The sequence below is a fragment of the Salmo salar genome, chromosome ssa23 (assembly GCF_905237065.1).
Source record: "Salmo salar chromosome ssa23, Ssal_v3.1, whole genome shotgun sequence".
In the NCBI taxonomy this organism is placed as follows: domain Eukaryota; kingdom Metazoa; phylum Chordata; class Actinopteri; order Salmoniformes; family Salmonidae; genus Salmo; species Salmo salar.
The window spans coordinates 39,084,526-39,139,726 of NC_059464.1; the positions used below are offsets into that span (position 1 = coordinate 39,084,526).

At 41.5% G+C, this 55,201-nt stretch overlaps 2 protein-coding genes across 2 annotated transcripts; both read right to left on the reverse strand.

The window, feature by feature from the left end:
- Nucleotides 1–31,804: 31,804 nt before the first annotated feature.
- Nucleotides 31,805–36,845, reverse strand: LOC123729829 (zona pellucida sperm-binding protein 3-like). The gene is made up of 4 exons (XM_045706193.1): nucleotides 36,234–36,845; nucleotides 36,028–36,146; nucleotides 35,821–35,924; nucleotides 31,805–31,905 (listed from the first exon to the last, which is right to left on the reverse strand). Exons 1-4 carry the CDS (start codon nucleotides 36,750–36,752, stop codon nucleotides 31,805–31,807), a joined length of 843 nt encoding a protein of 280 aa, XP_045562149.1. The 5' UTR covers nucleotides 36,753–36,845.
- A 12,224-nt stretch (nucleotides 36,846–49,069) lies between these two features.
- LOC106597951 (zona pellucida sperm-binding protein 3) lies at nucleotides 49,070–51,653 on the reverse strand. Its single transcript, XM_014188891.2, has 8 exons — nucleotides 51,044–51,653; nucleotides 50,838–50,956; nucleotides 50,631–50,734; nucleotides 50,189–50,366; nucleotides 49,887–50,004; nucleotides 49,604–49,686; nucleotides 49,451–49,530; nucleotides 49,070–49,203 (listed from the first exon to the last, which is right to left on the reverse strand). Exons 1-8 carry the CDS (start codon nucleotides 51,560–51,562, stop codon nucleotides 49,139–49,141), a joined length of 1,266 nt encoding a protein of 421 aa, XP_014044366.1. The 5' UTR covers nucleotides 51,563–51,653; the 3' UTR covers nucleotides 49,070–49,138.
- Between the last annotated feature and the right edge of the window lie 3,548 nt (nucleotides 51,654–55,201).

The window sequence follows — 55,201 nt, forward strand, 5'->3', positions numbered from 1 at the left end:
CACTTAGATTGCACACAGGTGGACTTTATTTAACAAATTATGTGACTTCTGAAGGTAATTGGTTGCACCAGATCTTATTTAGGGGCTTCATGGCAAAGGCGGTGAAAACATATGCACGTACCACTTTTCTGCTGTTCCCACAACCTAATAACACATTCTGGGAACCTTTTAAAGAACAAACCAAATGTGTTCTGGGAAGGTATTTGTAACATCATGTGAATGCTTTATACAAACACTGTATAATCATCAGCACAACTGGAACGTTTTTGTGTCATTACAACATTTGGGGCAACCTGATGTATGTTCTGCAAGCATTCACAGAACCAATTATGGTTTGCTTGATCTCTTCATAGAAAAATACTGGACTTCATCAAATAAATATTAAAACAGCTTAAATGGATAGCTCACCCAAATTACAAAATCACATATTGGTTTATTTACACTGTAAGCAGGACAAGGCATGCGGGTCTCAGTTTGTGGCACAAATCTCATTCATGTCATGGGACAGATACTAGCATTTTTCACGTATCATGTCCAAATAATCCGAAAGCATCTCAAATTGATTATGCAACTCAACAAAGTCACTTATAATTGTTTTGAACATGATGTGCAAGATATTCTAATATCGGTCCCATGACTTGAATGGTATACATGCCAAAAAGTCTAAAAAGTTAGCATATGGAAACAGTGCCAGGGAAATGAACTAAAGCATTGATTGCTGTCATACTTTGTCCATAGACTGCTTACAGGGTAAGGAAGTCAATATTTTTTTTTGTAATTTGGGTTTACTACCCCCTTAAATATGTAAATTGAATGCATAGATTTTTCATTTACATTTTTGGTATTTCATTCTGGATTTTTGGATATTCCAAATTAGCCTAAAACAGTTGCATAAATTCACTGACATGAGTGTGCTGTGGTAAAAGCAAACCCTTGCATACAGATAAATATCCTTACATTTAAATAATTCAGTTCATAATCAGGAGGCAAATTTCACCAGTTTCATATCTCTGCCACGTCACTTGTTATAATGCGATAAGCTGGTCTCTAATGAGAGCTCATTTGCTGCTGATTGCTCATGCTAAATGCCAGACAGGTTTGACATTTTGCTGTTTGTGACCCAGCGTTGGCCTCAGCAGCAGCACAGCCTGGAGCCATGCCACGCATGGCACAACAAAATATTCCTTAGAGAGAGAACAGTCTACACACACCCACACACTCATCACCATGGGAGATGAGTAAGTCTTGGATCCCAGTTCCTAAAAGGTGAAGCCAAGACACGTTAGTGGGGCCAGACACAAGAGACCCTGTGGTAATAGCCTAACAGCAAGTGAGTCTATGAACCCAATGGAGGATTACACTCAGAGATTAAAGGAGTAAGTTGTTCGATATTATTCTTGCTACTCTAAATCTATGTCTCTCAGGAGGAGAGTTCATTTAGAGGTAGCCTTCTTCACTGTGACTAAAAGTACTTATGGCTATGTATCCTTAGTCATGCTCCATCTAGCTTGCAAACTAGCTTGTATCCTACTGTACCTTTTGTCAGAATGCATTTTGCTGTAATATTGCTGCTAGCCAAGTATGGATTGCATTTTTGGACAACCAGTTGATCATAAATTAGTTCTGGCCAGTGGTTCTGAGCATCTCTAGTTTACATTAGGGGACAATGTGTTTACTTGGCTAATGAAAAGTCTGAACTATATCTTCAACCAGTGATATTGTAGCTATTTTTGCCAAAGGCAACAGTGTTATTCCCCTTGCGGGTCTCAAACCCTGGTATTACCACCTGTTCCTAACCACTTTGCCAATAAGGGTTTTTGGGGGGTGGGGAGTCATGACAGGCCTATGTTGGCAAGGTTCACTACAATATTATAATTTGGTGGGCAGAGCTACGCTATTACCACATCTCTATCAATATGGACATGAGTCAACAACATGCCAGACAGAACTACAGTACCTTGGATTGTTCAAGGGTACATTTCTTGTCCTGGCTCTGGCTCTTGGCCATGGCCCCAGGTTTAGACACCTTCACATCCCTTGTCATCCGTATGGGGCCAACCTTAAGACCTGGCCACTGTTAGGGATTTTTTCCCACCAGGGCTGAGACTTTGTTCTTTCCAAGCCTCCATTCCAGATAGTTATGTTGAAAATCCACCCCTCCCACCTTTGCCCACAAAACAGCATCAAAGTACCTCCTAAAACACGGACTGAAATTCAGAAAGCTCAGTATGTCTCTGAAGCAGTGGCATTGCTGACTGCACAGAGACCCGCTGTAAGAAGGTGAAACCAGGACTGCAGAGCCCAGAGTAAGACAGGTTTCAGATGTTAGAGGTTAAGTAGAGGGTAGACGGCAGACAGCAGAAGAGCAGCGGCTGTGTGCCATGACTGCGTCAGGAGTCTATGCCGCAGTCAAAATAGAGGGCAAACTGTATGGTCATGGAAACTCATGGTGATCGTTTCTCTCGCTCTTTCTCTCTGATGAGACAGACTTTAACAAGCCAATGTTTTTTCATAATTGATGCCAGAAGTGATGGGTCATCTAATGTTTTAATAATAGAGCATATCACTGGCGATCAGTGCCATTTAAGATGAGGAAGGAAGATTTTTTTTCATGAGCATGGCCTTATTCTATTACAGCACGTTGGATGACTGTCATTCATATTCCAGTCACCCAGTTCTATGTAACAGCGATAGGTTTAGGCTGCTACATGGTGCTCAAATTTTACCTTTACCCATCAACAAACTAGCCTATGAATGAAAGTTTACAACGTAGGTGCACACAGGTCGAGTGAAACATTTGAGGTGACAGACAGTGTGACACATGGACGGACATTGACACATTCAATACCGCCTTGCACACTCTTGCCTGCATGTAGCTGAAATAGGGTGTAATCATTAGTCCAACAGTTGCAAACAAGAGTTTCTATTGGACAAATTGAGGTATGTTTATCCCCGTTTTGTTCCGTTTGCTTCCGTTTAAAAAAAAAATCTACAGAATTGGCGTAATGAATACAACTCTGATAACGTGTAAACACAGTTCACTTTCATAGCAGCCACGTTGTATTCATTCTCGCATCTATGCACTCTCCTCCTTTCACCTTTCCCCTTCGCTTGTGGACTTCAATTCAGCTGTATGTGACCAGGAGAAAAAACCTTTCCAAGCCAAACCATAACCGCTACACACAGTCTACATTTTTGTCACCATATTAGCTAGTCACGTCATAGTCAACATAGCTAATAGAACTAACAAGTTAGAAAAACCTGCTACAATCATACAATAACGTTACAATGTACAGTCAGTAATCAGTTAAGCACAGGGGTGTGCAAAGTTTTTGCCTCCAGGGCCACATAGGGATTTTGAAATTCAACGGAGGGACGCATTTTTTGGGGGGCCAATTGTTTGTTAAAATCAATTTGCAGGGGCCTCCCGAGTGGCGCCACGGTCTAAAGCACTAAAGAGTGGCCCAGCGTTGTTCGGGTTAGGAAAGGAATTGGCAGGCTGAGATTTCCTTGTCCCAGTGTGCTCTACCAAATCCTGTGGCGGGCCGGGAGCTTGCACGCTGACACGGTCGCCAGGTGTATGGTGTTTCCTCCGACACATTGGTGCGGCTGGCTTCCGTGTAAAGCGAGCATTGTGTCAAGAAACAGTGCGGCTTGGCTGGGTCGTGTTTCGGAGGACGCACGGCTCTCGACCTTTGCCTCTCCCGAGTCTGTACAGGAGTTGCAGCGATGGGACAAGACTGTAGCTACCAATTAGATACCACAAAATACATTTCAAAAAAGAAAAAAATTAATATTTTTTTTGTCTCGTGGGCCAAATTGAAGTGGGCCCCCTTGGTTTAGCACGTACACCGGCAGGCCCCGGTGGCAATAAATCAGTATAACCAAAAGCTTACCTTGACTTGGAAGAGTTCTAGGGTTGTGTTGGATAGTCATAGCCAGCTAGCTAACATAGCATCCCTCTATTTGAACAGGGTGTTTGAGTAGGCTAAACTAGCTATTTGCATTTTATAGCCAAGTAAGTGAAACTGAAAGTGAAAACAACTCTCTCTCTCTCTTGCTTCTCCTTAATTTTAGAAGAAATGAATTTGTTCAGAACTGTTCAACTATTGTCTTTCTCTCTCTTTGTGTCAATTACTCACCACATTTGATGCACTGTAGTGCTAGCTAGCTGTAGCTTATGCTTTCAGTATTAGATTATTTATCCGATTTTTTGATCGAGTGTACAACATGCTGATAGGTTGGAGGACGTCATCCAGAAGTTGTCATAATTACTGTGTAAATTATGGAAGAAGGTGAGAACCATGAGCCTTCGAGGTTTTGTATTGAAGTCCAAGTAAATACATTTTTAAATGTTTTACAATTTTTATTTTTATGAAATTTACTGAGGAGGATGGTCCTCCCCTTCCTCCTCTGAGGAACCTCCACTGGAGCATATATTTTAGCAGCCATGTTAGACAATTTATCAGTCGCTTAGCTTAAACCCTAAACATTGAATGTTTTGTAAGTAAACAGGTGAGAATGACCCTCTCCTTACATTACTGGTGTGAATGTGCTCATCTTCATGTCACCCCTACTGACAGTGAGTAACAGATACAGAAAAGCAACAGCAGGGCAACACAGAAGTGAGCGAGAGAGCGAGAGACTGACAGAGAAATTGAGAGACAGACAGAGAGAAAAATATAAATTAAGAGGAAGACAGAAAAATGGAAAGGATAGAGAGAGAGAGGGAGAGAGGGAGAGAAAGACAGACAGAAAGCGAGAGAGAGAAAGGGGGATGTTTGGCTGCCCCTGGCAACCTAGGCCCACGGTATGCATGCCAAACAACTTCTGCTGCAGTGGTGCAGTGGAGGAAACTGAATCAGTGCGTACTGTAAACACCATAAATCAACAGCGTGGGGGGCTCGCAAAAGCAACGCTTTACTGCCTCTCTACATATTCAAACCGCGCTGAGCAATTTCAGTTCAATCCTCCGCCTCAGTTCAGCTTCTGCACAAGCTACACGGCTTAAGAAACTCCTTAAAATATGAGAGGGGGAGCGGGGAGGGGGAGGGGGGGAGAGATAGCATGGAGGAATAAGCAGCCCATGGGTGTATGGGCAGAATTAAAGAAGGGAGGTCACTGTTTAAAACAAAAAGGGTTAACAGTAGCCACAAACCGGGCTCACAAGTGAGCGAATATGCACTCATAACATGCGGAATTGGAGAAAAAAGCTTTGGAACAATATTCATGTTATTGCATTTCGAACAAATCTTTTCATTATACATTTGAGAGATATAATTATTTTTTGCATTTGTACCAGGAAATTATATTTAATATCAGTGGTGGAAAAGGTACCCAATTGTCATACTTGAGTAAAAGCAAAGATACCTTAATAGAAAATGACTCAAGTAAAAGTAAAATATTATTTGGTTTTAAATGTACTTAAGTATCAAAGTTAAATGTAATTGCTAAAATATACTTAAATATCAAAAGTAAAAAGTATAAATAATTTCTAATTACTTACATTACGCAAACCAGACAGCACACTACAAGCATTTGTGTTAAGTGAATCCACCAGATCAGAGGTTAGTAGAGATGACCAGGGATGTTCTCTCGAAAGTGAATGAATTGGACCATTTTCCTGTCCTGCTAAGAATTCAAAATGTAATGAATACTTTTGGGTGTCAGGGAAATGTATGGAGTAAAAAGTACATTATGTTTTTTGGAATGTAGTGAAGTAAAAGTAAAAGTTGTCCTAAATATAAATAGTAAAGTACAGATACCCCAAAAAACTACTTAAGTAGTAATTTAAAGTATTTTTACACCACTTTACAACACTGCGTAAAGGCACTTGAAAGCAGTGTGGTCAAAGTCACAGAGCACATGACAATCAAATGTATAACTGCATATCTTTTAACTGTGTATTTTTTTAACTGCATTGTTGGTTAAGGGCTTGTAAGTAAGCATTTCACTGTAAGGTCTACTACACCTGTTGTATTTGGCGCATGTGACTAATAACATTTGATTTGATACTCTTCAAGAACACCAAACTTTTCATGGTGATTTAAGTTGAGGTTTTAACACAGCAGTGACATAACATTATAATATACAGTACAGAAAGTATTCAAACAGACTTTTTCCAAATTGTGTTGTGTTACAGCATGAATTTAAAAGGGGTTCAGTTGAGATGTTGTGTCTCTGGCCTACACACAATACCCTATAATGTCAAAGTAGAATTATGTTTTTAGAATTTTTTACAAATTCATTAAAAATTAAAAGTTGAAATGTCTTGAATCAAGTATTCAACCCCTTTGTTATGGCAAGCATAAATAAGATTAGGAGTAAATATGTGCTTAACAAGTCACATAATAAGTTGCATGGACTAACTCTATGTACAATAATAGTGTTTAACATAATTGTTTTATGACTACCTCATCTCTGTTCCCCACATATACAAGGTCCCTCAGTCGAGCAGTGAATTTCAAAGACAGTTTCAACCACAAAGAGCAGGTAGGATTTCCAATGCCTCGCAAAGAAGGGGACTTATTGGTAGATTGGTAAAAATAAAAAAAAGCAAACATTGAATATCCCTTTGAGCATGGTGAAGTTATTAATTACACTTTCAATGGTGTATCAATACACCCATTCACTACAAAGATACAGGCGTCCTTCCTAAATCAGTTGCCGGAGATGAAGGAAACCGCTCAGCGATTTCAACGTGAGGCCAATGGTGACTTTAAAACAGTTCCAGAGTTTAATGGCCGTGGTGGAAAAAAGTACTCAATTGTTATACTTTAGTAAAAGTAAAAAGTAAAACTAAATGCCACATATCAAATTCTACATATCAAATTCCTAATCAAACAAGATGCCACAAATTTCTTGTTTTTTAAATGTATTTATGGACATTCTGGGGCACACTCCCACACTCAAACATAATTTAAGAATGCAGTATTTGTTTTTAGTGAGTCCGCCAGGTCCGAAGGAGCAGGCACTGAAGAATAGGCAAAAATACCAATGGCTAGATGTGCAAAGCTTATAGAGACATACCCCAAGAGATTTGTAGCTCTAATTGCTGCAATAGGTAGCTCTACAAAGTATTGACTTTGGGTGGGTGAAAAGTTATGCACGCTCAAGTTCGATTTTTTTGTCTTATTTCTTGTTTGTTTCGCAAAGAAAAAATATTTTGCATCTTCAAAGTGGTAGGCATGTTGTTTAAATGAAATGATACAAACCCCCCCAAAATCTATTTTAATTCCAGGTTGTAAGGCAACAAAATAGGAAAAATGCCAAGGGGAGTGAATACTTTTGCAAGCCACTGTAAGTACTTTCCAACACTGTTTAATGGCTGTGATTGGAGAAAACTGAGCATGGATCAACAGCATTGTAGTTACTCCACAATACTAACCTAATTGACAAAGTGAAAAGAGGGAAGCCTGTAGAGAACATCATTTTTTTTAACCTTTATTTAACTAGGAAAGTCAATTAAGAACAAATTCTAAAATAAAATGACAGTGTACCCCAGCCAATTGTGTGCCACCCTATGAGATCTGATACAGCCTGGATTCAAACCAGGGACTGTAGTGACACCTCTTGCAGTGAGATGCAGTGCCTTAGACCACTGCGCCACTCGGGAGCCCAACATGCATCCTTTTTGAAATGAGGCACTAAAAGTAAAACTGCAAAGAAATTAACTTCATGTCCTGAATACAATGCATTATGTTTGTGGTAAATCGAACATAACACACCACTGTTTACCACTCTCCATATTTTCAAGTATGGTGGTGGCTGCATAATATTATGGGTATGTGTCACGCCCTGATCTGTATCACCTGTCCTTGTGCTTGTCTCCACCCCCCTACAGGTGTTGCTCATCTTCCTCATTATTCCCTGGGTACTTATACCTGTGTCCTCTGTTTGTCTGTTGCCAGTTCATCTTGTTTGTCAAGTCAACCAGCGGTTTGTCTCAGCTCCTGCTTTTCCCGTCTCGCTTTTTCTCGCCCTCCTGGTTTTGACCCATGCCTGTCCTCACTCTGAGCCCGCCTGCCTGACCCTAAATCTGCCTGCAGTCCTGTGCCTTTGCTCCTACTCTTGATTACCGACCTCTGCCTGACCTGACCTGAGCCTGCCTGCCTGCTGTCCTGTATCCTTGCCCCACTACTCGGGTTATCGACCTCTACCTGACCTGACCTGAGCCTCCCTGCTGTCCTGTACCCTTGCCCCACTACTCGGGTTATCGACCTCTGCCTGTCTTGACCTGTTGCTTGCCTGCCCCTGTTGCTGTAATAAACATTGTTACTACAACACAGTCTGCATTTGGGTCTTACCTGAAACGTGAAAGTATGCTTGTCATCGGCAAGGACTAGGGAGTTTTTGGGGATAAAAAGGAATGCAATAGAGCTAAGCATAGCCAAAATCCTAGAGGAAAACCTGGTTCAGTCTGCTTTCCAACAGACAGTAGGAGACAAATTCACCTTTCAACCTCGACAATGACCTAAAACACATGGCCTAATATACACTGGAGTTGCTTACTAAGATGACATTGAATGTTCTTGAGTAGCCTAGTTACAGTTTTGACTTAAATTGTATTGGAAATCTATGTCAAGACTTGAAAAAGCTTGTCTAGCAATGACCAACTTGACGGAGCTTGAAGAATTTTTTTAAGAATAATGTGCAAATATTGTACAATCCAGGTTTGCAAAGCTCTTAGAGACTTACCGAGAAAGACACACAGCTGTATTTGCTGCCACAGGTGATTCTAACATGTATTGACTCAGGGGTGTGAAGACTTATGTAAATTAGATATTTCTGTATTTCATTTTTGATATATTAGCAAAAATATCTAAACATGTTTTCACTTTATCATTATGGGGTATTGCGTGTAGATTGAGGAAAATAAATCCATGTATTCAATTTTGAATTTAGGCTGTAACACATTTGGAATAAGTCAAGGGGTATGAATATTTTCTGAAGGCACTGTATGCCATTTAGCAGATGTTTTTATCCAAATCGACTAAAAGTCATGCTTGCATAAATTATTTTACCCATGGTTGATCCCAGGAACTGAACCCACAATTCTGGCGTTGCAAGCGCCATGCTCTACCAACTGAGCTAAAGAGGACCACAGAACACATATTGAAGGGTTTCCAGTAATCTTTCTCGCAAACGTAAGCGGATAACTCTGCCTGATCCTCAACTCAATTTACTCTCCTCTCCCATCTACATATGTACATATTATTTTAACACAAAGCTGGAGTCAAACTGGCTGGTCCTGTGAATATTGGAGTCAAGCTAATCTGGGGAAATGATCATAACGGGTGGAATTTCATGAATAATTGTATCTGATAACAGAAAGAGACCCTGGGCTAAATAAATGATTTCCAAAAAGGCAGCACTGTACACATGTCTAAAGCGGTTCCAAGACAAGCACCAGTTTGAACACTAACAAATTCATTGTTTGCCCAAACACCAGCTGAGCATCCGCTTTTCTCTCTGAGCAAATTGCTAGGGCATTGCACGAGGTCTCTGCTAATTCCCAACTATTCTGGTCAGTGTAAACACTCATGCCAGAGATTTTACTTTCCACTAAGGACTGTGATTTCCAAAACTAATTTCAAAGGTTTTCTAATTTTTTCCTCTGACTTTACTGCATGATCAAACAGAGTTTGATAACTAGAAAAATATTGTTGGCTGGTATATTTTTTTTTTTGCCAGAGTTTGTCCCAGGTGCTTGATTTGTTCTACATAGCTTTAGAAAAATACTTGGTCTCTGGAGTAGACCAAGGACCACAATTGATTTCCATCCAGAGGCACTGCAGCTGACTCTGTGCCTCTAAACATGGGTGTGTATCTGGGGGTGTTGGGAAAAGCAGAAGTCAAATTTACATTCTAACCAATGGGCAATAAAATATACATTCTAAGAACAAAGGGTGTCTCATCACAGAGTGGAATGCCGCTTCTCGATTGTTGATTGTTATATACTCATAAATTGAGTGGACACACTGATTTGTAAACACATACGTTACAGTATATTCCAGGGGGTAATACCTTCCACTGCATGCCAAGATAAAAATTGGATAATTGCTAGATCTCGGCAACGCCCCCCTTCGCTTTGGTGCACGTATACAACATGCCTCTGCAGAGGTAGAAAAAACAATCAATTCTTATAAAGGTTCAACCAATCAGCAATTGCACTGTTGGTGACTAACTGAGCCGACAAGCTCACAGAGCGGTTTTCATAGTGTTTAGTAATATGATATGTAGCACTCTAACAATATGGCAAACAATGTGGATACCAGTCTAACTCGCCAACTCAGTGTCCTCAATAAAGCATGCAGAGGAGTGAAACTAAGCATCTCATTATGCAGTAAACTGATTTTGTGCATCACCTTTAGAGCTGGTAACTGCCTACCTCATGTATCATTTTAATTATTTCTTCCCTTCCTTCGGGAATGGGGCTGGTGATAGGAACTTAATTAATGAGAAATAAAGGGGAGGGGGTGGCAGAACACCAGTTTTCTTTCAATGCTTTTCAGCGCTCTCTTCCAGAGATGAGCCTCACTTAAAATAAACACTTTCAGCTGGATGCAAAGGGATTGAACCAAATTCAGGGTGACAGGGTCACCTCTTTAGAGAAACAAGGGAATGATAGTGAGAAACAAAACAATGGTGTACATTTTTTTTCATCTTGTCTCTTTCCTTTCAATAAAGAGAAAGGAAAGGTTGAGTGTATAGGGAATTCTACAGGTGGGCCTCTTTAAACATAGCTGGTGTTTTAATCATAAAAGTATAAGATAAGAACATATGTAACAATGTTACATCTATTATCAAAGGATGTCCTGAGGGACACAGCATGCGCACATTTAACAAAAATTATTTTGGTTTAGGAGACTAAAAAGATTTGGCATGTGTCCCCAGATCCTCAAAAAGTTCTACAGCTACACCATCGAGAGCATCCTGACCGGTTGCATCACCGACCTGGTATGGCAACTGCTTGGCATCCGACCGTAAAGCGCTACAGAGAGCAGTGCGTACGGCGAAATACGTAACTGGGGCCAAGCTTCCTGCCATCCAGGACCTATATACTAGGCGGTGTCAGAGGAAGGACCAAAAAATTGTCAGACTCAAGTCACCTCAAGTCATAGACTGTTCTCTCTGCTACCGCGCGGCAAGCGTTACCGGAGCACCACATCTAGGTACAAAAGGCTCCTTAACAGCTTCTACCCCCAAGCCATAAGACTGCTGAACAATTAATCAAATGGCCACCCAGACTTTTTACATTGACACTCCCTCCCCCCTCTATATAGCCTCGTTATTGTTATTTTATTGTGTTACTTTTTATTACGTTTTACTTTAGTTTATTTAGTAAATATTTTCTTAACTCTATTTCTTGAACTGCATTGTTAGTTAAGGGCTTGAAAGTAAGCATTACACCTGTTGTATTCGGTGCATGTATCAAATAAGATTTGATTTAACATGCACTCTCAACTCTGGCACCTTATATAGACAGGTGTGTGCCTTTCCAAATCATGTCCAATCAATTTAATTTACCACAGCTGGACTCCTATCAGGTTATTGAAACATCTCAAGGATGATCAACGGAAACAGGACGCACCTGAGCTCAATTTCGAGTCTCATAGCAAAGGGTCTGAATACTTATGTAAATAAGATATTTCAGTTTTTAATATTAATATATTTGCAAACATTTCTAAAAACCTGTTTTCACTTTGTCATTATGGGATATTGTGTGCAGATTGATATATATTTAAATCTATATTTAATCCATTTTAAAATAAGGTTGTAACATTACAAAATGTGGAAAAAGTAAAGGGGTCGGGAAATACTTTCGGACTGTACATTACGCTGTACATTACGTATTTTTAACCAGGTGCAGGAGAAAAAAAATGTGTTTGGCAAAAGTTATAAAAACCCAGACCTAATGAAGATCTATGAAAAAAACATTTCCACATGGGAGCGTAGATAACGCTGTGCAGAGACATTTATACCTTTTGTTAAAAGATGCCTCTTCCACCAGACCCTCCTTCCCAAAGAAATTTGTCTAATTGTGTTTCGTGTGGAGAGAGAGAGAGAGAGAGAGAGAGAGAGAGAGAGAGAGAGAGAGAGAGAGAGAGAGAGAGAGAGAGAGAGAGAGAGAGAGCAAGAGAGTGAGAAAGTGTGCACAGTTGGCTCTGCCAGCAGGTAAGATGACTCCTCTCTGAGTTTCTTCCTGGGTGATGATTGCCTATCGGTGCAACCTCACAGCCCTCATCAAAGTCTCTGTCTGGGAGGCCAAATCATACTGTGACACCACCTAGCGACTCAACTGGTCTCTTTTTAGTCTATTACCTTGGAACAGATGAAAGAGACAATGTGTGTGTTGGTGTGTACGTGTGTGTTGGTGTCTGCGTGTGTGTTGGTGTGTACGTGTGTGTTGGTGTGTACGTGTGTGTTGGTGTCTGCGTGTGTGTTGGTGTGTACGTGTGTGTTGGTGCCTACGTGTGTGTTGGTACATGCGTGTGTGTTGGTTTGAACGTGTGTTGGTGTGTACATGTGTGTTGGTCTGTAAGTGTGTTGCTGTGTGTAAGTGTGTGCTGGTGCCTGCAGGTGTGTTGGTGTGTACGTGTGTGTTGGTGCCTGCGTGTGTGTTGGTCTCTGCATGTGTGTTGGTGCATGCGTGTGTGTTGTTGCCTGCATGTGTGTTGGTGTCTGTGTGTGTGTTGGTGTGTATGTGTGTGTTGGTGTCCACGTGTGTGCTGCTGTGTACATGTGTGTTGGTGCCTGCCTGTGTGCTGATGTGTACGTGAGTGTTGGTGTGTATGTGTGTGCTGGTGCCTGCGTGTGCACGTGTATGTTGGAGTGTAGGTGTGTGTTGGTCTTTATGTGTGTGTTGGTGCCTGCGTGTGTGTTGGTGTGTACTTGTGTGTTGGTGTGTACTTGTGTGTTGGTGTGTGTACGTGTGTGTTGGTGCCTGCGTGTGTGTTGGTGTGTACGTGTGTGTTGGTGCCTGCCTGTGTGTTGGTGCCTGTGTGTGCACGTGTGTTGCTGTGTACTTGTGTGTTGGTGTGTGTACGTGTGTGTTGGTGCCTGCGTGTGTGTTGCTGTGTACGTGTGTGTTGGTGCCTGCGTCTGCAAGTGTATGTTGGTGTGTACGTGTGTGTTGGTGTGTACGTGTGTGTTGGTGTGTACGTGTGTGTTGGTGTGTATGTGTGCAAGTGTATGTTGGTGTGCACATCTGTGTTGGTGTGTACGTGTGTATGTGTGTGTTGGTGTGTACATGTATTGCGGTGTGTATGTGTGTGTTGGTGTGTACGTGTGTGTTGGTGTGTATGTGTGTGTTGGTGTGTATATGTGTGTTGGTGTGTATGTGTGTGTTGGTGTGTACGTGTGTGTTGGTGTGTACGTGTGTGTTGGTGTGTATGTGTGTGTTGGTGTGTACGTGTGTGTTGGTGTGTATGTGTGTGTTGGTTGTGTATGTGTGTGTACGTGTGTGTTGGTGTGTATGTTTGTGTTGGTGTGTACGTGTGTGTTGGTGTGTACGTGTGTGTTGGTGTGTACGTGTGTGTTGGTGTGTATGTGTGTGTTGGTTGTGTATGTGTGTGTACGTGTGTGTTGGTGTGTATGTTTGTGTTGGTGTGTACGTGTGTGTTGGTGTGTACGTGTGTGTTGGTGTGTACGTGTGTGTTGGTGTGTACGTGTGTGTTCATGTGTATGTGTGTGTTGGTGTGTATGTGTGTGTTGGTGTGTATGTGTGTGTTGGTGTGTACGTGTGTGTTGGTGTGTACGTGTGTGTTCATGTGTATGTGTGTGTTGGTGTGTACGTGTGTGTTGGTGTGTATGTGTGTGTATGTGTGTGTTGGTGTATGTGTGTGTTGGTGTGTACGTGTGTGTTGGTGTGTACGTGTGTGTTGGTGTGTGTGTGTGTGTTGGTGTGTTTTTATCATCTGTCCCATTGAGATATGAATTCACTATAATCACCAGATTCCTAGAGTTAACCATTAGTTTTTCTGCTTCAGTGGCTCACTGGAACTTTAATATGCTCTGCAAATCACAGCATTTATTGAATATCAACATTCACCATTCATGTCACATGTGGGTCCATGAAGCACTGATGCACAATGTGCAGTGCTATGGTTAAGCCCACTCCAGAGGTCTCCCATAGGGGACTGGGGAGAAGTAAAGCAACTTTACATGTAAGCCCAGTGAGGTTCTCTGTTATTTCAAGCACCATGGCAAAAATGTGAGTTGGGTAAGCAGCGTTCTGGATGGGATTGTCCGTGCTGTTCACTGCAGAGGTGTAAGGCTGATGAAATATTGATGTTCCAGGCTTTGTTCCTGACCTGGGCCTACTGGGTATAGCCTTTATGTGTCAGAAAACATCAGGCAATCATTAGGGCAGCCCTGTCATGACTGGGCACAGGTTCAATTCCCAGCTGGGGTCCTTCATCACCTGGGTCCTTCAGCCTTTCAGTCTGATGAACACAACTTGATGTGTTAACTGGGTTAATTGCTAACATAAGTAGTGTTTGGTTCATACATCTATTTCAACTCTTGCCAATCACTTCCACTGACAATTTTTTCATTTTGTGAATACATTTTAATTGATGCTCCGCGTTGACCCAAAACCTACACTGGAATATGAAAATAGTACAGGACTTGGTCACTAGGTTTATACTGGTTGTATTAGTCAGATATTCATTATAGTATTAATTTAGGGTGAATTATCGTAGCTAAAGCAAGTCAGCTTACAAATGTATTCAGAATCAAATATAGTAGGGAGGAAACTAATGCATACTGCCTTAGGGCTGAAAGACACATATTAAAGAATGTTCACTCTCCAAGGGATTGGAATAGGCTCTTTTTTCCTATTACGACTTAAAACGTTTCCTTTGTCCATGCTTTAGCACTGTGTTGGATGGATGCTTCACAGTATGCTTCTCAGTACTCGAACCAAACCACATTATCCTGCACTCACAGCCTTATGCATTTTTTGGTCCATCTAAAAGCTATGACGCTATAAATTCACATTTTAAATCTTCTCTGCATTACATCAAAGCTGAAACACATCTAATGCTTTCCTTAATATGGATTATTCCGACTTTCCTCGAGTGCAGAGGGAGGCAAGAGAGGTTGAGAGGAAGTGGTGATGGGTCAGAGAACGGTGGTCATATACGGGTCATGCTTTGATCAGAGGGCAAACTGCATTATGGGTATCACAGTAGTTGTCAAAGTCCATTTGCACTTTCCCCTCGTCCTTCCTTCCCTTCGCTAGAGCTACTTAACTTCAATCGATCTCAGAATCCTTTGATTTTCTGTGATGGCGTCATCCCTTGAGTTCACATGCCAAAAAAGGGGTAAGCCTTGGGAGAGTGCATCTTCCCCACAAATAGATCAATGGATCCTCAGAGCAAGTACACTACCCAGCTAGAAAGCCCATAGTCATAATTAGTGAGAGTTTGGTTGATTTGAAAGTCCCTCCCCAAGCACTCGTGTATTTGGGCTCTTGTTACAATTCTGTGGGATTTTCACAAATCTGTTCTGACTGAAACTAGTCAATTATTTCCTGTGAGAGAAATCAAATTACTTCATGTGATCATGTATGTGATCATGTTTTAGCCATTTATGTCAGATTGTTTTTACTTCATTGTCCAGTCCTTGAAAAACATATGTCTGTCTCTCACTTTCTCTTCATCAACAATGGTCACATGTTGTCATAACCTCCAGCACTGGTAGGAAGTTGTATCCGATTAGATATGCCAGATGACAGAAGCTTTGGAGGGTGAGCCAAAGTCTGGAGCATACCAACTAGACTGCAAACTGCTTCAACTGGAATAGAATGCCTTGGGGATTATTTTAGATGTGTAATCAATAGTGCACACTGAATAGCAGGGGGAAAAAATTCAGCTGCATATTAATTCAGCATGCTGTTTTCAATGGTTATTGACTGATTGAACAGCTGCCTCTAGTTTAGCCCTGACTCCTGCCCTCACGGCCTTAGAAGAAAAAACACCAAGTAAGGAGAACAGTCTTTCAATGCTAAAACACGGAGGTGAGATTCCTACTATCCTCTCTAATGGTCTCACCACCATCCTCTATGGACTACCAGTTAACACAAAAAACTTAATTCAAAACCAGATCCACCCATCCCCTGGCGAGGGACATTTGTGTGCCAGCATCTGAAAAGCACTTTCGTTGTCCAGACACTACCGGAAGACGTCTGGCTCCATGTGTCCAAGCTCTTCCCACTTCCCTATGGTGTTCAATGAATACGAGTCAGAAATACCTGAAATTGCTTAGTACTTTCTTACATGATCATAAACCAAAAAATATAATTTCTCTCTAATGCCATTAGTCAGGTTCTTTTAATTCGTAAAAGTAAGTCTAAGCTGTGGGAGGGTCTTATATCTCCTATCTCTTATAGATATATTTCCTGAGTTTCTTATATCTCCTATATCTATTTTTTACACATATTTAACCCTTTTTTTTGGGTAGACACAAAACTACCTTCATACTTCCATTAATTGTATTAAACCTGTACCGGTTACCTTCAGACGAGTCCCATGACACTTGTGGGGGACATACAGCACAACAGAGAAAACCATCTTGTTCGTGAGAATCGCCACTTTCCAAAGTGGGTCACATTATTTTGTTGCCCAAACGGTTCCGACGCTACAAACAGAAGATGGCACATTGACGGTACCGACTTCAGATGAGTCCCCTGATACTTGTGGGGTTTGTAGAGAAAAACGGAGACCATCGTGAGAGTCTCCCCTTTCCATGGAGTAACACAGTATGAGTCATAATACCCATAAAACCTGGTGGTCAAACAAGGAAATGGTTCCAATCATTGTCCCACCATTATTTATTTTTTTAAACATTCAATGCAAAAACCAGATATCTCTAGTTTAAATTGACAGATTTTGATGGGGATTTTATTATTATGCACCGGTGTGTCAATCGACTCTAAGGGGTTAATGTCCTTCTTCATCTCATGCCTCTGAAATGATGCTGACGTCCCAATGTACATCTAATATGAGTTAAACTTTATAATATGTAGTGAAAAGGCCTTCTAAGGATCTTTGTAACATTGCCCAACACTTAGTTGCATTACTTTTAATTCCATACTATATTTTTGGGCAGTGCTCGCTCTTGTGTGTGAAGACAACTTATCGTTCTAAGGTTTTCCCAGGTCACAGTGAAGAGTAAAAATAAGCTGACTTGAAAGCTACACTTTTTTATAAGTGATATGACTTTTGGACGCCATTTTCTCAGACTTGAAAAGAAAGCAAACTCACAGAGACCCATAGTACATGTAGGTCAGGATTATGACATGAACCTTTCTGTGGTAGACATTAGATTGTCAAGAGACCCAGAGGGGAACAGTTAGGTAAAAAGCGTTTTCTTTTCAGAAAGCCCTATATAACACAGTACCAGTGTCTGTCAGCGAAGGAAGACCTTTCCCTTAGAGAGAATCATCCTTCCTTTGCCAAGATGAAATATTAATGCAGAGAAGTAGGCTAATTCAAGCCAGCGTGATATTTCAGGTAGGTTACCATGAAACTGAGTGAGTTAGAGAGAGAAAAAGAGAGAGACAGACACAGAGAAGGTAGGTGAGAGGCAGCCATTCTTATACGTTCTTTGTTAAGCATTAAATATTTAAACTTTTCTAATTAGATTCTATTTCTGGTGGCTGTTAGAGAACGAGACAGTTTGGTCCATTATGGTCACAACTGCACCGCAAATAAAGGGGCTTGAACATTGTTACCTCTTGTAAGTTATACAAGATATGTATATATGTATGCCTCAATCGATTTAGAATATATTTACAACCAGGTTTTAATGGAAGAAAGCTTACATGAGAGTCCCACTCAGTAGTTCTAACTTAGTTATTCCCTGGTTTAAGATCAAATGCAAGGCTACAAGGAAATTCACAATATCCACATGCTAACTTTTCTTTTAGAAGAGAACATTGATGTTACAGTCCACCTGTTCCAAAACAACTGCTTGTTTCTAGCAGCGTCTCCTAAAAAAAACCCTGCTGTGTCATCTTCATGTGGCTCTTACCATCTCAGACATTCCTACAGTTTCTGTATAGAAGGAGACAAGTGTCACATCAGTTTATTGAAGTTTTCAGTATGGTAAGCACTTCATCCGGCTGAAAGGACTTTACTCTGCAAAGCACGTCCCACTCATTGAAGGGGAGAGTGACAGTTGCTGTCACTTTGCTTTGACTGTGTTCTTCTCCTGAAAGATGGCAAACTTTAGTCCAAGAGCTCCATCATACTGCTCACAAAAAAAATTACATCCAAAGATCACTCGCATTTTAACATCTAAAATACACCATATGTGCATGGAAAAGTATCTAGATTAACAAATGTCTTGGGGGGTTAAAGGAATACTTCAGGCCCTTTATCTTCCTCCCATGCAGTTTGAAAGAAGTTGATAACTAGCGTTAGCACAATGACTGGAAGTCTATGGTAACTGCTAGCATGCTAGTAGATACCATGACTTCCAGTCATTGCGCTTATGCTAGTTAGCATTGGCTCGCAAAACTACCTCCAATTTCCTTCATACTGGATGCAGAGACATAAAAATGGTATCCATGAGTTCATCTGACTCTGGGGAAGTAGATAAAGCGCTTCATTGCCAAAATCCCAAAGTATACTTTTAAATGAATCTGCAGAAATGTTTCAGGTTCCCATATAAAGCTATCTGAAGACAATGGAAATGTTACTAAGTATTTTCTGTAAAGCTGCAAATAACTGTCTGGCATTATACTCAACAGATAGTGTTGAGGAGTGACTAAGTACATTCTGTATCTATGTTTCCGAAAGGTCAGAGAGACTAAACTCCCAAACTTCATGACAGTCGCATGTTCAGCAAAACCAGAGAGGTAATCCTTATTTTTCGATTCAATCCCTTTCTATTATTCCCACTGTGTGAATCAATAAGAGATCAGTGTCCTTCAGCATACACAGATGTGTGTGTGTGTGTGTGTGTGTGTGTGTGTGTCAGCACATAAATGATTTGTATCCCCTGTGGTTTGCAGAGACGCAATGATCAGACTGGGTGAGAGGATATGGGTGTGAGCATTCCTTAAGTCGCAGTAATATGTGTAATCAATCACCTTATTCGCTCCTCCAGCCCTCCTGTCTACTTTGCAGAGCACAGAATCAATGCACTGCATTTAGTAATATCCTTGGATTATTGACTTGCGCTTTGACTAACAGCGGAGCGTGATCGCATTGGCTTTACACCACAAAGTACACGTCAACAGGCGTCATAATCAATGGCAGGGTTACTGCAGATTGAGTTCTAAACCTCTGTGTGATGGAAACAGAAAACGCAAACAGATTGTATTCATACACACAGACGCACACATAAACTCAGCAAAAAAAGAAACATCTCTTTTTCAGGACACTGTTTTTCAAAGAAAATGTGTAAAAATCCTACTAACTTCACAGATCTTCATTGTATAGGGTTTAAATACTGTTTCCCATGCTTGTTCAATGAACCATAAACAATTAATGAACGTGCACTTGTGGAACGGTCGCTAAGACAGTAACAGCTTACAGACGGTAGGCAATTAAGGTCACAGTTATGAAAACTTAGGAAACTAAAGAGGCCTTTCTACTGACCCTGAAAAACACCAAAAGAAAGATACCAAGGGTCCCTGCTCATTATTTTTTTATTTCACCGTTATTTAACCAGGTAGGCTAGTTGAGAACAACTTATCATTTGCAACTGTGACCTGGCCAAGATAAAGCAAAGCAGTTCGACACATACAACAACACAGAGTTACACATGGAATAAACAAACATACAGTCAATAATACAGTAGAAAAAGTCTATATACAGTATGTCCAAATGAAGTAGGATAAGGGAGGAAAGGCAATAAACAGGCCATGGTGGCGAAGTAATTACAACATAGCAATTAAACACTGGAATGGTAGATAAATATATATGTAAATATATATATATATATATATATATACACACACATATATATATATATACACACACACATATATATATAAACACACATTTACATGTATGTATTTATATGTATTTACATATGTATTTATCTGTGTATATATACGTATATATAGATGTGTATAGATGTGTATATATATATATACGTGTGTGTCTGTATATATATATATATGTGTATATATATATATACGTGTGTGTCTATATATATATGTGTGTATATATATATATATATATATATATATATATATATATATATATATATATATATATATATATATATATATGTTTATATATATATATATGTGTGTGTGTATATATATATATATATATATGCGTATATATATATATATACATATTTACATATATACGTATGTATATATATATATATATATATATATATATACACACACATATATATATATACACACATATATATATATATACAGACACACACGTATATATATATACACATCTATACATATGTCTATACATATGTATATATATATGTATATGTATAGGCTTGTTGGCCTGTTGTAAGTCAATGAGCGTTATATATATTCTGCACCTATTATTCCAGTGATTAATATATATATATATATATATATATATATAAATGTGCAGGTAGAGATACTGGGGTGTAAAGGAGCAAGATAAATAAATAAATACAGTATGGGGATGAGGTAGTTGAATGGGCTGTTTACAGATGGGCTATGTACAGGTGCAGTGATTTGTGAGCTGCTCTGACAGCTCGTGCTTAAAGCTAGTGAGGGAGATATGAGTCTCCAGCTTCAGTGATTTTTGCAGTTTGTTCCAGTCATTGGCAGCAGAGAACTAGAAGGAAAGGCGGCCAAAGGAAGAATTGGCTTTGTGGGTGACCAGTGAGATATACCTGCTGGAGCGCGTGCTACGGGTGGGTGCTGCAATGGGGACCAGTGAGCTGAGATAAGGCGGGGCTTTACCTAGCAGAGACTTGTAGATGGCCTGGAGCCAGTGGGTTTGGTGACGAGTATGAAGCAAGGGCCAGCCAACGAGAGCGTAAAGTTGACAGTGGTGGGTAGTATATGGGGGTTTGGTGACAAAACGGATGGAACTTCAATAGACTGTATCCAATTTGTTGAATAGAATGTTGGAGGCTATTTTGTAAATGACATCGCTGAAGTCGAGGATCGGTAGGATAGTCAGTTTTATGAGGGTGTCACGTCCTGGCCAGTATAAGGGTTAATTGTCATTGTAGTTTGGTCAGGACGTGGCAGAGGGTATTTGTTTTATGTGGTTCAGGGTGGTGTTTTTCTAGAAGGGCATTTGATTTAATTGGGGTTGGGACTCTCAGTTGAAGGCAGGTGTTGTCTATTTGCCTTTGATTGAGAGTCCCATATATTAGGATGTGTTTGTCATTTGTGGGAGATTGTTCCGTGTATAGCGTCAAGCCTTACAGGACTGTTTATTGTCGGTGTGTTTCTTTTTGTATACGTGTTTATTTTGGGTTTGCCTTCTTTCCTTATAATAAAGAAGATGAGTATACATTTCCCTGCTGCGTTTTGGTCTCATCACTACGACAACTGTGGCAGAGGGTATGTTGGCCAGCATGAGTGAAGGATGCTTTGTGGCGAAATAGGAAGCCAATTCTAGATTTAATGTTGGATTGGAGATGCTTAATGTGAGTCTGGAAGGAGAGTTTACAGTCTAACCAGACACCTAGGTATTTGTACTTGTCCACATATTCTAAGTCAGAACCATCCAGAGTAGTGATGCTGGATGGGCGGGCAGGTGCGGGCACCGATCGGTTGAAGAGCATGTATTTAGTATTACTTGCATTTAAGAGCAGTTGGAGGCCATGGAAGGAGACTTGTATGGCATTGAAACTCGTCTGGAGGTTAGTTAACTTCCTGGGGCTATGTGGGACGCTAGCGTCCCACCCGTGGTGCACCCTATCAACAGCAGGTGCATTTCAAGAGCGGCAAATTTGAAACCAAATAAATGTCAAAATTCAAATTTTTCAAAACATACAACTATCTTACACCCTTTGAAAGATAAACATCTCCTTAATCTAACCACGTTGTCCGATTTCAAAAAGGTTTTACGGCGAAAGCATAAAGTTAGATTATGTTAGGAGAGTACATTCACAATAGCTGTGTGTAATGTTTTGTCAATTCAAAGACAGGCGTCACCAAACCATAAAACCAGCTAAAATGATGCACTAACCTTTTACAATCTCCATCAGATGACACTCCTAGGACATTATGTTAGACAATGCATGCATTTTTAGTTCTATCAAGTTCATATTTATATCCAAAAACAGCGTTTTACTATGGCATTGATGTTGAGGAAATCGTTTCCCTCCAATAACCGGCAGTCAAGTCAGCACCACAAATTAAATAATTAAAATTAGAAAACATTGGTAAAATATTATATTGTCATTTAAAGAATTATAGATTTACATCTCTTGAACGCAATCAACTTGCCAGATTTAAAAATAACCTTACTGGGAAATCACACTTTGCAATAATCTGAGCACTGCGCCCAGAAAAATACGCTTTGCTATACAGACAAACGGCCATGTTGGAGAGATCTAAAATCGAAAATACTATGTAAATAATCCATTACCTTTGATTCTCTTCATCAGATGTCACTTCCAGGAATTCCCAGGTCCATAACGAATGTAGTTTTGTTCAAAAAAGCTCATCATTTATATCCAAAAAGCTCTGTGTTGTAAGCACATGATCTAAGCCAGCCGGACTTCTCGTCAAGAACGAGGGGAAAAAATATATTTACGTTCGTTCAAACATGTCAAACGTTGTATAGCATAAATCATTAGTGCCTTTTTTAACCAGAACATGAATAATATTCAAGGTGGACGAATGCATTCTCTTTTATAACGTATTGGAACGAGGGTACCCAACATGAACTCGCGCGCCAGAGTCTAATCGGCCATCACCGTTCCATGGCTCTTGTTCGGTCAGATCTCACAGTAAAAGACTCAAAACACTTTGTAAAGGCTGGTGACATCTAGTGGAAGCAATAGGAAGTGCCAAAACATTAATCAACCCCTGTGTGTTTCAATGGCATAGGCTTAAAGGTCATTCAACACATCAGGTATCCACTTCCTGTCAGAAAATGTCTCAGGGTTTTGCCTGCCAAATGAGTTCTGTTATACTCGCAGACACCATTCAAACAGTTTTAGAAACTTTAGGGTGTTTTCTATCCATATATAATAAGTATATGCATATTCTAGTTACTGGGTAGGATTAGTAACCAGATTAAATCGGGTACGTTTTTTTATCCAGCCGTGAAAATACTGCCCCCTAGCCCCAACAGGTTAACACAGTGTCCAAAGAAGGGCCAGAGGTATACAGAATGGTGTCGTCTGCATAGAGGTGGATCAGAGAATCACCAGCAGCAAGAGCGACATCATTGATGTATACAGAGAAAAGAGTCGGCCCGAGAATTGAACCCTGTGGCACCCCCATAGAGACTGCCAGAGGTCCGGACAACAGGCCCTCCGATTTGACACACTGAACTCTATCAGAGAAGTAGTTGGTGAACCAGGCGAGGCAATCATTTGAGAAACCAAGGCTCTTGAGTCTGCTGATAAGAATGTGGTGATTGACAGAGTCGAAAGCCTTGGCCAGGTCGATGAATACAGCTTCACAGTAATGTCTCTTATCGATGGCGGTTATGATATCGTTTAGGACCTTGAGCGTGGCTGAGGTGCGCACATGACCAGCATGCTGCAAGGAGGCATGAGGACTGCAGACGTGGCCAAGGAATTAAGTTGCATTGTCCGCACTGTCAGATGCCTAAGGCAACGCTACAGGGAGACAGGACGGACAGCTGATCATCTGATTGTCACAAACACAGACTATCCACAATAGGCTGAGAGAGGCTGGACTGAGGGCTTGTTGGCCTGTTGTACGTCGATGAGCGTTACACCGAGGCCTGTACTCTGGAGCGGGATCGAGGTGGAGGGTCTGTCATGGTCTGGGGCGGTGTGTCACAGCATCATCGGACTGAACTTGTTGTCATTGCAGGCAATCTCAATGCTGTGCTTTACAGGGAAGACATCCTCCTCCCTCATGTGGTACCCTTCCTGCAGGCTCATCCTAACATGACCCTCCAGCATGACAATGCCACCAGCCATACTGCTCATTCTGTGCGTCATTTCCTGCAAGACAGGAATGTCAGTGTTCTGCCATGGCCAGCGAAGAGCCCGGATCTCAATCCCATTGAGCTCGTCTGGGACCTGTTGGATTGGAGGGTGAGGGCTAGGGCCATTCCCCCCAGAAATGTCCGGGAACTTGCAGGTGCCTTGGTGGAAGAGTGGGTTAACATCTCAAAGCAAGAACTGGCAAATCTGGCGCAGTCCATGAGGAGGAGATGCACTGCAGTACTTAATGCAGCTGGTGGCCACACCTGATACTGATTGTTACTTTTGATTTTGACCCCCCCTTTGTTTAGGGACACATTATTCCATTTCTGTTAGTCACACGTCTGTGGAACTTGTTTAGTGTACTTCTCAGTTGTTGAATCTTGTTATGTTCATCCAAATATTTACACATGTTAACTTTGCTCAAAATAAACGCAGTTGACAGTGAGAGGACGTTTCTTTTTTTCTGAGTTTACATATACACACAGAGGCACACACACACACACAGACACAAATACACAGACATTTACTTGTTCGTTTCCATAGGTGTCTACACAACTTAGTTAAGCTTCAGCGTGAGTATTTTGTACAACAGTATACCATCATTCAGTGCATCCATATCTTTTTGGTTATACATGTTTACAGAAATAGATGCTGTATAATCAACCAACTAGATATTGATGCACTGAATGGTTTTCCAGGCAGAGGGTTAGAACTAATACAGCAGACAGGTAACCTTAGAATGCACAGGGCTTTTTCATCACAACTCCAGGAGCCTGTAAAAGCAACAACACAGAAAGGTCACCTCGCCTTAGTAGTGTTGAAAAGACGCATCAGACAGCCTACATCTATATTTTGCACATCACAAGTAAGGGATGTGGGTCCAGATCCAAAATGACTCTGGCATATCCACACAACTTGAAAGAGACGTGGGTAAGATCCACAGTGAGAGAAGTGTAGATAAACGTTGGTAAGATCCAGTGAGAGAAGGTAAAATCCACAAGGGTGTATAAATGTGGGTAAGATCCACAGTGAGAGAAGGGTAGATAAATGTGGGTAAAAGAGAGTCCTAGCTGCAAGAAAATCTCCACATCCCACAAGGGCAAGGGTTGTCATGACTACCATGTGGAAAGCTAAACAAATTCAGGAGAGTTCATCGAAGCAAACCCTCTCCCTTCTGCACAGGCACTTGAATTCAACTCCACTATACATTCAAACAATGTTTGAAATGGATACAGTGAGAGCTCAATAAGAAACCATTGGCACTGAGGGTTAGAGTTGACCTTTCGTCTTGAGTTTAGCCTTTTGCTGTTTTTATTACTGAATTATACTTCAGCATATGCTTCATATCTGAGGCATTTGGTTTACCTTAGAAGCAACATATTAATGTTCCCTGTGTGCAGTATTAATTAGAAACATCATTATTGAATGAGGGAACACTGTGTCCTAGTACAGCACGTACAGTGTGTGTTGTTTTCCTTTGACTGTGACAACAGGGTTAATATACCAATTAGCAGAAATATCACCGGCCCACTATGGGCTAGAATCACATAACATTCAGGTCATCCTGACCTCTGCTTGAACGTTACAATCAAAGTTTTATTTTATTTATTTATTTCAACTTTATTTAACCAGGTAGGCCAGTTGAGAACAAGTTCTCATTCACAACTACGACCTGGCCAAGATAAAGCAAAGCAGTGCGACAAAAACAGCAACACAGACTTGAACATAAACAAGCGTACAGTCAATAACATAATAGAAAGAAAATAGAAAAATCTATGTACAGTGTGTGCAAATGTAGAAGAGTAGGGAGGTAGGCAATAAATAGGCCATAGAGGTGAAATAATTACAATTTAGCATTAAAGTAAGGAACTTGATGAGAGATTGGCACACGTGACCCACCCTGGGAGGGTCCCCATCGAGTGGATGACTCATCTTGGCAACCATTGTCACCTTGAGGTACTGTAGACAGCACAAGTTCTCTACCGTGTGTCTAGAGTTTCACAATTCTGGTAACTTTCCCCAAATTCCCTGGTTTTCCAGATATTCTGGTTGGAAGACTCCGGATTTCCTGTATATTCACTTATGATTCGAGGAATCCTTCAACCGGGATTTCTGGAAACTTGGGAATTTGGGGAAAGTTACCAGAATTTTGCAACCCTACCTGTGATCATACTAGGTAGGGTTGCAAAATTTGAGTTATTGTCGACGTACATGGGCAGACACATCCAGTCAAGCACTAAAAGAGAATCATATTCAACCATCAGACGTTACCTGTTCACATAATACACAGCAGTCTGTCTGTCAACAGCAACACAGAAATATCTCTCGGAACAAGACAAATGTGTTGCTGATGATTAAAATGGTCATTCATCTTAAGCAAGAGCCACCCATTTGTCAGTTTGAGAAGACAGACATACAGCTGTAAAACTATGTTACAGGTTCAAGTTCATACACTTAGAAATTGAAGACACGTTTTCAGGGAACGAATGTGGAGGCTCTCATATCTCTTCACTGACAAAGATCTATTCTGTCCTACAACAAAGCAATTCTTATCTAACGCCATCTTCCAGTACAGAGACATTCATTTGTCTCTGGATACAAGACAGAGCTCTACTCGCATATGCGCCTAAATATTTAGCTGTGAGACATGGAATTTTCATTTATATAGGAGCACCAGTGCGCCCAGAAAAATTAAGGATTCTAGCTTTATTACTTAAAATATTTTCATTGTGTTCCTAAATTCATTTGTGTGCGCCTACATTTTTCAACTTAGGCGCAGACGTTCTCCTTGTAAAAGAGGTCAGCGTAGAGCCCTGAGACCATATTTGATGAATACTGTATTCATTGTACAAAAGCAGCACATCCCTCACCCACTCACAGAGACATGCACACACACACGCACGTGCACACACACATACTCCCGTTAACACCAAAACCCTGGCTGCTGGCTCACATGCATGTCCACCTTCATATACCACCACAGGAATATTCCAAAACCTATTTGTGTTAATGGCTGTAGCAGTAATTATGAATTAGATAATGTTATGGGTCATACTTTTCATGTTGTTATGTGTGCCATTAAATGTGTGTGCCATTAAAATGGTGCCACAGTCTATAGACAGTGTGTACAAAAAAATCCAAGCATGCTTAATTTTAGTTAAGAGAAATAAGAATCCTTCAATATAAAAGTAACAACAAAGTGAACTTCCAAAGAACTTCCACTCTTTGGGTCTAAAGGTCTTTCTATAAATAATGGGGCCAATGTGTGACATAACATTATACAATGTTATACTATTGTATAATTTACTTACCAATGTAACCCTCCTGCTGTGTTCCGGTCCAATTGGACCGATTTACAAGTTCTCTCTCTGAAAAATGTAGTTCATTTAATCTGATTGTCATAAGGTTCCATGACTTTGTCCACACAGGGCATCTGAACACAAAATACATTTAGATGATTTTCATAACATTTTGGGTGTTTTATTTAACTTTTACACACCTGTTGTGTTCCCGGTCAAAAATGACAGGTCATTAGAAATTAATGGGTGAGACTACAATTAGTGTATAAAATTGAGTTAAGGCACATGCCCAATCATCAGATGGACGAACATCCTCTCCCAGACCCCCACATGCATGTGTGTTCGAACCAACACACACACACACACACACACACACACACACACACACACACACACCTCTCACTCTCCTTCTTGGCTTCCATGGCAAACCCCACGGGAACCTTTCCCCAAAAGAATCTTTCCCCCACGGGAACCACACCTGTTGTCATTCTCACAAACAATTGCAACATTGTTTCAATATATAAAGCTTTTTTGAGGCCTTGCTCACAATTCATTCTGTGGTAGCACAATGACCAAACGATATACTGTATGTGAGGCTCTTGATCATATCTTCGATCATGACACTGGTGAGGAGGAGAGTGTCCTTGTTAAACTTTGACACAAAGTAGTCTGTGATAAACAGCACAAAATGTTTCATCTGAGAATTTGTTATAGTGAAAATAATCCATACATGATGCTTTTTTTACTCAAAAACGAGTTGGATGAGATCAGGTCAATGAGGCCTACAGGCCAAAAATAGCAAATAGAAGTTCAAAACGTGTAATGTTCACAAGAACTTCAGTTGATAAAAAGATCGAACACAACATTAGGTGATAATATATGTATTATTGTGGATTTATAATCAGCTATAATGGGGTGGTCATTTTGGACCGGGAACACAGAATGAATTAACATGAAATGAACACAACAGGAGGGTTGTATATATAAATAATGATTTTTGGGGGGGCCTTGCCAATGCATTGATATTGAAATTACTATTACATTCTAAAATATTTGAGAATCATGTGGACATTGCCTGACTAATTAGGTTGGAGTAATTCCCGGCGATTTTTATGTAGTCAATGTGGCTGACGCAGGAACATATAATAAAGCCATGAATAGCGGTAGCATTAATCTCACCCTTTGAATCTCAACATCGCTGTTTTTATAATGAAAAAGTGACCAAAAACCAGGTTCCTTTTTTAATGGAAGGATTTGTATGGAAAGTGAAGTTGAAGCCAACATTAGATGTTGTCGTTCTCATAGTAGCCGCAGGTGGTTTTACCGCAACTGAGTAGCGCAACACCCTTCTTTTGAAGTGGCGGGAAACAAATGAAAGCGGTCACATAGCTCACAAAAACTGATAAAAAATGAAGTCACAGATAATTATAAGGGAGCAGGAGAACTTATAAATTGGCTACAATAATTAAAATAACTTTTCAAGCATCAAATTGAGGAAATCTGATTTTAACAGTAGGCCTATTCCGGTAGCCTACTTGAATTTTTGAGCTCCAAATTGACGTTCAAGCCCCTTATATTGTTTAAAATTGCAGGACAGGGCCTCCTGAGTGGCACAGCTGTCTAAGGCACCGCATCGCAGTGCATGAGGCGTCACTACAGACCCGGTTTTGATCCCAGGCTGTGTCACAACCGAGAGTTCCATAGGGCAGTGCACAACTGGCCCAGCATCATCCAGGTTAGGGGAGGGATTGGCTAGGGGGGCTTTACTTGGCTCATTGCACTCTAGTGACTCTTTGTGGCGGGCCGGGAATCTGCAGGCTGACTTCGGTCGTCGGTTGAATGAACACCGACACATTGATTCAGCTGGCTCCCAGGTTAAGCGGGCGGGTGTTAAGAGGCGCGGTTTGGCGGGTCAAGTAAAAATATGACTCGACCTTCGCCTCTCCCGAGCCCGTTGGAGAGTTGCAGCAATGAGATCATTACTGGATCGCAATTGGATATCACGAATTTGGGGATTCTTTTTTTTTGCAGGTCTAACAGGGAGAAAAAAAACATACGGTTTTACATTTCATAACCAGATCATAGAGCCACTGGGCTATGTCATTTGTTGTCATTATACCCAGTATAATTAATAGGAAAATAACTGGGTGTTGCCCAATAGTTTTCTCTACACAATTGCGCACAGTGGACTCTGTGTCCAATCCAAGGCACAAAAACATATGAAACCATGAACTCATTACCTTGATGCTTTCTCTGTAATTCTAACAAGACCCTGCTGTAAATCAAGCAGACAACAACAGATGATCAACATCAATTCGCTAGGCATATTCGATCCAACGTGGATCCATGCACAACTGTCTTTACAGGCATAACAATGAGACACCAAAATATTCTTGACATTCCTCAGGAACATCTTTTTTCCAGCTTATGGGCTGTTGTTGCATCACATGACCCGTCACAACAGCTGTTTGTCACTTGACTGTCATTCGGAAAATTCCTTCCTGGATCAGATGATGATGTGTGAAAATATCCATGCTGAACTAATCAGTTGGACACCAAATGTGCATCAAACAATTATTAATATAATTATTGAAGGACACGTTAATGACAGTATACATTTAGGTTTTAAGTGTCAAGGTAAGGTCATTCTTTTGGCAAGAAGCATTCAATTTTGCAATGCATACATTATGTTGGATTTGGGTGCCCATGAAAACGGTTTTCACCCCGTAACATAAGGAGACGTGAAATTTAACCTAGTTATACTGCATTTCTGAGATCTCTATACAAAAAAACTGTCCGACAGCAACATCAGGGATTCTTACAGGGTTCAAGTTCAATGTCTAATTTAACTGATTAATGCTTAAATGCCATAAAACATGGAAAAAAAGTTATGTCACATGATTTTGGACAAATCCTCAAGACACCAAACATGATAAAGGATTAAACATACTGTAGGATCTAAATCAGCTCGTGAATTTTATTGATATGGCTATGATCCCCCTTATATCTTAATGCAATGACATGAACAAAATTATTATCAATGACTTATCAACAGCTGTAACAAGTTGTCTGTCCAGTGTAGAACATCCTCACTGGTACCCTAGTTTATAGAAAGACCCTGAATCTGCTGTAACGCTGAAGCATTACAGATTCCGTAATAGATATTTAAAGGCTATTTCAGATTGAGCCGACATATGGAGCGTTTACCATGAATGCAGTCGTCGCTAAAGCAGGAACATTGCCTTTAAATTTCAATCATGCTGTAAAGCTGAACTTCCACAATGCAGATTTAATAGAGGCCTAAATTACTAATAAATGGTTATGTGGGGTAATGGAGGAGATGGTGTCAGTGTGTGAGCCTCAGGTGGACAGCTTAAACGAGGCCACCAGAGGAACACGAACATGCTCCTGAAAGTGGATGAGGGATTGGATTAGATTTTGGGACACAACAGACCCCTTCTAACAGACCTCTTCTGGTGTGGCTGTGTGTAAGAGCAAGCACGCCCCCTCTCTTCCACATCCTACTCTTCTTCAGTGATTAGCCAATCCTTGTCTAAGTTTTGGGCACAAGTTCTTAAAAAATATGGCCAATTAGCAGATGCTTTTAACGTTTTATTTCCTCTGGAAAAAAAGCACAAGCAAACTTGGTCCGAACACTTCTGTGTGTGTTTGGCCCCAGGAAATGTGGGATTATGTCTTTAAGACCAACATAAAACAATGTTCACCCTACGACCTTGCATTGGAATAGCCTTCCCTGGGGACCCTAAAAGACGCACAGTCACTCAGCCGGGACTAATCAAGGAGGAGAGGAAAAACACAACTGCATCTAAATAATTAACAGCCTGCATATATGAGGACCCTTGAGAGGCTGTCACAAACAACTATATTCTGAACATCTGTCTTTCTCCCTCTACCTCTTACTCTGTCATCCCTGTAGGCATGCCTTTCCTGATCCATCTCTTCATCTAAAAATATGGGTTTTAGTCCCGGAAGTCCTGTGTATTTTCCTAACCCTTAGTTAACTGTCTTCAAGTGGTCTGATATGCACACCATTAGTCAATTAATTGACCAATTTAACATAATTACGTGAGGACTGAAACACACCTGCTCACAAGGACAGATGCTGAGACATTCTGCTTTACCACAGAAAATTGACTAAATTCATGTTGCCTACAACACATTTATAAGGAGAAAAGTCCATTCATTTAAGAAGAGGAAGATCCTTGGAAAGTGTTAACCACAGCACAGGGTTGGAGCAGAGGACTGGGTGTAAGAGTTTTCGGGGACACTCTGGAGGCCATGGGAGAGGAGGTTTGGACAGACAAGGTCGGGGGTCAGCAGAAGACAAGCGAGCAGTCCCGCAGAATCTGCTGAGCCATACACTTCTCCAGTCACCTCTGCTCCTGGCCATCCATCCCATGATTACACTCCCATTCTGTCCCCTTCTCCTCCTCCAGTCTCACGACTCGGTCACACAGTGTTCTACACTTGGCTGGACAATGACAGAAATGTGTCACATGAATGAAGTTGGTCTATGACTTGAACATCTAGTTCTGATGGGTACGCCTCCGTTTAGAAAATAGCTATCATACAGTTTGACCACACATGTACTGAAACAGGATGGGCCCTTCCATAATATCTAAGAGTTCTGGCTTCAGAAAGTTTACCGTTTCTTTGGACATGACATTTCAAGGCAGGAAATAACATCTGTCTTTACATTGTGCTCTATGGAAAGGGAATACAGTAAGCACTGTTCTTGTTATTTCAATTCTATCTGACATCTAGCACAGTCACAGACAGGGAAAACATTTATTTTGAAGGCCACTATTTTCGAAAGGACAGTAACGGATGTTTAGGGCACCGTGCAATTACAGACAAACATATAGACTGACCGACAGACAGAAGGCAGCCGTCTGTCCGTCTGTCAGAGTCCCTGTGTGTGGTTGGTGTCTACAGTATTCCTATGCCATTTCAGAAAATCAAAGCAGTCTAACAGGTCCCAATTAGGTAGGAGATACATTTTGCAATCTCTCCAGGCCTTTAAAGAGACAGATTTGCATGGCCGTTAGCAATGGATCACCAAGAACTGTGTGCATTGGGGCATTTAATCTGACATTCATCTCTCCGCCATTGATAAATACATTTACATTTTTATTGAAGTGCCACCCTTAAAAAACAACTTACAGCCTACTTTTCATTTCATGCGAACTACAGTAGGAATACGCTGCATACTCAATTTCTGGTACTTAGTGAATAAAAACAATGTGGATGACTGCCAAGAAACACAATTAAAGGGTCACAAGCAAAGTGTTACAAACAACATTTTGGTAGATTTTTCTTCACAACTGTTTACCCATTGTTATTGATTAGACTTCCATAAATAGCAACTAGAAAGTCCCAATTATTAGCATGTTATTATGGAAGAAAACCTGCCAATCTCCATAAACTAATGTGCCTTCGAAGTATTTTATGAATGCTTTTGAATATTTTATATGCATCCATAGAGAAAAAGATACCGCAGAAATTCTCTCTCTCTGCAGGGTGGCCTTTTCTTCCCACAAAGAGGCCCCATTTCCATGCTAATTATTAGATGCATCTGAATAAATAGCAAAATAAAAGAGAAACAAGCAAACTGGAAATGCAAATTTAGGAACGCGTGAAACAATGTGAGAAAACATCATCTAGAGATGGTACACTCAGCTTCAAGTAGACCTGGGCCCAGTTTCCTGATAGCGATGGAACGGAGGCCTCAGAGTGTTTTGACGATGCATCTTTCCTACAACTCTACAAGCGTTACCCAAAACACCACACAGAGAGAAGGGTCGCTATGTGTATCGCTGGTGAAGGTGTCGATACTGATAGGATCGAAAGGCAGAGCTGCTCTTGGGTCAGCCTTCACCATTCAAGTGTTTCCTGAACATAATTATTTCACAGAGAGCGATAAATACAATGGCAGATGCAACACCCCAGCTGCAAATTAGAGCCATAGAAGTATAAAATAAATTACTTAAAAGTGTCAACAAAAAAAAAAATTGTTAGAGTAAACTTAACACTGTCAATTTCTTGGTTTATCTCAATAAATGTTCTATTGAATAATTTTGATAAAGCTTGTAATATTTGTCTAGCACTGCAAAAGGCAAAGCCATAAGGGTTAATGTAATAATGTGTTTAGTGTTGCCAAGAGATTGCTGAGTTTAACTTGCTACATACACCCAGTGCTTTGTTATGAAAGGTTAAACAAATCTAATTTAAAAGCTTTTGCATTGAAATAATTAAACATACCGAACAAAAGCTGGATATAATTATTTTGTAAACTAAGTCGTTCACTGTATTTACTGAAAATCAAAAGTATTGCATCTTCATTTTTTCCAAAATTTCACCATGTCTTGCAGTTGAACATTTGCATAATTTAACTTGTTTGTTTCTGTTTTTTTACAGCTGGAGAACTCCAGAAGAATGGAAGTCTGCAAATCCGTTGGACCCTTTCCACTTCTATTATGGTGGATAAATATGGATTTTTATGAATGTGTGGAGGAATAAGAGGTGTTTCATGGAGTTGTGTGAAATGCATCAAACAAGATATGAAACGGAATTGGCAGCCTTGACAAAGCCAACCAGATTGTAAATCCTCAACACACAATAGCTTCAGCACTGTTGATAAAATGGTACAATTACAGTCATTCTGGACCTAAATGACAACTAAAGTTCTGTTTGATGCAACACTGGCATGACAATGCAGCACCACGGTCCAAAAAGACCATATTCTATCAAACACTTACTAAAAATACCAGCAATTGAGCTTGTAACACAATGCATTCACTGCTACGAAGCCTGCAAAGACCCCATTTCAGGGTTTCGTAAATCATTACATATAATCGAGACAGATTTTACAGCATAGCTACTCTAATCAACATCGAAGGGTCATGTATTTTCTATTTGTCCCCGCCCACTAAAAAGTATTAAGTCCTTTTTAAATCTAACCCACAGTTCCTGAACTAAAAGTGTTGACTACTTTTCCATTAGTCAGGAATACACCCTGCAACTAAACAAGACTAATGTAATGGTTTATAAGACTAGTCATTTTATTACTATTGGTTGTGACAACCTAAAATATAATTTGCATTGTTGCAGTCCATTGATTCACATTTTAATGGGCTGGATATAGTACATTGGAATAGACCACTTCCCCCCCAGGAAGTTCATGGGAAATTGTATATCAGATGGTTCCTATGAGTGGTAGTGTCACGGTTTTCATCGGTAATGGAGGACCAAAACGCAGCAGGTATGCGTAAGCTCATCTTGACGTTTATTAACTTCCCAAAATGAACACCAAAATAACAAAACAAGTGAACGAACGATATACAGACAGTCTGGCAAGGCACAAGGCTAAACACAGAACAATCTCCCACAAACACACAGACAAACACACCCAACTAATATAGGACTTCCAATCAAAGGCAACACCACACAGCTGCCTTCAATTGGAAGTCCACCCCAATTAACTCTACATAGAAACACACTTACTAGACTACACCTAGAAATACATAAACATAGACCAAAAACCCGGAAATACTAAATCAAACACCCTTTTACCAAAACACCACCCCGGACCACATAAAACAAATACCCTCTGCCACGTCCTGACCAAACTACAATAACAATTAACCCTTATACTGGCCAGGACGTGACACGTAGCCCCACCAGCACTGTATTTTAATTGTTTTATCAATATTTAAGTCATGAGACAGGGCAATTTCAAGCCCTGAAATGTGTACCTTTGCCTCACTGCTGAAGTTGACTGGTTAAAAGGAACACTCCACCCAAAACTTCAGGTATTCAATTCATCAGTCCATTGTTGATATAAACTCAGCAAATAAAAGAAACGTCCTCTCACCGTCAACTGCGTTTATTTTCTGCAAACTTAACGTGTAAATATTTGTTTGAACATAAGATTCAACAACTGAGGCAAAGGGAACAAGTTCCACAGACATGTGACTGACAGAAATTGAATAATGTGTCCCAGAACAAAGGGGGGGTCAAAATCAAAAGTAACAGTCAGTATCTGGTGTGGCCACCAGCTACAATATACTGCAGTGGCCACCAGCTACATTAAGTACTGCAGTGCATCTCCTCATGGAGTGCACCAGATTTGCCAGTTCTTGCTGTGAGATGTTAGTCCACTCTTCCACTAGGGCACGTGCAAGTTCCCCGGACTTTTCTGGGGGGGGGGGGCAAATATAACTGCCATCCTTTTGTACTCTGGGGTAGCCACCTCATTCCAATAACTCAGTGGCGGTTACATTTGCCAGTTGGCACTACCATAGTTTACAAACAAGTGCAGAGACAGCACTTAAGTCAGTGCCTGTCAAGAGCAATGCCAATATGGCAAGGACAAGCAGTTACTAACCAGTCATTAGCCTCAGGGAGAAGTAGAGGAGCTCCTCTGCAACCTTAGTGGAGGCATAGGGATTCCAGGTGGGCTTCACTGAGTCACTGCTCACATCATGCTTTCTGTAAAGGAGTCTTTAAATGTGAAACCAACTGGCCAAGGAAGTATATCCAAAGTTGATTGAACTGAAGAAAATAAAACACAATGCAGGTGTAGTCAACTCACCTTTGATAGTGGCACTCAACCCAGACCACCACTTCTCTAGTCCGAACAATGGGGCTGCTGCCCAGGGTGGCTGGTGTATAACGGAGTGTGAAGACATAGACAAGTGAATCTTCAGTCATCTGGAATCAGAGCAGCAAATGGCATTGTAAGAAAATCAATGGTAGTCAACCTAGAAAAGTCATAACGATGCTAATGCTCAATGTTACCGTTAGAGTGCTCCCACATCCGTGCAGCTCAGTGACAAAGATCAGAACTTGAGCGGAAGCATCCTCCCCAGTGACAGCACAGCCTCCCAAGGTAAGATCCTCTGGGTGAATGAGTTGGCCGATACCGAGCAGATCTCGCTTGACTTCCACACGAGCAGCAGTCTCCCCACATTGAACTGCAACGCTACTGGCAGGCACAGGCAGTGGTCTCTGCTCATCAATAGCCAACTGCACCTCTTTGACTGGATCTTCAGGAAATCTCCAGGTCAAAGGCTCATTGAAGGTCTGCTTTGACTGGAGGAAAGGGTTTTGAACTTGCGTCGGTGTCTGGACCCTGGAGGGCCATTGCACAGGCCTTGGTTGAAATCTGGCTGGTTCTTGAGCAGGCCTATACTGTGGAACAAATCTCCCAGGGGCATGTGCCACTTGGCTCTGAGATCTCGCTTCCCGATAAAGCTGCTGAACTGTAGCTGAACAGCCAAAGGTAAGAAGTAGGAGGAATGTAATACAGAATTCCATTATTCTCTAGTTTCTAGTGTCAATTGTACATATTTCTTTGACATTTGCAATAACTACAGTGTCTCTGAACAGCCATTTTGTATCCCTTTGTCTTAGTTTGACTCCACCCCTTGTTTGATTTACCTAATGATGTTCCAGACATGTTACACAGCTGCAAATATACTACAATCTGAACTGGATGTATCTCAATACTGTCAAGTATCTTCATTTATAATAGGGATGGTCAACTCCAGTCCTCGGGGGCCTGATTGGTGTCACACTTTTGCACCAGCCCCAGCTAACACACCTGACTCCAATAATCAACTAATCATAATATTTAGTTTAAAATACAATTAGTTTAATCAGCTGTGTTATCTAGGGATGGGGAAGAAGTGTGACATCACTCTGGCCACTGAGGACTGAAGTGGCCCATTCTTGATTTATAATGTCCTTGGAACGGTTTCCTGATAGCAATGGCATTTAGCCTTATCAAATTTATTTTTTCAAATCAATCAATCAATCAATCAATCAATCAATCAAATTTATTTTTATATAGCCCTTCGTACAGCTGATATCTCAAAGTGCTGTACAGAAACCCAGCCTAAAACCCCAAACAGCAAGCAAAGCATGTGAAAGAAGCACGGTGGCTAGGAAAAACTCCCTTGGAAAAACTCCCTAGAAAGGCCAAAAACCTAGGAAGAAACCTAGAGAGGAACCAGGCTATGAGGGGTGGCCAGTCCTCTTCTGGCTGTGCAGGGTGGATATTATAACAGAACATGGTCAAGATATTAAAATGTTAAAATGTTCGTAAATGACCAGCATGGTCAAATAATAATAATCATAGTAGTTGTCGAGGGTGCAACAAGCACGTCCGGTGTACAGGTCAGGGTTCCATAGCCGCAGGCAAAACAGTTGAAACTGGAGCAGCAGCACGGCCAGGTGGACTGGGGACAGCAAGGAGTCATCATACCAGGTAGTCCTGAGGCAGAAAGAGAGAAAGAGAGAATTAGAGAGAGCATATTTAAATTCACACAGGACACCGGATAAGACAAGAGAAATACTCCAGATGTAACAGACTGACCATAGCCCCCGACACATAAACTACTGCAGCATAAATACTGGAGGCTGAGACAGGAGGGATCAGAAGACACTGTGGCCCCATCCGATGATACCCCCGGACAGGGCCAAACAGGCAGGATATAACCCCACCCACTTTGCCAAAGCACAACCCCACACCACTAGAGGGATGTCTCCAACCACCAACTTACCGTCCTAAGACAAGGCCGAGTATAGCCCACAACGATCTCCGCCATGGCACAACCCAAGGGGGGCGCCAACCCAGACAGGAAGACCACGTCAGTGACTCAACCCACTCAAGTGACGCACCCCTCCCATGGACGGCATGGAAGAACACCAGTAAGCCAGTGACTCAGCCCCTGTAAAAGGGTTAGTGGCAGAGAATCCCAGTGGAAAGAGGGGAACCGGCAAGGCAGAGACAGCAAGGGCGGTTCGTTGCTCCAGCCTTTCCGTTCACCTTCACACTCCTGGGCCAGACTATACTTAATCATAGGACCTACTGAAGAGATAAGTCTTCAGTAAAGACTTAAAGGTTGAGACTGAGTCTGCGTCTCTCACATTGGTAGGCAGACCATTCCATAAAAATGGAGCTCTATAGGAGAAAGCCCTACCTCCAGCCGTTTGCTTAGAAATTCTAGGGACAATTAGGAGGCCTGCGTCTTGTGACCGTAGCGTACGTGTAGGTATGTACGGCAGGACCAAATCGGAAAGATAGGTAGGAGCAAGCCCATGTAATGCTTTGTAGGTTAGCAGTAAAACCTTGAAATCAGCCCTTGCCTTAACAGGAAGCCAGTGTACGGAGGCTAGCACTGGAGTAATTTGATCAAATATTTTGGTTCTAGTCAGGATTCTAGCAGCCGTATTTAGCACTAACTGAAGTTTATTTAGTGCTTTATCCGGGTAACCGGAAAGTAGAGCATTGCAGTAGTCCAGCCTAGAAGTAACAAAAGCATGGATTAATTTTTCTGCGTCATTTTTGGACAGAAAATTTCTGATTTTTGCAATGTTACGTAGATGGAAAAAAGCTGTCCTTGAAACAGTCTTGATATGTTCTTCAAAATAGAGATCAGGGTCCAGAGTAACGCCGAGGTCTTTCACAGTTTTATTTGAGACGACTGTACAACCATCCAGATTAATTGTCAAATTAAACAGAAGATCTCTTTGTTTCTTGGGACCTAGAACAAGCATCTCTGTTTTGTCCGAGTTTAAAAGTAGAAAGTTTGCAGCCATCCACTTCTTTATGTCTGAAACACAAGCTTCTAGCGAGGGCAATTTTGGGGCTTCACCATGTTTCATTGAAATGTACAGCTGTGTGTCGTCCACATAGCAGTGAAATTTAACATTATGTTTTCGAATGACATCCCCAAGAGGTAAAATATATAGTGAAAACAATAGTGGTCCTAAAACGGAACCTTGAGGAGTTTATGAGTTTTTTAATGATGCATCTTCCCCACAACGGCCGAAGATGTAACACATGTTTCCCAAAACAACACGCCGAGAGAATAGTCACTAAGTGCATTGTTGAAGTATGTGTCAATACTGATGGGATCGAAAGAAAGTGAAAACTTTCTCCATTCAAAATTTGTCTTAACATTTGAATTGACGGATCAATTCCTAGAGAGATTATACCACCTTATGGCTGCAAATATTGAGGCAGGTTATTCTAATGCTTACCAAATAAAAATGCATTAAACCACTAATTTGCCCCATTGCGCCCGTTCGGCTACACATCATGAAATATATTGAGGCAAATTACAGGCAGTCTACAATTAGCAAAATAGAATATGAAATGTATTTCAATATGATTGAAATAGGCCCACTCTTTATTTTAATGGTTGCTGTTTTCATTTGAAAAATATTTTTATGTCATGTTTGTATCAATTGCAAAGACACAGGCAACTTTATTTTGTAGTCAACTTTGTTCTGAAGTTATCTGCAGTCATAGAGATAAGATAAACCATGTGATTCTATGTTTAGCGGAGATCTTCTGTGTAGAAAGTGACACGGGAGGGCAAAAAAGAATGTAAGGATGCACTTAGCTGTTCTGAGGCAAGCATTCGTTTACGAGTGTTATCAAGTGCACCTTAATTAATAATGATTGTTTTGGGAAACAGCTCATAGATTTAACTATGCTCCTACAAAGGTTCTAACAACGCACTTTGCCTTAAGATGCTTTTGGGAAACTAGGCACAGGGATCTCCAACCCTGTTCTTGGAGCGCTACCCTACCCTCCTGTTGGTTTTCAATCCAACCCCAGTTGTAACTAACTTGAATAAATGTACCAACCAGCTAATTATTAGAATCAATTGTGCTACATTAGGGCTGGAGCCACAACCTACAGGACGGTCGCACTCCAGGAACAGAGTTGGAGACATTGGCGGATTGGCCTTCTGGCAATTCTGGCATATGCCAGAAGGGCCGGATCACCTTTTATTGGGGTGGATTGGTAAAAAAATAAAAATATATAATATATGCACACGACATGACCAAAAGTGTGTGGACACCTACTTGTTAAACATCTCATTCCAAAATCATGGGCATTAATATGGAGTTGGTCCCCCTTTGCTTCTACTCTTCTGGGAAGGCTTTCAAATCGATGTTGGAACACTGCTGGAGACTTGCTTCCATTCAGCCACAAGAGCATTAGTGAGGTCGGCACTGATGTTGGCCGATTAGGCCTGGCTCGTAGTTGGCGTTCCAATTCATCGTAAAGGTGTTCGATGGATTTGAGGTCAGGGCTCTGTGCAGGCCAGTCAAGTTCTTCCACACTGATCTCAACAAACCATTTTTGTACAGACCTTGCTTTGTGCATGGGGGCATTGTCATGCTAAAACAGGAAAAGTCCTTGCCCAAACTGTTGCCACAAAGTTGAAAGCACAGAATCGTCTAGAATGTCATCGTATGCTGTAGCGTTAAGATTTCCCTTCACTGGAAGTAAGGGGCCTAGCCTGAACCATGAAAAACAGCCCCAGAACATTATTCCTCCCCCACCAAACTTTACAATTGGCACTATGCACTAGGCAGGTAGCATTGTCCTGGCATCCGCCAAACCCAGATCAGTCCGTCAGACTGCTAGATGGTGAAGCTTGATTCATCACGCCATAGAACGCATTTCCACTGCTCAAGAGTCCAATGGCGGCAAGCTTTACACCACTCCAGCCGACGCTTGGATTTGCGCAGGGTGATCTTAGGCTTGTCTGCGGCTGCTCGGCCATGGAAACCCATTTCATGAAGCTCCCGCCGAATAGTTGTTGTGCTGAAGTTGCTTCCAGAGGCAGTTTGGAACTTGGTAGTGAGTGTTGCAGCCGAGGACAGACAATTTTTACGCGCTTCAGCACTCAGTGGTCCCGTTCTGTGAGCTTGTGTGGCCTACCACTTCACGGCTGAGCCGTTGTTACTCCTTGACGTTTCCACTTCACAATAACAGCACTTACAGTTGACCGGGGAAGCTCTAGATTTGCAGAAATTTAACGAACTGACTTGTTGGAAAGGTGGCATCCTATGACGGTGCCACGTTAAGTCACTGAGCTATTCAGTAAGGTCATTCTACTGCCAATGTTTGTCTATGGAGATTGCATGGCTGTGTGCTCGATTTTATACACCTGTCGTGGCTGAAATAGCCGAATCCATTCATTTGAAGGGGCATCCACATACTTTTGTATATACAGTTGAAGTCGGAACTTTACATACACCTTAGCCAAATACATTTAATCTCAGTTTTTCACAATTCCTGGCATTTAAATCCTAGTAAAAAAATTCCCTGTCTTAGGTCAGTTAGGATCACCACTCTATTATAAGAATGTGAAATGTCAGAACAAAAGTAGAGAGAATGATTTATTTCAGCTTTTATTTCTTTCATCACATTCCCAGTGGGTCAGAAGCTTACATACGCTCAATTAGTATTTGGTAGCATTTCCTTTCAATTGTTTAACGTGGGTCAAACGTTCCGGGTAGCCTTCCACAAGCTTCCCACAATAAGTTGGGTGAATTTTGGCCCATTCCTCCTGACAGAGCTGGTGTAACTGAGTCAGGTTCTTAGGCCTCCTTGCTCGCAAGCGATTTTTCAGTTCTGCCCACAAATTCTCTATAGGATTGAGGTCAGGGTTTTGTGATGGCCACTCCAATACATTGACTTTGTTGTCCTTAAGCCATTTTGCCACAACTTTGGAAGTATGCTTGGGGTGATTGTACATTTGGAAGACCCATTTGTGACCAAGCTTTAACTTCCTGACTGATGTCTTGAGACGTTGCTTCACTATATCCACATCCTTTTCCTTCCTCGTGATGCCATCTATTTTGTGAAGTGCACCAGTTCCTCTTGCAGCAAAGCACCTCCACAACATGATGCTGCCACCCCCGTGCTTCACGATTGGGATGGTGTTCTTCTGCCTGCATGCCTCCCCTTTTTCCTCCAAACATAACAATGGTCATTATGGCCAAACACTTCTATTTTTATTTAGTCAGACCAGAGGACAATTCTCCAAAAAGCTCGATCTTTGTCCCCATGTGCAGTTGCAAACTGTAATGTAGCGTTTTTATGGGGTTTTTGGAGCGGTGGCTTCTTCCTTGCTGAGCGGCCTTTTTGCACAAAAGTACATTCATCTCTAGGAGACAGAACGCGTCTCCTTCCTGAGAAGTATGACGGCTGTGTGGTCCCGAGGTTTTTGTACTTGCGTACTATTTTTTGTACAGTTGAACATGGTACCTTCAGGCTTTTGGAAATTGCTCCCAAGGATGAACCAGACTTGCGGAGGTCTACAATTGTTTTTCTGAGGTCTTCGCTGATTTCATTTCATTTTCCCATGATGTCTAGCAAAGAGGCGCCGAGTTTGAAGGTAGGCCTTGAAATACATTCACATATACACCTCCAATTAACGCAAATGATGTCAATTAGCCTATCAGAAGCTTCTAAAGCCATGACATCATTATCTGGAATTTTCCAAGCTGTTTAAAGGCACAGTCAACTTAGTGTATGTAAACTTCTGACCCACTGGAATTTTCCAACCAACCACATGCATCACAAATAACCACAAAACAGCTAAACGCAGCACTAACCTTTGACAATCTTCATCAGATGACACACCTAGGACATCATGTTACACAAAACATGCATTATTTTGTTCGATAAAGTTCATATTTATATATAAAAACAGCATTTTACATCGGCGCGTAACGTTGACTAACTATTTTCCCTCAAATGCATCCGGTGAAACAGCGCTACAATTTACTAAATTACTATTCGAAAACATTTTTAAAATGTAATATTGTCATTCTAAGATTTATAGATGAATATCTCTTGAAAGCACCTGTAATGCCAGATTTAAAAATAACTTTACTGGGTAATCACACTTTGAGATAAAAGGGGATGCGATACTCAGAACAATAGGCTAGCAATACAGGTCAGCGCCATCTTGGAACAATCGCATATCAAATCTAGTCTTGTATACTATTGTCAATAATCCCTTACCTTTGATTATCTTCATCCTTAGGCACTTCCAGGATTCCCAGGTCCACAACAAATGTATTTTCGTTAAAAAAAGTTCATCCTTTATGTTCCAATAGCTTGTTCTTGTTAGCGCGTTCTGAAGGCTGCACCAAAAGTTCCGACGTGCGCAGGGTTACTCTTTCAACAAAATGCATTTTTTTCTTATTTAGGTTCGTTCAAACATGTCAAACGTTGTATAACATAAATCTTTAGGGCCTTTTTCAACCAGAGCTCCAATAAGATTCAAGGGGGACGATTGCATGGTCTTTATAAACGTTTCGAAAGGGGAGGGTAGCCAGGGGCGCCGGCATCATAATGGTGATGGCCCTCCTCATGTGACCACGTTCCACAGCGTGTCATTCAGTCAGTTTTCACAGTAGGAGACTCAAATCACTTTGTAAAGACTGGGGACATCTAGTGGAAGTCAATGAACCATTGCTCACGGTGTGATTTATAGGCAACGAGATGAAGTTGAGTCCGCAATTCAAAATTCCACTTCCTGTTTTGATCTGTCTCGGGGTTTTGACTGCCATATGAGTTCAGTTATACTCACAGACACCATTCAAACAGTTTTAGAAACTTCAGGGTGTTTTCTATCCACAAGTATTAATTACATGCATATCCTAGCTTCTGAGTTTGAGTAGTAGGCCGTTTAAAATGGGCACGATTTTTTTTCAAAAAGCGCTGTAGCGCCCCCTATCTTAGGCGACCGTCAAGAGGTTAATGACTCCAACCTAAGTGTATGTAAACTTCTGACTTCAACTGTATAGTGCATGTGTTCATCTTATCATATTTCTTCAATGCGAAATCAGTGTCTTGTTTTCAACGAAACTGTCCCTGTTTGCAAATAATTAAATGTGAGACATCATTTGGAACCAAAAGTTGCACTATACTTGCCCTATAGCTTAAGAAGTCATTAGATTGGCTTTTATGACACATAGGTAAGGCAATAGCCATCTACTAGACATTTATACAGTTCTTTTAATTAAACACAAGTCATCATGTAGGCCTACTAAAAGAAAACATTGACTGCATCAATGCTAAATAATCCAAATGAATCTGTTAAAGGGGAAGTTGGGGGCTGTTTGTGTATTTTAATTGTTTTATCAATGTTTAGGCTATTTGCTTCACTTAAAAAAAAAAAAATGTAAATCTCATTGTTTCTTCAGCCAGTGAGGCTACTAGGGTTTCTGAACTGTAGCAAAGAGGAAGAGCCACGTATCTGCCCTCTCATGGGCTTGTGGTCGCATCTGATCTCACCTCCTGCCTGCCGTCCATATTTGAGGAGTTGCATTTCCATTGTTAGAACAGTCATTTGACTTGTCAATATATAAAATCATATTTGACTGAATTAACTAGGGATTCTTGTGTAGGTTTACATGACATATCCACCACCATTGGAGGCTGGAAAGTCCTACCGAAATTGTAATTCACTTATCAGAGGGCCTGTCAAATGAACCACAATGCTGGAAATCTGTCTGCATCCACAGAAACTAATCCCATCGCTCTATGACAAACACAGATGGTGTTATATCAAATTCAATAGAAGAAAAAAGAGAGAGAGGAAGAGAGACTGACACAGATGTACTGCCATTCCTTAATGTTTTGGCTGTATATGTAGCCTAATATTAAACACAGATATGTGGGCAAGGGGAAACACATGCACTATAATGTATTGTATAACATAATGTCCTAGGGTTGTCATCTGATGAAGATCATCAAAGGTTAGTGCTGCATTATGCTAGCTTGAAAAATGGGTGTCTGATTATTTCTGGCCGGGTACTCTGCTGACATAATCTAATGTTTTGCTTTCGCTGTAAAGCCTTTTTGAAATAGGACAGTGTGGTTAGATAAAGGAGAGTCTTGTCTTTAAAATGCTGTAAAATAGTCATATGTTTGAAAAATTGAAGTTTTTGTATTTTTGAGGAATTTGTAATTCGCGCCACGCCTATCATTGGATATTGGAGCAGGTGTTCCGCTAGCGGAACGTCTAGATGTAAGAGGTTAATAAACAGATCACTGATCATTTCAAATCCCACCGTACCTTCTCCGCTGTGCAATCCGGTTTCCGAGCTGGTCATGGGTGCACCTCAGCCACGCTCAAGGTACTAAACGATATCATAACCGCCATCGATAAAAGACAGTACTGTGCAGCCGTCTTCATCGACCTGGCCAAGGCTTTCGACTCTGTCAATCACCACATTCTTATCGGCAGACTCAATAGCCTTGGTTTCTCAAATGACTGCCTCGCCTGGTTCACCAACTACTTCGCAGACAGAGTTCAGTGTGTCAAATGAGAGGGCCTGTTGTCCGGACCTCTAGCAGTCTCTATGGGGGTACCACAGGGTTCAATTCTCGGGCCGACTATTTTCTCTGTATATATATATCAACGATTTCGCTCTTGCTGCGGGTGATTCCCTGATCCACTTCTACGCAGACGACACCATTCTGTATACATCTGGCCCTTCTTTGGACACTGTGTTAACCTGTTGGGGATAGGGGGCAGTATTTGCACGGCTGGATAAAAAACGTACCCGATTTAATCTGGTTACTACACCTGCCCAGTAACTAGAATATGCATATAATTATTGGCTTTGGATAGAAAACACCCTAAAGTTTCTAAAACTGTTTGAATGGTGTCTGTGAGTATAACAGAACTCCTATGGCAGACCAAAACCTGAGAAGATTTAAAGCAGGAAGTGGCCTGTCTGAGAAGTAGTGTTTCATCTTGGCCCTTTTTATTGAAGACTCAGGATCTGTGCAATAACGTGACACTTCCTACGTCTTCCATAGGGTCTCAGAGCCCGGGAAAACGTTGAACGATATCGAGGCAGGCTCTGGCTGAAACACTTTATCGCTTTTGGCAAGTGGCCACTCAGAGTACTATGGGCTTAGGCGCGTGCCCGCTTCGACCGAATGGTTTCTTTTCCTTTGTCTGTTTATCTAAACGCAGATTCCCGGTCGGAATATTATCGCTTTTTTATGAGAAAAATGGTATAAAAATTGATTTTAAACAGCGGTTGACATGCTTCGAAGTACGGTAATGGAATATTTAGAATTCTTTTGTCACGAATTGCGCCATGCTCATCACCCTTATTTAGCCTTTAGGATAGTGTCTAGAATGCACAAACAAAACGCCGCTGTTTGGATATAATGATGGATTATTTTGGACCAAACCAACATTTGTTATTGAAGTAGAAGTCCTGGGAGTGCATTCTGACGAAGACAACAAAGGTAAGAACATTTTTCTTATAGTAAATCTGACTTTGATGAGTGCTAAACCTGCTGGGTGTCTAAATAGCTAGCCCTGTGATGCCGGGCTATCTACTGAGAATATTGCAAAATGTGCTTTCACCGAAAAGCTATTTTAAAATCGGACATATCGAGTGCATAGAGGAGTTCTGTATCTATAATTCTTAAAATAATTGTTATGCTTTTTGTGAACGTTTATCGTGAGTAATTTAGTAAATTCACAGGCAGTGTTCGGTGGGAATGCTAGTCACATGCTAATGTAAAAAGCTGTTTTTTGATATAAATATGAACTTGATTGAAGAAAACATGCATGTATTGTATAACATAATGTCCTAGGGTTGTCATCTGATGAAGATCATCAAAGGTTAGTGCTACATTTAGCTGTGGTTTGGGTTTATGTGACATTATATGCTAGCTTGAAAAATGGGTGTCTGATTATTTCTGGCTGGGTAGTCTGCTGACAATCTAATGTTTTGCTTTCGTTTTAAAGCCTTTTTGAAATCGGACAGTGTGGTTAGATTAACGAGAGTCTTATCTTTAAAATGGTGTAAAATAGTCATATTTTTGAAAAATTGAAGTAATAGCATATCTAAGGATTTGAATAACGCGCCATAGGATTCAACTGGCTGTTGAGTAGGTGGGCGTCCCACCTAGCCCATAGAGGTTAAATCTAACACACAGTTCCTGAACTAAAAGTGTTGACTACTTTTCCATTAGTCAGGAATACACCCTGCAACTAAACAAGACTAATGAAATGGTTTGGTAGAGACTAGTCATTTTATTACTATTGGTTGTGACAACCTAAAATATCATTTTGAAGTCCATTGATTCACATTTTAATGGGCTGGATATAGTACATTGGAATAGACCACTTCCCCCCCAGGAAGTTCATGGGAAATTATATATCAGATGGTTCCTATGAGTGGTAGCCCCACCAGCACTGTATTTTAATTGTTTTATCAATATTTAAGTCATGAGACAGGGCAATTTCAAACCCTGAAATGTGTACCTTTGCCTCACTGCTGAAGTTGACTGGTTAAAAGGAACACTCCACCCAAAACTTCAGGTATTCAATTCATCAGTCCATTGTTGATATAAACTCAGCAAATAAAGAAACGTCCTCTCACCGTCAACTGCGTTTATTTTCTGCAAACTTAACGTGTAAATATTTGTTTGAACATAAGATTCAACAACTGAGGCAAAGGGAACAAGTTCCACAGACATGTGACTAACAGAAATGGAATAATGTGTCCCAGAACAAAGGGGGGGGGTCAAAATCAAAAGTAACAGTCAGTGTCTGGTGTGGCCACCAGCTACAATATACTGCAACCCACCAGCTACATTAAGTACTGCAGTGCATCTCCTCATGGAGTGCACCAGATTTGCCAGTTGTTGCTGTGAGATGTTAGTCCACTCTTCCACTAGGGCACGTGCAAGTTCCCGGACTTTTCTGGGGGGGGGGTGGAAATGGCTCTAGCCCTCATCCGATTCAACAGGTCATGTCAGGATGAGCACAACAGGAGGATGTCTGCCCTGTAACGCACAAGCTCAGTCCGATGATGTTGTGACACCGCCCCAGACCATGACGGACCCTCCACCTCAATTCCGTCCCAGAGTACAGGACCCGGTGTAATGCTCATGCCTTCGACGATAAACGAGAAGCCGACCATCCCCCCGGTGAGACAAAACCGCGACTCCTCCGTGAAGAGCACTTTTTGCCAGTCCTGTCTGGTCCAGCGACCGTGGGTTTGTGCCCATAGGCAATGTTGTTGCCGGTGATGACCTGCCTTACAACAGGCCTACAAGCCCTCAGTCCAGCCTATTGCTGACAGTCTGAGCACTGAGAGGGATTGTGCGTTCCTGGTGTAACTCAGGCAGTTGTTGCCATCCTGTACCGGTCCCGCAGGTGTGATTTTCAGATGTACCGATCGTGTGCAGGTGTTGTTACACATGATCTGCCACTGTGAGGACGATCAGCTGGCCGTCCTGTAGCAGGCGTCTCACAGTAAGGACATTGCAATTAATTGCCCTGGCCACATCTGCAGTCTTCACACCTCCTTGCAGGCACATTCACACAGATGAGTAGGGACCCTGGGCATCTTTCTTTTGGTGTTTTTCCAGAGTCAGTAGAAAGGCCTCTTTAGTTATCATAACTGTCACCTTAATTGCCCTTGTCTGTAAGCTGTTACTGTCTTAACCGTTCCACAGGTGCATGTTCATTAATTGTTTAAGCATTTCACTGTAAGGTCTACACCTGTTGTATTCGGCACATGTGACTAATAAAATTTGACAATGAAGATCTGTGAAGTTATTCAGATTTAAGAATCATCTTTGAAAGACAGGGTACTGAAAAAGGGGCGTTTCTTTTTTTGCTGAGTTTTGTACCAAAACATTATGTCAGCAATCAAGTTATATCTTAACTTTCAAGATACAGAATCAGGGAGTTGAGGAACTTCATTTTAGACCTGGGCATTACAAAAGCTCATGCTAGTCAATGAACAAAATACACAAGACAAAAACCTTAATCTAGATATTTTTTTATCATCCAGAATGCATTTGGGCAGGAAAGTCAGTCCAGTTGAGAGTTACACCATCAGTCAAGAAGCTTTTCCTTTATGTTGAGAGGACCAACAGAAATGTCCTGCTCCCACTGGAAACCTAAGAGCAGAAGACCATGTCTATATAGGGAGAACTCAGAATCAAACTTCACAAAAGCATTGTTTCTCAGGCAATTCCTGGGTGACTCAGTGGGTGCACTTTTTTGTTCCAGCCAAGCACTGACCACCAATTTAGCCAAAGGTTTAGGTGAATCAAGTACCTAGGTATTGGAGTAGGACAAAAATGTGCACCCCAGGGAGGCATCCAGGAATGGATTGAGCAACACTGGACTGAAGTGCACATGTACCTGGAGCCGGTTCCCTTCTCATGCCACAGTCTGTGTCACAACAGCCACACACCTGGTCTTTCTTACTGGCCTCGCTCCATCTATTGAAAAGAGAGTGTTGCATATAGTACGTACAAGCAAAGTGCACACCCTGCCATATATACCCAGACTTACCCATTCGAGAAGGAACAAGCCTTGTTCTCATGATCAATTGGGGCTGAAGCTGTTGTGGCTTTCAGGAGGCAGGTAATGTATAGCTGTTGAAGTCGCAGCATTGGTACCACATAAGAATTAGTAGATTTGACACCAATTTAAAGCAACGTCATGTTGGGTCCAACACAAGCCATATTGGGCATACTCTACTTAATTTATGATTGAAGCTCAACAAACCTGCCAATTCTATACATTTGGACATTCCGAAGCTAATTTGCACTAGATCTCAGGATTAACTACTCACTGAGCCAGTGTTCACAACATGAAACCTAAAGGCTTCTATCTGGAACTGGAGCGTGTCATCCATGGTGCGAGGTCTGAACTGGGACCTGGAGCCTGTCAGCTTGGTGTCGACCAGACAACTGAAGGCCACAAACAAAAAAAATTAGGCTACCTACACTGCTGAAACTCTGGAGGGATGCCATTCAAGATGGCTGTTGATCTGAAGTGTGGGCAGGTGGAGGGAATGGGAAATGCTTTCCTTAGCAGATTAAAGCAAACAATTAGTCCTTGATCTAGATCAAGTACCTTACAAAGGATACTCACCCACGGTTCTCGATGAAGGCATATCTTGGGACAGTGTTGGTGTTTGGGATGACTGTGGCTACACAGTTGTCCACAAAGACTCGGAGGGGCACATGGTAGAACTGGACGACAGAAGCTTCAAAGTTAATATTATCTCCAAGGACGTACTCTTTGCTGGGTCTCTCCAACTGCCAGTTGTCTGCGAAGACAAGGGCACAGTCTAATACTCATTCCAAGTCAGATGTACAGACCCTGCTCTAGTTTATCAGCAGTGTGGCTTTATCATGGCAAATATAACTGCCATCCTTTTGTACTCTGGGGTAGCCACCTCATTCCAATAACTCAGTGGCGGTTACATTTGCCAGTTGGCACTACCATAGTTTACAAACAAGTGCAGAGACAGCACTTAAGTCAGTGCCTGTCAAGAGTAATGCCAATATGGCAAGGACAAGCAGTTACTAACCAGTCATTAGCCTCAGGGAGAAGTAGAGGAGCTCCTCTGCAACCTTAGTGGAGGCATAGGGATTCCAGGTGGGCTTCACTGAGTCACTGCTCACATCATGCTTTCTGTAAAGGAGTCTTTAAATGTGAAACCAACTGGCCAAGGAAGTATATCCAAAGTTGATTGAACTGAAGAAAATAAAACACAATGCAGGTGTAGTCAACTCACCTTTGATAGTGGCACTCAACCCAGACCACCACTTCTCTAGTCCGAACAATGGGGCTGCTGCCCAGGGTGGCTGGTGTATAACGGAGTGTGAAGACATAGACAAGTGAATCTTCAGTCATCTGGAATCAGAGCAGCAAATGGCATTGTAAGAAAATCAATGGTAGTCAACCTAGAAAAGTCATAACGATGCTAATGCTCAATGTTACCGTTAGAGTGCTCCCACATCCGTGCAGCTCAGTGACAAAGATCAGAACTTGAGCGGAAGCATCCTCCCCAGTGACAGCACAGCCTCCCAAGGTAAGATCCTCTGGGTGAATGAGTTGGCCGATACCGAGCAGATCTCGCTTGACTTCCACACGAGCAGCAGTCTCCCCACATTGAACTGCAACGCTACTGGCAGGCACAGGCAGTGGTCTCTGCTCATCAATAGCCAACTGCACCTCTTTGACTGGATCTTCAGGAAATCTCCAGGTCAAAGGCTCATTGAAGGTCTGCTTTGACTGGAGGAAAGGGTTTTGAACTTGCGTCGGTGTCTGGACCCTGGAGGGCCATTGCACAGGCCTTGGTTGAAATCTGGCTGGTTCTTGAGCAGGCCTATACTGTGGAACAAATCTCCCAGGGGCATGTGCCACTTGGCTCTGAGATCTCGCTTCCCGATAAAGCTGCTGAACTGTAGCTGAACAGCCAAAGGTAAGAAGTAGGAGGAATGTAATACAGAATGCCATTATTCTCTAGTTTCTAGTGTCAATTGTACATATTTCTTTGACATTTGCAATAACTACAGTGTCTCTGAACAGCCATTTTGTATCCCTTTGTCTTAGTTTGACTCCACCCCTTGTTTGATTTACCTAATGATGTTCCAGACATGTTACAGAGCTGCAAATATACTACAATCTGAACTGGATGTATCTCAATACTGTCAAGTATCTTCATTTATAATAGGGATGGTCAACTCCAGTCCTCGGGGGCCTGATTGGTGTCACACTTTTGCACCAGCCCCAGCTAACACACCTGACTCCAATAATCAACTAATCATAATATTTAGTTTAAAATACAATTAGTTTAATCAGCTGTGTTATCTAGGGATGGGGAAGAAGTGTGACATCACTCTGGCCACTGAGGACTGAAGTGGCCCATTCTTGATTTTTTAATGTCCTTGGAACGGTTTCCTGATAGCAATGGCATTTAGCCTTATGAGTTTTTTAATGATGCATCTTCCCCACAACGGCCGAAGATGTAACACATGTTTCCCAAAACAACACGCCGAGAGAATAGTCACTAAGTGCATTGTTGAAGTATGTGTCAATACTGATGGGATCGAAAGAAAGTGAAAACTTTCTCCATTCAAAATTTGTCTTAACATTTGAATTGACGGATCAATTCCTAGAGAGATTATACCACCTTATGGCTGCAAATATTGAGGCAGGTTATTCTAATGCTTACCAAATAAAAATGCATTAAACCACTAATTTGCCCCATTGCGCCCGTTCGGCTACACATCATGAAATATATTGAGGCAAATTACAGGCAGTCTACAATTAGCAAAATAGAATATGAAATGTATTTCAATATGATTGAAATAGGCCCACTCTTTATTTTAATGGTTGCTGTTTTCATTTGAAAAATATTTTTATGTCATGTTTGTATCAATTGCAAAGACACAGGCAACTTTATTTTGTAGTCAACTTTGTTCTGAAGTTATCTGCAGTCATAGAGATAGAATCACATGGTTTATCTTATGTTTAGCGGAGATCTTCTGTGTAGAAAGTGACACGGGAGGGCAAAAAAGAATGTAAGGATGCACTTAGCTGTTCTGAGGCAAGCATTCGTTTACGAGTGTTATCAAGTGCACCTTAATTAATAATGATTGTTTTGGGAAACAGCTCATAGATTTAACTATGCTCCTACAAAGGTTCTAACAACGCACTTTGCCTTAAGATGCTTTTGGGAAACTAGGCACAGGGATCTCCAACCCTGTTCTTGGAGCGCTACCCTACCCTCCTGTTGGTTTTCAATCCAACCCCAGTTGTAACTAACTTGAATAAATGTACCAACCAGCTAATTATTAGAATCAATTGTGCTACATTAGGGCTGGAGCCACAACCTACAGGACGGTCGCACTCCAGGAACAGAGTTGGAGACATTGGCGGATTGGCCTTCTGGAAATTCTGGCATATGCCAGAAGGGCCGGATCACCTTTTATTGGGGTGGATCGGTAAAAAAATAAAAATAATAATATATGCACACGACATGACCAAAAGTGTGTGGACACCTACTTGTTAAACATCTCATTCCAAAATCATGGGCATTAATATGGAGTTGGTCCCCCTTTGCTTCTACTCTTCTGGGAAGGCTTTCAAATCGATGTTGGAACACTGCTGGAGACTTGCTTCCATTCAGCCACAAGAGCATTAGTGAGGTCGGCACTGATGTTGGCCAATTAGGCCTGGCTCGTAGTTGGCGTTCCAATTCATCGTAAAGGTGTTCGATGGATTTGAGGTCAGGGCTCTGTGCAGGCCAGTCAAGTTCTTCCACACTGATCTCAACAAACCATTTTTGTACAGACCTTGCTTTGTGCATGGGGGCATTGTCATGCTAAAACAGGAAAAGTCCTTGCCCAAACTGTTGCCACAAAGTTGAAAGCACAGAATCGTCTAGAATGTCATCGTATGCTGTAGCGTTAAGATTTCCCTTCACTGGAAGTAAGGGGCCTAGCCTGAACCATGAAAAACAGCCCCAGAACATTATTCCTCCCCCACCAAACTTTACAATTGGCACTATGCACTAGGCAGGTAGCATTGTCCTGGCATCCGCCAAACCCAGATCAGTCCGTCAGACTGCTAGATGGTGAAGCTTGATTCATCACGCCATAGAACGCATTTCCACTGCTCAAGAGTCCAATGGCGGCAAGCTTTACACCACTCCAGCCGACGCTTGGATTTGCGCAGGGTGATCTTAGGCTTGTCTGCGGCTGCTCGGCCATGGAAACCCATTTCATGAAGCTCCCGCCGAATAGTTGTTGTGCTGAAGTTGCTTCCAGAGGCAGTTTGGAACTTGGTAGTGAGTGTTGCAGCCGAGGACAGACAATTTTTACGCGCTTCAGCACTCAGTGGTCCCGTTCTGTGAGCTTGTGTGGCCTACCACTTCACGGCTGAGCCGTTGTTACTCCTTGACGTTTCCACTTCACAATAACAGCACTTACAGTTGACCGGGGAAGCTCTAGATTTGCAGAAATTTAACGAACTGACTTGTTGGAAAGGTGGCATCCTATGACGGTGCCACGTTAAGTCACTGAGCTATTCAGTAAGGTCATTCTACTGCCAATGTTTGTCTATGGAGATTGCATGGCTGTGTGCTCGATTTTATACACCTGTCGTGGCTGAAATAGCCGAATCCATTCATTTGAAGGGGCATCCACATACTTTTGTATATACAGTTGAAGTCGGAACTTTACATACACCTTAGCCAAATACATTTAATCTCAGTTTTTCACAATTCCTGGCATTTAAATCCTAGTAAAAAAATTCCCTGTCTTAGGTCAGTTAGGATCACCACTCTATTATAAGAATGTGAAATGTCAGAACAAAAGTAGAGAGAATGATTTATTTCAGCTTTTATTTCTTTCATCACATTCCCAGTGGGTCAGAAGCTTACATACGCTCAATTAGTATTTGGTAGCATTTCCTTTCAATTGTTTAACGTGGGTCAAACGTTCCGGGTAGCCTTCCACAAGCTTCCCACAATAAGTTGGGTGAATTTTGGCCCATTCCTCCTGACAGAGCTGGTGTAACTGAGTCAGGTTCTTAGGCCTCCTTGCTCGCAAGCGATTTTTCAGTTCTGCCCACAAATTCTCTATAGGATTGAGGTCAGGGTTTTGTGATGGCCACTCCAATACATTGACTTTGTTGTCCTTAAGCCATTTTGCCACAACTTTGGAAGTATGCTTGGGGTGATTGTACATTTGGAAGACCCATTTGTGACCAAGCTTTAACTTCCTGACTGATGTCTTGAGACGTTGCTTCACTATATCCACATCCTTTTCCTTCCTCGTGATGCCATCTATTTTGTGAAGTGCACCAGTTCCTCTTGCAGCAAAGCACCTCCACAACATGATGCTGCCACCCCCGTGCTTCACGATTGGGATGGTGTTCTTCTGCCTGCATGCCTCCCCTTTTTTCCTCCAAACATAACAATGGTCATTATGGCCAAACACTTCTATTTTTATTTAGTCAGACCAGAGGACAATTCTCCAAAAAGCTCGATCTTTGTCCCCATGTGCAGTTGCAAACTGTAATGTAGCGTTTTTATGGGGTTTTTGGAGCGGTGGCTTCTTCCTTGCTGAGCGGCCTTTTTGCACAAAAGTA

Bases quoted from the DNA above. Each gene is read 5' to 3' on its own strand.
- LOC123729829 (XM_045706193.1), bottom strand. From the start codon at position 36,752: ATGGAATTCTGTATTACATTCCTCCTACTTCTTACCTTTGGCTGTTCA. The intron at 36,147-36,233 runs GTAACATTGAGC...CTCTGATTCCAG, and splicing joins GATGTGGGAGCACTCTAACG to ATGACTGAAGATTCACTTGT. The intron at 35,925-36,027 runs GTGAGTTGACTA...ACTCCTTTACAG, and splicing joins GTTGAGTGCCACTATCAAAG to AAAGCATGATGTGAGCAGTG.
- LOC106597951 (XM_014188891.2), bottom strand. From the start codon at position 51,562: ATGGCATTCTGTATTACATTCCTCCTACTTCTTACCTTTGGCTGTTCA. The intron at 50,367-50,630 runs GTTAGTAACTGC...TTGTCTTCGCAG, and splicing joins CTCCCTGAGGCTAATGACTG to ACAACTGGCAGTTGGAGAGA. The intron at 49,687-49,886 runs GTGAGTAGTTAA...CGACTTCAACAG, and splicing joins ATGTTGTGAACACTGGCTCA to CTATACATTACCTGCCTCCT.